General features: G+C 31.5%; 6 protein-coding genes across 7 annotated transcripts; 2 read left to right on the forward strand and 4 right to left on the reverse strand.

The window, feature by feature from the left end:
- Positions 1-3,164: 3,164 nt before the first annotated feature.
- On the forward strand, positions 3,165-7,096 carry LOC114385352 (protein disulfide isomerase-like 2-3). The gene is made up of 9 exons (XM_028345397.1): positions 3,165-3,362; positions 3,561-3,719; positions 4,299-4,412; positions 5,041-5,198; positions 5,320-5,419; positions 5,628-5,804; positions 6,065-6,210; positions 6,394-6,540; positions 6,630-7,096. Exons 1-9 carry the CDS (start codon positions 3,222-3,224, stop codon positions 6,802-6,804), a joined length of 1,317 nt encoding a protein of 438 aa, XP_028201198.1. The 5' UTR covers positions 3,165-3,221; the 3' UTR covers positions 6,805-7,096.
- A 1,235-nt stretch (positions 7,097-8,331) lies between these two features.
- On the reverse strand, positions 8,332-15,193 carry LOC114384906 (centromere/kinetochore protein zw10 homolog). 2 transcript variants are annotated; one of them, XM_028344738.1, is made up of 14 exons: positions 14,461-15,191; positions 13,713-13,850; positions 13,419-13,577; positions 13,021-13,182; positions 12,460-12,693; positions 12,236-12,385; positions 11,443-11,535; positions 11,014-11,109; positions 10,621-10,749; positions 10,440-10,517; positions 10,090-10,248; positions 9,849-9,993; positions 9,664-9,746; positions 8,332-9,037 (listed from the first exon to the last, which is right to left on the reverse strand). In XM_028344738.1, the coding sequence occupies exons 1-14, from the start codon at positions 15,007-15,009 to the stop codon at positions 8,954-8,956; spliced, it is 2,259 nt and encodes a 752-aa protein (XP_028200539.1). In that variant the 5' UTR covers positions 15,010-15,191; the 3' UTR covers positions 8,332-8,953. The 2 variants fall into 2 exon arrangements, 1 of the variants encoding a protein (XP_028200539.1); XR_003660813.1 differs by lacking the exon at positions 8,332-9,037 and having other exon boundaries at positions 10,076-10,248; positions 14,461-15,193.
- A 654-nt stretch (positions 15,194-15,847) lies between these two features.
- LOC114383672 (transcription termination factor MTEF18, mitochondrial) lies at positions 15,848-19,125 on the forward strand. The gene is made up of 2 exons (XM_028343397.1): positions 15,848-17,627; positions 18,301-19,125. Exon 1 carries the CDS (start codon positions 15,871-15,873, stop codon positions 17,611-17,613), a length of 1,743 nt encoding a protein of 580 aa, XP_028199198.1. The 5' UTR covers positions 15,848-15,870; the 3' UTR covers positions 17,614-17,627; positions 18,301-19,125.
- Positions 19,126-19,670: 545 nt separating this feature from the next.
- Positions 19,671-22,372, reverse strand: LOC114383339 (GDSL esterase/lipase At2g04570-like). Its single transcript, XM_028342996.1, has 3 exons — positions 21,912-22,372; positions 20,602-21,091; positions 19,671-20,201 (listed from the first exon to the last, which is right to left on the reverse strand). The coding sequence occupies exons 1-3, from the start codon at positions 22,299-22,301 to the stop codon at positions 20,005-20,007; spliced, it is 1,077 nt and encodes a 358-aa protein (XP_028198797.1). The 5' UTR covers positions 22,302-22,372; the 3' UTR covers positions 19,671-20,004.
- Positions 22,373-33,781: 11,409 nt separating this feature from the next.
- On the reverse strand, positions 33,782-38,293 carry LOC114383684 (GDSL esterase/lipase At2g42990-like). The gene is made up of 3 exons (XM_028343409.1): positions 37,727-38,293; positions 36,548-37,037; positions 33,782-34,201 (listed from the first exon to the last, which is right to left on the reverse strand). Exons 1-3 carry the CDS (start codon positions 38,081-38,083, stop codon positions 34,008-34,010), a joined length of 1,041 nt encoding a protein of 346 aa, XP_028199210.1. The 5' UTR covers positions 38,084-38,293; the 3' UTR covers positions 33,782-34,007.
- Positions 38,294-47,450: 9,157 nt separating this feature from the next.
- Positions 47,451-53,400, reverse strand: LOC114385178 (protein-tyrosine-phosphatase IBR5-like). Its single transcript, XM_028345184.1, has 5 exons — positions 52,595-53,400; positions 52,063-52,162; positions 49,293-49,350; positions 49,001-49,107; positions 47,451-48,127 (listed from the first exon to the last, which is right to left on the reverse strand). Exons 1-5 carry the CDS (start codon positions 52,829-52,831, stop codon positions 47,814-47,816), a joined length of 816 nt encoding a protein of 271 aa, XP_028200985.1. The 5' UTR covers positions 52,832-53,400; the 3' UTR covers positions 47,451-47,813.
- Between the last annotated feature and the right edge of the window lie 7,201 nt (positions 53,401-60,601).

Here is a 60,601-nt window from a genome sequence, read left to right on the forward strand (position 1 = left end):
AGCCATGTGGAAGTTCACTTTGTTATGGATTCCATTTTCCTATTCATGTGAGGGATTTGGTAATTTGTGAGGCACGACCAAGGAGAAGGGAAAATAAAAAAGGTGCAAGACCATGCTAAAAAGGCTAGAAGAAACTATAAATCCTGATATTGTTGTTGAGAAAGAAGTGGTTTGATTTGTGATAAATAAATGATAATATCTCACACAACCGGCCAGCTTCATCTTACCCACACAGTTATTTCATAAACTTTAGAAGATAACGTAAACTTATAGTAGTTGATTAGAAAATTAACAGTTGAAATTGTGATTAAATACATTCACATATGTTCGAAAATATAGAATTGTTATCCACTAACGTGTATCAAGCTCTTTTTGCGGGATCTTGGCCACTCATTGTGCATAGGACCACGAAATTTCAGCATTACAGACTCTGAAAAATGAGAAACATTACGAGTTTGGAACCGAAAAATATAAATATAAGGTGTTTTTCAACTAGCAGGACTGAAAAGCTAGATCCATCATATTTAAAAGATATGTTAGCTGACTTGAAGTATGTACGTAAGGGTCCCACACGATGCATGAGACTCCAAAAAAACCTTGAAAATTTAGAGGTTCATGAATGAAACTTCAAATATATCTTCTTGGCATGTGATGAAATTTAAAATTTAGAGGTCACTCTCTCAGTTAAAAGGAGAAATTATTGTATAATTTGAGATCGTTATGGTCTCGACTAATCTCTTATAGTTGAGTTTTATGAATTTTCTCGAAAATTGAAAATTTCACCTACTTAGTAGAGATTGGTCTAAGACAATGTAATAATTCCTTTGACTAAAGGTGCTTAACATACTGAGATCAGCTAGAGCAAATAATTGAAATTAGAAAACATAAAATATTAGTTTGGAATCTTGTGATCAATTCATCTGATCCTCTAGAACATTCTCCTCAGGTACACCAAAATGTTACTTCATTAATGGATGCTCTTTCTTTTCATAACTCTGATGACAAATTTGATTTGCAAGCTTGATTGGAGGTTTGTAGAAACGTCTGGTTCTTGGGAAGGTAAACACCGCTAAAGGAAGAACTAGCATGCCATTGGAAGCTATCGAGGATTAGGACGTCAATAATAAATTAGTCCCAGAAATTGTTATTGATAGTTTAACTTTTAAACTATATATTAAACTTGATTCATCACAAAAAAAAAAAAAATATGATGGTTCAGGAGCTTGGTACACCCGGTCATGGTGGGCTGAAAGTGCTGCAGCCTGTTATCCCTCCACTGTCAGGAGCCGGAGGTGCTCGCTGCTCTGTTAAACCAGCCTCACGCTGTGCCCTCCAGTTTAGGAGCCAAGAGACCTGAGCCTTCGCCCAAATCCCATGACTCAGCTCTTAACTTGGAGCGGGCAGGCCAGAATTATGCATCTAACAGCCCGACCGAGCATAGCCCGAGCCATGTCCCATCACTTTAATGCCCCCACTTAGGTTACAAGCTAACGTTACTCAGCTCAGCGAACTAACTCCCAAGTTAGAGATTTATAAAGAATGATTTGTACCCGAAACTAGTCGATGTGGGACTTGACCCAGCCATGAGGTGAAAAATAAAAACGAGTATATCTATTCAGACAACTGGTAAGAAAGACGCGAAACAAAAATTCCAACAAATGAAGGACCCAAGGTTCAAGGTTGTGTAATGTGGTCTATTCCAATGGTTTACTTGCTCAGTTATTTTCTCCATGTTATATGTAACCCAAAAGTATTGGTGTTGATGCCATGGTTGTACTTTACAAGTTACAAGTAAACGATCTAATAAAATACATGGAGATGGAGATGCATCTTGCACATTCGAATTTGAAGTGACGGTCTGTGATACTTTGTAACTTAGTTGAATCAGTGTCTTGATCTTGAGGTATCCCGAACGAATGATGAAAGTTAGATGATGCGTGGAATGGATCAAAAGGTGGATTTATATGCCTCTTTACCTTCTGAAGTTCTAACAATTTGGTCTCTGACTCTAGTTCGCAACAATTAATATAAACGTAACACATTATAGTTTTTTTTACAAGAACAGAATTAAGACATTTCATTCATGATACGAGAAGGGATATAATGAAAATCTTTGAGCCTAGCGTGATCTGTTGCTCTCCTTGCAAGCAAGTGTGCAAAAATATTTGCGTGTCTCTTTACAAAGTCCACTCCACAGTTTGGATTCTGCACTAGTATGTTTTTACACTCAGCAATAATATCTCCTATCTCTGTATCTTCTGTTGCAAAACTGTTAATTTTATCTTCTATGAGTAAGGTTGATATCTGTCATCCAAGTAAGAGCTTTGAGCAACCCCCACGCTTCTCCCTCAATAAGTAACACAGTATAGTTTTTGGCAGATATATGCATTTCTATATAGGGTTTATCATACACTCAAGGCAATATTAATACTATGGAAAAGTCCTTAGAAACACAGAACATGGGTATGTTTCATGTTACTTAATTTAAGTTATGAAAAATAAGAAGGAAATTTTTTAACATGTAAATTATTTATTATTCTTCAACTATTGATATATCTTATATAGAGAAAAGTGTTAAAGAGTAATTACTTTTTAAAATAAACTAGTTTATTGACCTGTGGGAACAATAATATGTCTTTATTGTGCACATATAAAAAATGTTTATAAGTATTATATATTAGGAAAAGATTATGTGAAATTTCTATTAAAATATATATAAAAAGAAAAACAAAATCAAGTTAATAATTTTTTATATTCTTAAAAAGTACATCTATAGAAAAATAGATCCATAAATCTTAATAAGTTTTTATATGGATAGTTTTTTATATGACTATAAATGTACTTTCATATAAAAATGTTTTTCCGAGTACAATACATTTTATCATTTAAGTATATTAATAAGGGTATATGTAAGATATTAATGTTTTTACTCTAATTTAAACACTATTCTTCATGCAAATACTAATGTATTTTCATGTAAAATATTCTTTCTATGCAGATAAAAAAATGTCCATGGCTTTAATCAAATTCTTTATTTTAATTTTCAAGTATGTAAAAAGAAGAAGAAGAAGAAAGAAATTTCATTTGCCAAAATGGGAGTCTGACGTGTAAATATATGATTGGATGACACACGTAGCAATAGAAAGTCCTCGAACAGAAAAACCAAGAAGGGTTTTTTCTTACCTGAGCAGATTCAGAGTGCAAAGTGTGAGAGAAAGACAATGCCGAAGTCTCAATTTCGAACCCCATTTCTGGTTTCTCTTCCCCTTTTGTTATTCATCTTCAACCTCACCCCTTCGCACGCACTCTATGGAGCATCCTCACCCGTGCTTCAACTCACTCCCTCTAACTTCAAGTCCAAGGTGAATCAAATTTATTTTTTTACCCCTTTCTCCATTACCTCATTTTGTGATCTCACTGTTTTTGCCATTTTTTCAAATGAGTGTTGCGTATAAACGTTAAATTTCGCATCTTTGCTCTTGAAATCCATCTGGGCATGTAAATGCCAAGTTTGATATTGTGGTTGTAGTTTTGGTGACTGATATCAAGGTTCTTCGCAGGTTCTGAATTCAAATGGAGTTGTTCTTGTTGAATTCTTTGCTCCATGGTGTGGACACTGTCAGGCTCTGACTCCTATATGGGAGAAGGCAGCTACTGTGTTGAAGGGTGTTGTTACTGTGGCAGCAATTGATGCTGATGCTCATCCGTCTTTGGCTCAGGTTGTCTATTGTTCATTTCTTCATTTAATGATGGCATTTTTATGTATAATGAAATGTTGATATCTGTTGAATGAGGACTATGCTGTATGTGTTCTTTGGTTCTTGCAATCAGCTTTTTCTGAATTAGGAAGATGCTTTATTATATGCTTAACTTTTGTGTGTAATACTGGAAATACCTTTTTGTGGATCAAGCATTATGCAAAACAAGGCTTTTTTATTCATAATCATTTGAGCTCTAGAAACTGTTTCAAATAATTGGAATATGATTAATTGGATCTAATCACCTCAGCCATTTTGGAATATCTACATGCAAGAATATTGTACGTGTAAAGTTTTCGTATCTAGCCCCCACTCTGTATGTAAAGCAACCGAAGAATATATTGCATGTACAAGATAGAATATCTCTTTGGACATTCTTTTTCTGTTTCTTCATAACATCTGCATATTTGCATGAGGTTCATTTACTCCTTGTAGGTGTTTTCAGTTATTGGCTGTTTTCTTCAATTGTCTTCATTAAAAACATTTAGATTTTCGCATGTGTTTGTGTGTGTAACTTTTTCTTGATTCCCTACTCTACAGGAATATGGAATTAGAGGATTTCCAACTATAAAAGTGTTTGCACCTGGAAAGCCACCTGTTGATTACCAAGGAGCAAGAGATGTCAAACCAATTGCTGAATTTGCACTTCAACAGGTTTGTTGGGATCTCATGAGGGATTTTTTTTTTTAACCTTTTTGCCCCAAACGTGGTGTAATATTTCTGATGTTTTATGAGTAGTGTTATTGCATGTGTGATGTTGGACTTTGGATAGAGTATAGATGTCCTCTTTTGTAACAAAACAATTGTATTTCTATGGAAACTTTAATGACTACAAAGTAAACGAGATTCTTATTAAAAATTTGAAAGGGAAATTCTTTTTACACACCACTTGGTAGTGTAGAAAATCTAAGCAGAGTGAGGATTTGGATGTATTGGGATTAGGGTTTGAGCATTGTGTGACTACTTGTAAATACAGTTCTATATAAATAATAATAAAAGAAATTCACTCACATTCAGTTGTGTTATAATTCATGGTTTATGTTTGATTAACTGATGTTTGATGTGTTGTTGCCCAATGGAAATTTTTTTTTATCAGAATAATAAATAAAAATCTAAATGAGCAGACTATCACATCGTAATTCACCAATTAATTTTTGTGATTTGTTACTCACTGCTAAGTCCTTCTCCCATGTTTCTAATATGCATTTAAAAAAAATAGTAAAATGTAATACCATTACTCCAAAATATTGCCTCCTTGTACATTCATTATCTGCATGTACAGGTAAAGGCTCTTTTGAAGGATCGGTTAAGTGGAAAAGCAACAGGAGGATCTAGTGACAAGACAGAAACCAGTTCTTCAGTAGAATTGAACTCTGGCAACTTTGATGAATTGGTGATCAAAAGCAAAGAACTCTGGATTGTGGAATTTTTCGCACCTTGGTAAGTTCTGCCTGTGTTCTAAAATCTAATTTTTTATATCATGATTACCTGACTGAACCTAAAGTATTCCTACTTCAGATTTGTAGCTCTAATAACATTCATTCTCTTTTATTTCCCAAAGGTGTGGACATTGTAAGAAATTAGCTCCTGAGTGGAAGAAAGCATCCAATAGTTTGAAAGGGAAGGTTAAACTGGGCCATGTTGACTGTGATGCTGAAAAGGTAATCTTATATGCCTAAATAGTTGATAAGAACTGATTAAAACTCCTTTGGTGGTGATCAAGATGGTCACGGAGTTTCTTAATTTATTTATTCTTACTTCTTGATAAGGAAGGGTAAGAGTGTAAGACTCTTAATTGCAGTCTCATTTTTTAATTTTTTTTATTATGCTTTTTTGTTTATATTATTCTGACAGGATATTTGTTATCAGTCTCTAATGAGCAGGTTCAAAGTTCAAGGATTCCCAACTATCTTGGTGTTTGGTGCTGATAAAGATAGTCCTATTCCTTATGAAGGCGCAAGAACTGCCTTGGCTATTGAATCATTTGCATTAGAGCAGCTGGAAACAAACGTTGCTCCTCCAGAAGTGACAGAGCTACACAGTCCAGTAAGCATTTTCTCCCCTACCTACTTTACTTGGTTGTGCATTGGTTTGAAAGAGAGGAATACAAGATAACGGATCTTGCTGATGAGAGTTCCCTAGGCGCACTGATTATATATTAAATGATTTCGATTATTCAAAAACAAAAGTATTAACTGATTTTTGTTTTTGAAACAATAAATGCTTTATTTTCTAATAAATACTTCCTATTTTGTTTCCTTAACCTGTGCCTTGCCTAAGATAATTAACATGAATCTTCTCTATAGGATGTTTTGGAAGAGAAATGTGGTTCTGCCGCAATCTGTTTTGTTGCCTTCCTTCCTGACATTTTAGATTCCAAGGCTGAGGGGAGAAACATATATCTTCAGCAGTTACTATCTGTTGCAGAGAAGTTTAAAAGGAGTCCATACAGGCAAGTAAAAAAGTACTTTTTGCTTAGATTCCACACCACACCTTAATATCACACTGCTAGTTAATGTCATCACATCTAAAAATTTTTATTCTATCAATGTTGCAAGTGCTTTATATATGTATATTTTAATTAGTGTTTGTTGACATATTCTTAATATTAATTGAATTTTTGTGTCGTGGACAGCTACGTCTGGGTAGCTGCAGGGAATCAGCCAGATCTTGAGAAGAATGTGGGTGTTGGAGGGTACGGTTATCCAGCTTTAGTGGCCCTTAACCTTAAGAAAGCTGTTTATGCTCCTCTCAAGAGTGCTTTTGAACTTGACCAGATTATGTAAGTCTGTTCTTCTAACTTTATGCTAAATGCTAAACACATTATTGAGATAAACAAATGCTTAAATATTACCTATTTATTTTCTTCAGAGAATTTGTGAAAGAAGCTGGACGTGGAGGCAAAGGGAATTTGCCCCTGCAAGGCACTCCAACCATTGTAAAGACAGAACCATGGGATGGAAAAGATGGAGAAATAATTGAGGAGGATGAATTTTCTCTTGAAGAACTAATGGGGGAAGATGCTTCAAGCAAGGATGAGCTATGATCAATTTATAAGGAATTTATACCAAATTAAAGTTTCAACCACCGATTTTTACGTTACAGGCAACTTGTTTCTCATGATTATTGTGATCACTATTCTGTTTTTCCATGTTCCAAGTTAAAAAACCAGTCTAGTGATGAGTGATCTTCTCTGAGGATTTTGATATATGTCATTCAGTGGGTACGTACTGATATATCTCCGGAAAATGTTAGCATGTTTTGGTATTTTCTTTTCCCTATCAATGAGCTTTCAGCTAACAGGTTCGACCCTCATAACAAAGGAACTTTTTGATCTACCTTTTGTATAAATCATTAGTTATTAATAAGTAGGGTGATGATGCCATTGTGACCTAAATCTCTAGTGGATTGTAGCCCCTTGACCAGGTGAAAAGTAGAAATTTCTGCAAATTGGATTGGATTGATTTTAAAGAGAAATTAGGATTAGTTTAAAATTTAAATTTGATCCAATCAAATTTAATTTAAAGTGATTTGGATTGAATTGTTTTGGATTGATTGGTAATATATAATAAGTGGTAAAACATGATACAAACATAATAAAAAAACAAGCAAAATGTTAAAATATTGCACCAATGTCATTATATATTTAATAGCAGAATAGATTTTCAAGTATATAGTAAAATAAATTTACAATTTGATAATGATATTTATATATTTTTATTCAAATAGTTATTAAAAAGTTATATTTAATTAAATATATATTTTTATAAATGTGTTTCATAATTAAGTTATAAATATTTAAGAAACAAAAATGTAAATGAGTTATATTAAAATTTATAAATAAAAATATATATACTTTTAAGTTCAATTTAGATGGATTTTTTTAAAAAAAACTAAATCTGAAATTTGATATAATAAGTAAAAAAAAAAAATATATTTTTTCAATTTTTGTTTGAGATTTTTCGGTTGGTTGAATTTTTTAGATTGAATTTTCAAATTTTATCGGATTATAAATAACTCTAAAAGGGATTCTCTTTGCATCCCTATTGGAAATATATTTAAATTTGAGAAGAAATATTAACTTTCGTAATTATTATATTATTTTATAACTTCTAATTAAATAATAATTTTTTAAAATTCATCATAGATTAAAGTTTTTTCATATAAATCATATATAAAATTTCATATTAATTTAAAATTATTTATTATCTCATTTATGTGGATTAAAATTCATAATATAATCATTCTAAAATATATTAAAATATAAATTATTTGATTATTTTTTCGTTTAACTTTGACAAAATTTGATATAAATAATCTTAATAAAATATAAATATATTTAATAGTTAAATCAATAAAAATTATCATTTATATCAAGTTATAAAATATTGTAATAATTATCAAAATTTGCATGATGTAATTTGAACATTCCTCTTTATATTTTGCGTGAGTTACATGTAGCTTTTAACTTTTAAGCTAAACCAAACATTTGTCTTTGATAAACCTCCATACCTAGGTTATGCTGTCTTCCTAAGTCTTGCAACACAAACTCGACATCTTATAGACCACTGGATTAAATTTAAATATAATCAACACATTATTTCTATTACATTGAAAGTCGATACATCCAATAGTGGCGTAACTGTCATGTAGGCAATTTGTACACTGCAACCAAATGTAACATTTATTACGTAATAGTGCGAATCACAAAACCTGAATGAAAAATGCTATTTCCAACATTTGTGCCACAATCGTTTATTTATCTGCTTCTAAAAATGGTCTCACTAAATCTGCCTTGTATTAGCAGCATTACAAGTATATATATATCGACCATTGAATTCATATCCGTGTTTCCTATTAATGAGCAACAATTAGGATGCTCTATAATGGAAACGAGGCACAACTCTGCACCAAACCCCTCCCCAGTTTTACTTTAAACGGAAAAAGGAAGGAAAAAAAAAGACTATCACTTCTTCAGCATAAGACTTTTGTCGACAAAATCTTTATGGGGAAGCCTCCTCAGTAAATTCATCAGCACGAATCTGCTTCAAATCTGTACTTTCTGCTAGCTGTAATATTTGGAGCAGCAGCTCAAACTCACATGATATATGCTTAGGTGATCGATCATCTCTGACTCTCAAACTCTAGTGTGTTCTTCGTGATTTATAAATTTATTAGGAAGTTAGATGAAAAATCTAAAAGCTCGGATTTTGTATCCTCCATAAACAATCTTTTCTTAAAGGTGAGTCTGTAAATATAGCTTTTATGAAATCTTCCACCTGCAGAAAAGGTCAACAATCAGACGTGTAAGAAACATAACAAGTGAGAATGCTTGTGAAGAAAAAGCTCATCAGATACAGTTCTAATACAATATTTTTAAAATTGCATAACATGAAGAAGACAGTAAAGGAAAAGATATCAGATCAGGGCATTTAAAATCATTTTTTATAGAACAAAACATACTGGTCAATCATATGTAATAATCCATTCAGTTATGTTTTCCTGTAGTAGCAATTTGATCCACATGAATATACAGTGAAATTCTGGGTGAAACAAATGGGATAAAGCTCCTCTAAAATGAGAATGTCTCTAAAGTAAGCAAGGGTGTATTCATCCTTTAATTTTATTAAGTTAAATTGAGTTTTACTTTAAATTAAATGAAGATAAGCTCTTTAGAGGAGCCTTGTCCAAACAAATTACAATGTTGTAAAGAATAATCGGAAAGAGAAAATCAGATTGAAGAATCTACATATATATTAAGTCATTTTAAGACACTGTCTAATTGAAGCTCTGACATAAAATAACAATCCAAGGGCAGTGTTTAAAAATAATTAACATAAATGAAGGAAAAAAAGATATTGTCCCAAGAAGCCAAGAAACAAAGTCGTCAATAATCAAATAATACCTCAGTTATTGTAAAGCCACAAGAGAGCAATTCTTTATTCTCCCAAGATGCTGTAATGGATTTTAAAGGCATATCTAATAATTCTGAGGCAAATGAAAGATGAAGAGGTTAGTTGTCATGGATGAGTCAATGATAATCCAACCAACATCTTTTAAAGAAATAATTTAGAAGATGCCACTGCATGCCTGATAGTTTACGGATTTTACGTAAGGATGGGATAAAATCTTCAAGAGACTCTGCAGAGAACTCATGCAAATTCTGTTCTCCAGGGGCCAAAGACTCAAATAATGACAACAGGTTTTCCAGCATTAAATAAATAAGTCTTTGTAGCTGAAAATATGAGAGGAATAATGCTTAAGACCAACTAATGAAATACAATGGTGCAACTACAAGCATCAATTAGTTGACTTACGGTATACATTCTACCTGTAAAGTCTCCTCTGCAGCTATGTCATCTAACAGAAGTATATCTCTGGCAATTCTTGAGAAAACTGACTCTAAGACTGTACACATGCTTCTCCTGTAAGTTGAAGGCAGCAAAAGCGGCTCCCATATGATATGTACTTTTTCCAGAATGAAAACAACCTAATCAATTACACTCAGTCATGTCATTTGTGAAACTAAAAATACATCAACTAATACTAGTAACCTATAAATCTTCCCCACCCTGTGGGTTGGATACAGAGAAAAAAGGAACAAAGGAAATAAGGCATAAAAAAATACGGGATAGCAAATGGTAATGTATTGTAGACATATTAGACAGACAAGAAAATTACCTGGTCTATGCTAAATTTAGCTGACTCAAATTGTTTCATCTGATGAGTATTCTGAAATCCATCAGCACCATCTATAGCCTATAAACATGGGCACATGTGGGAAAGTGCAGGTCAGTAAGGCAAATGTCAACTATTAGTAAGATATCGCTAGATGCTTCATGCATTTTAATAAAGAAATTACCTCCTTCAAATTATAAATAACAAGGTGAACTTGTCTCTGCAATATTTCTTCTGCCAACAGCTGAAACCTTGGAGCCAAATCAACAAACACAGCATGTTCCTTCATGGAACTTGGAAAGTCTGTTCGATACTGAGAAAAGAACATAATGCATGAGCCAAGAAAAAAAACTAACATAAAATAAACAAGGTTTACATTGTATGTTTTCCTTGACATTTTATTTGAGGAATTGACCCCAGTAATGTTTTAAGCAAATACAAAAACAAACAAACATTAAAATAAAATGGGTAAAGGATGACATCAGGAATTAAAAAAAAATTGGTTAAAACTTAAAGAATAGTAAATTATTTAAATATTGTGAGTTTACTTCATCCTCAATTATTCAAGTATGTATACCTCAAATGCAAACCCAAATATCTCCTGGGAGAGATAAAGACAGTCATTATGCAACAGAACGGCTACATGATTAATGCCATTGAGCTGCCTCTCTAGCTTCACAAATCAAAAACAGAAGTTATTACTATAAGCTGAAAGTATACACAGACAACAACTAACACCCAAATACAGAGGTAACCTTGACATATACAACAAGTTGACAACATCATAAAGAAGATAAATCCTCCATATGTATTGGATGTCATTTATAGTAGGTAATCTCAGCCAAAGATTGGGAAAGGTATTAAATATTAGCACAAAGGACATCACTCTAAAATTAATAATGATATTGACCATAAACTTGCATTACTTTATTAAATTCACCCCATAAAATCAATCCATAATGATAAAAATACTAAGAAGTAGGACCACTGCTTTACATGGACTAACCTTGACAGGGACAACTACTTCATAAAGTAGTATAGCATCTCTAGCTGTGTGATAAAATTCCAAAGCAACTCTTGTAGATGACAGGCAAACATCCTGGACAAATTTTCATTTGCAATGATCAGCTTCACTATTAATATTAAAATTCTTGTAGGTCAATAAACTGAAAATACTTAAATGGATGTTAATTAAATTAAGAGTACTAGTATGGTTCAATAATCAAACAATTATCATTACAGTATTAATAAAAGAAAAGAAAAACAAAGAGTGCACTTTGTCATCAACTGTCTAATCCCTACAATGAAAGATGACATCATTGCAGGTTAATAGATATGAGGTGAATAATATTGTTAGCGGGGCCCTAGTTTCGAGCTACTGGAAGAATACTATGAACCTCTGACTAAAGTTACTGGTTAGAGACTTTAAGCTGAAATCTAATTGTTATGATAATATTCCATCATCACCCTTAACTATATACAATTCACAGGTGCTTTCAGCGGGACCAATTCTAGATCCCTCTTCTAACTATTCTAAAACATGTTAGAACTAACTGGGGAGGCGGAGTTTATCATTTTGTATACTTTTCTTTCAATTTATCAGCTGTACAGCAATTGTTACAGTCAGGCCATAATGAGAATGATCTCTATAGGAAATAACTCGATCATGATAGACCTGGTAAAAACTAGCGTACATCTACTGATTGAAACAGTATATAGATAGTCCAGAGTTTTATTTCAAATAAAATATGCTGCATAGAGTCATTAGTAAAATATTTTCATTATTCTGGATGGTATACCTGCAGCGTCTGATGAACTAGCTCCATCAATTGTTTGGCTGCTTTGGATACTAGACACCTCTCTGATAAGAAAAGCAAATCTACCACATGGCTGGATGACTGGACAGAAGTTTCATCACTCTTCCAAACAGAACCATCCCTTGTATACTCCTGCAGCAACATTCTTCATAAATAATTACAGATCACAATAGCAAAAGAAGAATTTTCCCAGTCAGGAAACTCACTTGAGGAATTGAAAAGTCACATTCTAGAAGTAGGTTTCTAGCTTTAGCCAAGATCTCTGTCTTTTTCTTGAATGCAAAGTGAACCTCAACATTTTCAGCAAAATTGCTCAGCCTGTTATCTTTGTCATCTGATGCTGAAATGTACATAAGCTCTTTTAAAGCTGTCTCAAATTCAGATGAACATACAATGATCTTCTGAAAGTCAGGAAGTTTTGATGCATCTGTTGGGACAACCTGAAATCAGACATCTCAAGTGACTATCTGTAAATTATCAAATACGCACAGCACTTCCTCTCTGACACTAACTAACCACTAAATAATTGTTCTAGATCATAAGATAGACAAGATTTGGAATAATCTTACTTTTGTTGGTAGGGATGGTAGAAATCATATGCACTTGCATATTATAAGGCAACAACAGCTTTTGATCCAATATCAATTGAAATCAATGAAATGGTATTTTTATGGATACACATCCTTAGAGTTGTTAGAAAGCACAGAATGCATGGATATGGTCTTCGTTCAATCAAATTTCTAATGGCATAGGGCTGAAGAGCAAACCTTTGAAAGAAAGGTAGATATTATTAGCTCTGATATCCTTGGCCATGTCAACCGTCCAAAACACTGCATCCAAGAACTTTTCTGGAAGCAAATACTTCTGTAAATAAATTTGATAAACAGCAGAATCCCTGAATAGAGAAACTCCCCATCCAAATATTCAAACTGCAAAATGAAAATTAGATATTTAGAAATAACATAGCATTTAAATGACAATGCTTCCTAATTTATTTAAAAAAATCTCAACTAGAAAATTGAGAACTCTGTCCATGAATAAACCAATAACACAAGCAAGCAAGCAACACCCTCCCCCGCCAAAGGTGCAGGCGGGTGTCACTGTCATAAAATGGCAAAGCATGAGAAATACAATTGATTCTATGACCCTAACATATCATACTCACCTTACTATCTAGTGATGGAACTATCTTCAGTAGAGCCGATTCTTGATGCAATTCCTCAAGAAATGAAAGAGGTTGTCCATGATTTACAAAAGGAGTAATGACATACTTGATCATCAAATCAGCAACTTTAGCAAGCCCATACTCTAGAATACCAACTACCTAAAAAATGACATAAATTAGAGGAAGAACAAATAAATTCAACAGAGCTCATAAATTTCCAACCTTACAACAGCACAAGAGGAATAGAATAGAATGTTTGAAATAGAGAGCTTAAAATATAACGAATTCACTTACATCCATTGCCTCCACAACTGTGTGTAATTGAATCCCATTCACATTCTCAACTTCTAAATGATACTTGACTTCAACTTGATTCAAATCCCCATCAAATCGTACTGCCTTTTCCATAAACTTCATGAGGACCTCTTGAATCTACAAACCCAAATCGAATTCCTCTAAAAACAATCACAAACTCTAAAAATCACAAACTATACAACCACCATTACTATGGCACAAATCACATGAATTGATTATATTGTCAAATATATCAACAAGAATTTAATTCAAATAAAAAAATGCGTTAAGTGTCCCCTACACAGTTTATCATCACCATAGACATCATTATATGACTATTACTATCATCATTATGTTTAGTTGACAATATTCCAAGTAAAATAAACTTGGCTGAATTCAAACTTCATAAATGAATTCCTAGGCCAATGGTAACCACAGGGATACTGAGCATTTTGCTTCCATACAACTGAGTACGTGGCCTTTATTTGGGGGAAATATGGAAAGAACAGTAATGCACAGAGCAATGAAATCTTGTATTTGACTATTTGTTTATCGCACATTGTCCATGCAATTGAAATCACCACATACCAAAACCTATTTCAGTTTCACATTCTGAAAGGCTTCAATTCAATTGGCACACACACAAATACATTCACAGCACCAAATCCACCACGCATTAACACATAACTATAAACCTAATGCACCAAACGAAACCATAAAAAACAGCAACAAGAGAGCAGGGTAGTACCTCTTCAAAGCACTGAGACCACTCCTTCCTCAACAAGCCATACACCAAAGGCTCCCTATCATTCTCCTCACCAATCCTCAACGCCACCTTCAACTCCTTCAACCCTTGCGCCGCGAATTCGAACCTCCCACTCTTCAACGCTTCCCTCACACTCTCCAATCTCTGGTTCAGCGCCACAACGGTTCCAACCAATCCCAGCAGTTCCTTCTTCACTTTCAGTTCCTCCTTCTTTGCCTTCATCTCCGACACGATGTCGCGCACCTCGGCGTCGATAGGGCGGTCGGAGAGGAGACGGAGGATGGCGGTGACGTCGTCGGAGACCTCGCGCGTCTGCGAAACAGCGTCGTTGCAGAGGGAAAAGAGGCGCGCGAAATCCTCGCGGTGCGAGACGAGGTAGGACTGCACCTGAGAGCGGATTTGGAGGGAGTGCGACTCCAGGCGCTGGATCAGGAGACGGAGATCCGGCGCCGAGAGAGGGGAGTTAGGGTCCGAGAGATCCTGCGCCGAAAGAAGGTCGCGGACGTTGATCGAGTCGAAGAGAGACTCCATCGACGGCGATCGCGCGGTGGCGAAGACAGCGTAGGTTGCTAACGAGCGCTTGGAGTGTGTTTATGTGTGGGGTGTTCACGGTGGCGAGATGGGAACGTTTGGACTGGATGGACTTTTGGTTTTAGTGGAGCAGCATTTCAAGATAAGCCCAAAGTTTGTATTTAGTCTAGTAGTAATACATTTGGTACATAATATATCAACACATTAGTATTGAATAGTAAAACATTATACTACCTCATATTCAACTCCACCGTTACATTTTCCAAGTACAAACCAAACATGCACTTCATATTTTGATGCTTAACAAGTACTTAATTAATTGATATTGCTTCTTATCCCCTTGTATTTTTCCTTTCCTATATCACCATCTTCTGATTCAAGCTTCCATTCTGCCAATGTTGAGCTTACTTTTCAGGGACACACTGCATCACATGCTTCAAGTATTTTGTACGTGTTCAAGCATCTTATTTCATGCTAACATTCAGTGAAGTATAAAAGGCAATGTCATAAAATCAATGTGTGCACTTTTTTTCTCGTTCCTGTAATTTCGTTTTAGTCCTTTCAAATGTATTTATTTATTTTATTTTTATCCTTAAAGTATTTTAAATAATTTTTTTATTGTTCAAAACACTCAAAGCATCATTATTTAAAGTATTTTATTAATGAAAAAAATAAACATATTTTATAAGAAATAAAAAGATAAAAAAAAAGACTAAGTAGGATGAAGGAAAAATATATTTAAGTTTTTTTAATTTGTTTTAAAACACAAAATTACATTGGACTCCTTGACCGAACGCCCTAATTTCATTTGATGCTTTTATAGACTTGTAGTCTTCTTGATTCTTTTGTTATCTCTCTCAAATGATTTCCCTGTTGAATTTAAATGGCTTCTATTTTTCCCACCACGCCATGCTTCCAAAACCCCTTTCACAAAAAACCCCATCTTCCATTTCTCTCAAAGTTCGATGCTTTCGAGCTTCTGAACCCATCCCTCTTCCCTCTTCTTCTCCTTTAAGTTCCGTTCTCTCGTCACGTTCCCCCAAACGTGTCTCTCGCCTCTTGAGGTCCGAAGCTCAACACGCTCTAATGGATTACATGCATTCCACGCGTGGCTACACTTTCTCCGACGCCGAGTACATCAGCGAGAACTCACCACGTTTTATTGAATCATTGGTCTCAATGATTGACGACAAAGATGATGTTCTTCGGTCGTTGGAAAGATTCCTCAGGTACAACCCCATTAACGAGTTTGAACCATTTTTCGAGAGTTTGGGAATTGACCCTTCTGAGTTGTATTTGTTTCTTCCCCATGGTATGTTTTTCCTGGCTGATGATCATGTGCTGCTTCAAAATTTTCATGCTTTGTGTAACTATGGGGTGCCAAGGAATCGAATGGGGAAGTTTTTTAAAGAGGCAAAAGAGATTTTTGGGTATGCTAGTGGGGTGCTGTTGTCAAAGTTAGAAGCTTATGAGAATTTGGGTTTGAGGAAATCAACTGTTGTCAAGCTTGTTGTTTGTTGCCCTTTGCTTTTGGTTGGTGATGTGAATTTTGAATTTGTTTCCGTGCTTGATTGGTTGAAGAGAATTGGGATTGAGAGTGATTGGATGGTGAATTACTTGTCTTGTTCAAGGACATATAGTTGGAAAAGAATGCTTGATGCCATGCTGTTTCTTCATAAAGTGGGTTATTCCGAGGAACAAATGCACAATTTGTTTAGGGAAAATCCTAAGTTGTTGTTGGAGGGTTTTGGGAGGAAAGTGTACTTAGTTTTTGGTAGATTGCTTAAAGTTGGTGTTGAGATGAATGTGGTTTATTCTTATTTTGTAGAGTATCCCAATATCTTGTTGAATAAGTGTGCGAACGATATGTTGAGAGTGATTGACTTTTTGGGTGCTATTGGAATGGGAAAAGATGACATTACACACATTTTGTCTAAGTACATGCATCTCCTGATTACACGTTCCTTGAAAGGTCATAAAACTGTTTGTCAGGAGTTAAAAGTTGGAAAAGCTGATTTGTACCAAATCATAAAGGATGATCCATTGAAGCTAATTAGTTTGGCATCAAAACAGGAGCAGAAGGGCAATGGAAAGGTAGATAGTCATGACCCACGTAACTATTTGGAAAAGACAACTTTCTTGCTGAAATTGGGATACATTGAGAACTCTGAAGAGATGGCCAAAGCATTAAAAATGTTTCGAGGGAGAGGTGATCAATTACAAGAGAGGTTTGATTGCCTGGTAGAAGCTGGCTTGGACTATAACAGTGTGATTGAAATGATAAAACGAGCTCCTATGATTCTAAGCCAGAACAAAGCTGTAATTCAAAAGAAGATTGATTTCTTAAAAAATGTTTTAGATTACCCTCTAGAAGGTCTCGTGGGATTCCCAACATACTTTTGCCATGATTTGGACAAAATTGTTGAAAGACTTTCAATGTATGCATGGCTGAAGGAGAGGAATGCTGTAAATCCTACATTAACCCTGAGTACCATAATTGCATCCAATGATAAACGCTTTGTAAAGTACTTTGTGAATGTGCATCCTCAAGGTTCAGCCATCTGGAAGGGCTTAAAAAGATTATCAAATAAAGATAAGAACTAATAGCTCCATTTAAGGTATTCATTTTTTACCTTTGTTCAGTTTACTTCTTATACTCAGATCCTCCCATGTTTTCACACATTGTATTATCCTGTTTTTCTATCATGCATTTCTTTTCTTTGTTTCTTGACTTTAATCAAATGGTATCCTGCATGCAATCAATGCTTTTGATTTGGATTTTGTTAAAAACCTCATTACCTTGAAAAAAAATTGGCTTATGTTTTATGCTATGTTGTTGTGTTCATATTTTTGGGTGAGATAGATGTTACGTTTTGTTTTACTTCTGTTGCCATGTTCTATGTTATAATTTTGAATATTTTTAATAGATAATTTACTTATTAATCTCTTATTGTTATTTTAATTGATTAGAATCTTTCATATAACATGCTTCTATTTTAAGCCTCGAGGCTTGCCAAAATGTTCTTTTTGCTATTGTAAGATTTGTAATAATTGAAACAAATTAGGTCTATTTTATTGAATTTCCCTTTCAATCATTTGCCTCTAAACCTGATTGTAAACTGTATGCATACCACTTTATCAGTAATTTTGAAATACCATATTTTTATTATAAATTTCAACAATTGCACATGCAGACACATGGAACACTATGCACTTTTATATTAGGTTGGATTTGGAGCTTTAAATTCCAGAAAATTTGTTAACACCTTATCTGGCTGGTTTGTCATGCAGCGCTACCAATGAATGACCTGTGTTTTGACCTGGGGTCTTGCTACACCTGCATCATGTCCTACAACACTGATCTGAAAACACTGTCCATTGCTTGTAGGACTTAGGGAGCACTGGAAGTATGGACAGTTGGGATTTAACCAGAACAACACTGGAGGATAATCTGGATAACAACTGGATAATATGGCTTTTTTCAAGGAAAGACTACTCAGTTGACCTCTCTACAGTTTGGTTGATTTAGAGAAAACAAGAACCCCAAAGTCTGCAACAATGACAATCATAACTAGGAGATGGTGTTTAGAATTTTGGAGCTTCATCCAAATGGAAGTAACTTGTGTATTTGTCTTATCTATAGAATCAACTCTAGAACATGCTCCTTGCCTAGTTAGATGGGTGATTCCTCTGCTGGGATGGATTAAGATAAATGTTGATATCAGCTCTCTTAAATTTTGGTGTCAGTTTTTTATTCCTTGATGAGAATGTAAAACTAACTCTGAAATAGGAGATTCCCTTGGTACGTTGCCTGCTGGAGGACATGGTTTCTTTATGTTGTGAGGAAGAAAGGAAGAGCCCATCAAAAGAGGAAATTATGGGAATCCCAAGTGATCCTTTTGGAACTAAAACATCATACTTGCCTACAATATCTGATATGTAAAAGCAATGGAGAAAACATTCTGCAGATCATAATATCTGGTCAACAAGAGGTTAAGCTACTAGTGTTCTCAGGTTCGAACTAGCAAGAGTATGCTTACAAACACAGCTAATGTTGATGCTGAAGTTGCAATGAACGATGAGAAGGATATCATAAATAAAATTATCTTTAGTTAATATGAGATTTAGGTTTTTTCAAATATGTTGGAGCTATCTAGTTTTGGCAGTTTGTTCAAAGCATGAATATGGCTGACTTATGAAAGTGCGAAAATTGGCTTTATTAGTTTCATAGTTAGGTGTTAGTTGTACTAATTATTAAGTGATTGTGACTTTGAGGAAATGTTCATGTACCGTTTTGGTTTTTAAAGAACATTTACATTTCAAAAGCGATAGGTGCCCTAGAAATGGTGTCTAATTATTAAGATACTGATAATGATTAATAAAGAGTTAATATGGTGTTATCATTCAGCTTATTTGTGAAACGGGGTTTGGATGAATTTATTAATTTTAATAAATGGTAAATCGGTTTTTTTGGTGTATAATTGCAGTTGCACTAAGATTTGAACCCATGATCTCATTCATTCTATTTTAATTCCTCACCACTTGGCCTACCCTAGTGGGTTTATGGTAAATTGATTGATTAGGTTTAGATAATCTCTGAAAAGTGAATTTGGCAATGAAGTGGGTATTTGATTTTGGCCATAAATAACTGCAACCAAAGAAAAACCAGAAAATTCTCTCTTGGAATTTGACATTTCCAAACCATGGATAGATATTACAAACTATAGACCCAACATAATAGGACATACATATGGAGGACACCGAATCTAGTAAAGTGCCTAAAAAGTATAAATACTATATATATATTGTTCTAAACAAAACGACTTATTTCTAATTATCAGCACATTATATGGTGAATGTGCTGTATTGACATTTTTATATATGTACACATCGACATGCAGTCATTCATAGAAAGCCCAAATGGCACTTTATGGCGAATGTGCAGACATGAAGAGATAGCCGTACATAAATAAAATTTCACTAGTAGCTATTTGTTTATTGTAAGAATTGATATAAAACACGCAGCACCACGTACTTTGCAACGATACTATTTGTCATCTCAGTTGGATGAAAAGAGTCCCAAAACACATATTTGGAAGCATCAGTGCAACTGAACATTTGGCCCCTGCTGCATGCATAACCCATCTCAAACATTCCAGTAGCACAACATGCCACTGAGGTCGATTCAAATCCTGAAGAGAAAAAAAAATAATGAATTAGTGCACATCATGATTAATTTGTATAAAATATTAAGAGATGTGCACATTAACTAATTAGAAATTTTTTATATGAAATTTAAGATAATTATTTAAAAGTCAACAAATTTATTATACATGATATCTTACATGAGAATATAAAAAAAATTACATTGCCAATGCATATTTTATTTATTCATATATTATTGATTTTATCATTGTTATTTTTAAAGACAGAAGTAATATATAAAATCAAGAACGAAACAGTGGAAAATTGTAAGGGGGAATAGTGAATTTTATTTATTTATTTGGGAGGGTCCAAATTATCTGAAACAGAAAAGGGAGAAAGAGACAACGATATCTGAAAAACATATATGCATGGTTTAGGATAACATACCATAAAGTTGAGGTCTTTTTATGATGTTCAACATAATGTAATAAGGATTAGAAAACACCAATTTGAGTCCAGGGAGCTCTTGGTTTAGCTTAATGGTCAAATTCTTGAGCTTATCATTGAACTCCAATGCTATGTTATTGTATCTGGCAACACAGTCATTCCCACCAACAATATTTGTGGTTCTTTCAAGTGGCAAGCATCCCATGGGAGGTAACCCTCCTAGGGAAATCTTCCTAGCACCAAGACCATAGAGGCTCCTTATGAAGTTCTCAGCTATGCCAGCCAGAAAAATTTGGTACTGTTGGGGTGTGTATTGAGATGCTCTACCAGGCATGGTGTAGTAGTTCTCTAGGAAGTCATTTGTTCCAAGACTCATGAGGTGTAATGCTTCAGCTACGGTCTCCTTTGCTTTGCTTTCACCAAGATATGCACTCAAATTCTTTTGGTATCCCTTGTAGTACTCTAATTGCTTCCATAGTGGTATCACAGACTGCAACCAATATCATGGTTTGCATAATTATATCTTTGACAATGGACTCATAAGCTTCATTTTTAAATTTCAGATTTTAACAAAAAAAAAATAATGAAAAAAAATAAAGAGGAGAGACAACATATTAGTAATTATTTTTAGTTTTTCCTATTTGTTTGACGGAGAAGAGAAGAGAAACAGAGGAGAGGCAAAGAGGAAGTAGCAGTGCGGAGATAGCTGAAAAGATTGATAAAAAATTATGTGATGTAACCCTACATATGTACAATCTTGTATATCAAATTTAAATATATTCTTTTGAAAGTGACATTATTTTTTTAGATTAATTTTTCACAAAATTACTTTTTTATTAGAATTCATTCTTAAATTTAAATATTTTACATTAATTATATGTATTTAGTCGTAAACTTAATTATTATTATGTAAAATATATCTTCTTATCTTATAAGAGTGAAAACAAATATAATCAATAAGATTGAATTCAAATATTAAAGAGAGGTGTTTCATAAAAAAATTATATCATAAAAATTGTGATATATTTGGACGAGAGAAAAGAAAAAAAAATAGGTGATGATACTTTTTTAATTAAAAAAGAAGTAAAATAATAATAAAAAGAACAAAGTTGATCTCTAAAAAACTAAAAATTTATTTTTGTTTTAATTTAAATTTCAAAATTTTATCTATCTCTGTTTATTTTCCTTTGAAGCAAAACAAGGGGAAAAAAATAAGTAAGCCAAGGAAAAAAAATAGAGATATTATTGAAAAAGTAAAGCATGCATATATAGTTCCATTATATATATAGGTTGAAAAGGACATGAATTACCAGCACATCCGAGGTTGCATTATCATAACCAGTTGCTGCAGAAGCAAAAGTGACCCCACTTGCAAAATCTGAAATATTATACTTAGGATCCAAGTATGCTGGCACATAAGGTTTCAGACCAAAAGACTCAGATATAAAATCCGTCGGTATTCTCCCATTGCAAAACCTCCCAGTGGCTTTTCCACCTTCAAAGTCACGCCCATATGGCTGAAAATTGCTCCGTGCAATGGTGGGGATGAAGTTGTTGTTGCCGGCGTCGACAGAGGAGTCGCCGAAGACGATCACTGCTGAAACCTTGGCACTAGTCTCGGCCACTAGGGAGAGTAAAAGAAGAACCACAATGTGGGAGCATAGAAGTAGTGTTGTTGTTTTTCTTTGCCCTTCTTCCATTATTGTGTGAGGAGTGTGTGTGTTGTTGTTGTAGGGTGACTTTGGAGTGTGCTAGGGAAGTGAACTTGTGAGAAAATAAATATTGGTTAGGACTATTAATGGAACTTTGATCTTTTGGTGTTTGGGTGAAGAAGTTGTTGGAAACCATAATTGCCAAGACAAGATCACAGTTCTATGGATGGGACGAGCATTCAAGGTGGGGTAAATGGTTGTTCACATTTTTTTCTTTAACGTATATAAAAAAAAAATCACTTCTAAAATAAAGGTTAATTTAGTTGATAAAAAATATATTCTTCTCTCATAATAATATGAGTTCGATTTTCGTTATAAGAATTTTATTAATAAATAATTTATAAATATTTTTTAAACACTTCTTGAATCTTAAAACTTATCGTATTCTAATAAGTTATCAAGATTAATTCACTTAAATTTTTTTATTATAAATTGTTTTTATTTTTATTATTTTCTGGCCATTTAGAAAATTTATACAAGAAATTGAGAAAATAAAACTTTGTTAGAAAGTAAATTCTTAAAATAAATAAAAAACAGGCAAAAATAATACATAATATACATTTTATAATAGACATTAACAAATATATTGAGAAAAAAATAGTTAAATACCAACCAATCCTAAATATGACGCGTGTCATGTGAATGTCGACCCCTGAGAAAAGATGGACTTGTGCAATGTATATCATAAATTAAATCTTATAATAGGGGATTTTACGTGATGAATTCATGTGAGTGGAAAAATAAATACAAACATATTAAATGAGATCTTACAAATTTCTGCTAGACCCTACAATGTATTGATATTTCTCTCATGACACCATGTACAAGACTACGATTAATAACGTTCAATTCACACGAAAATGTCTTAAAATCCGCAAAGAATAGAACACAAATGCCAGCCTGCCGGGAGCTAGGGGATAATTGTACTACCTAAACTAGATGCACGAGGATGACCACCCAACGTACAAAATTTGCAAAGAGTTCACTTACATACACTATACATGTCACAATTTGTTAGAGCTAAAATTTTTGAAGATCTATATCGGGGCACAAGTAAATTATATATAAGTATTTATCCCAAAATTTTAATTAAAACACTATGTATTTATCTTTATATAGAGCAACTTGAAGGTTTCATAGTATCAGACCAAGAGCCTTTAGTGTGTTATTATTTGAAGTAAAACTTTTATGGTATATATGAAGCAAGCTCTAAAATAATGGTACAAAAATTTCGAGCTTTTTATGTTCTAACATAATTTTTAATTAGAAGACTTTCGGAAACCTCTACTTTTGTGAAAATCTATAAAAATGGTGAGTCCATGATCATACTAAAAATGAAGTCACTCGTTCTCAACAAACCATTGAGCAAATATTTGTCATAGAAGATCTTAGAGTATAATGAAAAAGATTCTTGGAATACAAAGTACTATATAGATCGTTTAAGAAGAATATTATGGATGTCGCAATGAGTATTATACATTTTTATGGTCCCGAACGTCCAACATTTAGCGTGATAAAACATTGCCTAAATCAAGAAATAATAGTTAATGCATGTCTTCAAAACTATCCCCCAAGGTCCAAGGAGAAGAGGATTAAACTGAATTATTTGTCATATATCAAAATTTATTAATTTTTTCTTTTCTTTTTGGTCATCCTTCTAGATTGTGTCACACCTTGTCAGAAAGAGGAGTCAAAATTTGGAGCTGACTCACCGTGCAAAACCATAAATAAGTTCGTGAGTTCAAGTTGTCCCACTTCCATTGCATGAACCGATCTTGTGGATTGATGAATTACATTCAACCAAATTCGTATATTAATAAATTTGAAGCATATATCATCCACCAACAAAATCTAGTAAAAGCAGTTCTTTTCGATTGGATGTCTTAACTACATATATATCTGGTAGTATATAGCTGCACGAGACCGCAATCACCACATTTTCATATCCTTCTATAAAACTTTCAGGTGACAACTGACGATTTTTTTCTTGTTAATTTTAAGGTCGTGATATATCCGAAAACTTGGCAACTATTTGTAATTAAATATTATATCATTTTTTATCCATAAATATTAATTATTAATTTTTATTAGCGGATGATTTGAATTCATGACTTATCTCTCTTCCTTCATCATTCTTTACTGTTAAGTCATCTTTATATTTTCTATAACTCTTTTGACAAAGAAAAATTTTAAATTTTTTTTATATTTTTAAATATCTTATGTATTTTCATGATTCATGTTGCTTATTAATTTGTGCATATTATTTAAATTAAAAAGTAATTAATAACTTAACATATGTTTTACTTATAACTGTATATAAGTAATTTAAAAAAATGGGTGGATTCCTGGTAAGTTTCTTGACCCCAACGTAAATGAGATTGGATTTTAATTACTTTTAAAATTGATGTTGAACTTTTTATAATTATATATATCTCATTACCTTCTTTTATATATAAAAGTTAATTTATTTTGATAATTTTTATTTTTATACTTTAAAAAGTTTACTATGGACTAGCTTATTGGCCTACGACCCATCAAGGACTAGATTAGACCAAGAAAAATCCTGCCCATCATAAAAATGACTTGATTCAATTTAATTTTTGTTATGATAATATTGATACTAAATATCTATCAATTTTACTAGTAATTTGACCAAGTCAGTTCAACTCAACCTAAAAATACATTAACATGTGATTGACACGAGTTCAAATGGATCGAACGGGTATAAATTCACAGTTCTAAATATTAATGGCTGGCCTAAAAAATATCAGATAATCTAATACTACTATACTTACAAAATCTATAATTAAATATTATTAATTTAAAAACTTAAAAAAGTATCATATAAAGATTAATCCGACCATGCCACCTAAATGATAATTTCTCCTAGTTGATACATACAAGAGAAAAGAGACATTGTTCGAATCTCACATTCCATATTACAAATGCATGTTTGACTAATTCCAGCACCAACTACCACCGAAAGAGCTAGAATAGTATGAGAAAGAGACAGAGAGACACGACGGCCTTATTAATTAGGCAGCCATGTGTAGTTGCAACCGCTGAAGGGGCAAGTTAGTTCCTGATCAGCTCTTGTCCTATGCCATTAATTCAATGCTACTCAACGAGAAAGGAGGTGCCACGATTTATGTATATTGCTCAATAAATGAGACCTTGCTCTCTCTTTTCACAAAAGAAACCACTCACAGTAACTGTGTATCATTAATCATGCATAACTCTAGTACTAGTACGTATGCAGGAATTATGCATAACAATCTCTAACTATATATATTCTCCAGAGTGACCACAGTTAATAAATTAATTCATGAATATATTACGTGTACGTGTACAAACAATTACATGAAGCCTTTACATGATTTCATCAATGTTACTTTCATTTACAGTGGACTTTCTGATTAGTTATTTTGCCGTTGGTGGTAAAATAGATATATAGAAAAGAATGAGGAATGATTTGAATTTTCAATGATTTACAGTGGACTTTTTCTATCGATAATACTGATAGAGAGAAGTCATTGATAATTTGCAGGGTAAAATTAGGATTTTATTTAAGAGTTTAATTTTCATATATAGTATTATATATAACTTTAAAAGCCATCTATTTTTTTTTTTGCATTGCTAATCAATTAAAAATAATCTTAAATATAATTTTTAAAGTAATTATTATAAAAATTAGTTAATAAATTTATCATACATAATAATTATCAATTAAATTATCATATACAAAAAATCTTTATGATATCAATATATCCTAATTAAATTTTATCTTAAATATTCACACACAAAAAAAAATGCTATCCTAAATAATGTTTGTAAGTAATGATTCCGATTAATTAAGCTGAAAACATTGTTCTCCAAAGTGGGATCAGGGATCCAAATCAAGCATCCTCAATTTGTAAACCAGTACGTATCGTATGAATAATTGTCGGGTAGATGCACTAGTTTACTAGCTAACATATAGTTCAAATCTCACATTATATTTTTACTTGAATGGCCAAACAGTACGGACCCTACCTTACTACTAGAAGGTGCTATCTATGTTTACCGTTGTCATAATTCTAAACCATAGCTTTGTTTTAGCCTTTTAGAAGACAAAAATAGGGACACTTCGGGGATTGCTGTTGTCCTTTTGAGCCATTAGAATACTTTGCTTTTTTTTTTTTTTCCTCTCTTTCAATTTATATGATTGAGGGGCCATGTAAATATAATGAATCTTATTTTTAATCTTTCAGCATTGGCAAATATAATAATTTTTGTTTATAATCCATATTATTACAAAATATAATATACTTTTACTTGACATTAAATTTTATCTCTCTATTCTTCTAAATTTTTATTAGCAGTGAGTTATAGACGTAGGATTTATGACGAAATTTTTGTTAACTCATAATAAAGCAAACTTATTTATGATTGCATGTGAAGCATTTACTTACTATTGCAGGAACCAAAGTTAAAAGAACAGGTGGAAGAATATACACCTTTACATATGTAAAGGTATTTTTATCTATTAACTATTATTTAATAATTTCTGCAATGGAAGGTTTGTTTTATATTGTTCATAAATATTAAGTATATTATTTTACACATTTTTAAATTTAGTGGACTAATTTTTATAGGACTCAAATATTAAAGGAGTAATGTGCTTTTCCTTTTGGGGGATTATGCAGAATTTTCAAATATATATATTGGTAAATATTTTTTTTATAATTTAAAATTTGTAAAAAATATATTACTTATATTAATTCTATTTTTACAAAATAAATTATTTGTTACGTTTGTTTTGATACATGTAAGTTGGTTTCTAATAATACAATGGGTCTATATATATCTATTCCCTCCTCTCTAAAAATACACGCAAGCAAAAAAATAATTTGGTTTCTTTTTCTTTTTTTTTATAAAAACTTATTTTTAAGAGCAACAACATTATGTTTAGAATGTTTGGGAATCCTTTCAGTACATGATGTCGTATTTTGGGGAGGAGCACAATCGGATTTTCTACTAGTACATTAAGAATGTTTTGTCTCTAAGAATAACGTTTGCCTGTTTAATACAGGCTAACAAAACTTGAAATATTTTTCTGCATGTTTATTATATTATATAGTACATGGTTGATTTATGTTCTAAAATTATTTTGTCATGTTATTTAGTTTAAGACTTTATATTTTTTTCTCATTTATTTTAATTTTCTAATCCCGTATATATATATATATATATATATATGTATATATATATATATATGTATATATGTTTTGATGAAAAAGATTCTATGGTTAGTTGGTAAAGGGTGGGTTCTGTATTGGCCCATATCTCTTTCAAATAGCTTTCTGTAAAATGTTTAATATATCTTTACGCGATCCCGAATTGCTTTGCATTTCTATCAGACTACTTATAGATAACCTGTACATATACACGGGCAGCATACTATTGGAAATCAAAAGAGTTAATCGCGGGAAAAAATTTGGAAAATTAGAGTTAGAGCACGTTAAACAATTCTCTTCTTTTTCGATAACACGTTAAAAAAATTCTGACGACATTCAATCACAAATTTTTAAAATATTCAGACTTAATTCAAAATTGCCAAACAGTATAAGCACCTCAAAATTAATTTAACATTTGAAAAAAAAAAAAGAGATAAATAAGTCATCACTCATATGCACGAAAATGTCAACAATTCCATGTAGCTGCACATGGACTTCTAGATAACATTTATATGTATAGGAATCTATCACTATCCATATAATTCAGACATCATATAACGACCAGAGTCTTTGCAAGAAAATATTATTTTTTAGGGGAAACATAAATTGAATTGAATTATTAGAGAAATCACGAAACACATTGAATAGCCAGGCCAAGGATAGGTAAACTTATACCCTCGCCAATGCTATTAATTTCATGATCACGAAGTAATATATTTTTTAATATTTTTTTAAATATACTTTTTCTTGTTATTTAATTTATTAAAAATTACAAAATTAAAAGAGATAATCATTTAAATATGATATAAAATTTGTCTAATTTTATCATTTTTAACTAATAAAAGAATATGTTCAATGTGTCACTCTTTCTAACATTTTTCTAAATTCGTTCACCTCGGAGCGTGTCCCTTCGGATCAATTTGCTATGCTGAACTCTTTCCACTATTGTACTTATAAAATGTACAATGAGTTTGGGTTTAATAGAAGAATGAATGAAAAATATAAACCTAACATCATTGTTGCTGTTGGGTTTGATCATATTCATGAAAATTTGTGAGAAATTATTCTTATATTTTTTAAAAAAAATTGTCTTTTTATATGTTTTTAAATAAATTATATATTAAGTTATTAATCACGTTTTGATTCAAACAATATATAAAAATTAATAAATAAATAAAATTTAAGAATCAAGTTATATTTTATTTAAATATTTAATTTTAAATTTATTACTTAATAATAATAATAATTATTATAATCATTCACCTATAAAAATAATTAATTTATATTTTAAATAATTAAAAAAATCCTAACTCTAACACACGTATGCACAGGGGGGCAGGTTAGAGGGTAGAGTTTACACTCAACTCCAACCTTGCCTTTTCAAGTTAGGAAAATTTCAAATCCCACTCTAATTAAAATGAATTTTTTGCCTCAATGTTAGGACAAGTCATACAGATACCACCAAATTCATATTTAATTATCATAATCAGACTTAGTTATAAGTGATTACACATTTCAGCAATGTTATAGGTTTTCATTAAAGAAATGAAAGAAATTAATGAATCCATTAAGATTAGTAGTTTAGAGTTTTTTTTATATATATATAATTGTTCCTATCTAATAGTCATCTCTATTTAATTCAAGTTAAGATGAATGAACCTATTTAAAAAAACTAAAACGCTCTTAACATTTTTTTCAAGACCTAAACCTTGTTTATTTTTTTAAAAAAACTACTGAAATGACTAATATGTGAATATATATATATATATATATATATATATATATATATATAAAAAGAGATATTAAATTACATTAATGTAACTTTGACAATTATTAAATTATTTTTATAACTTGATATAGAATGTTTTTTTTATTTAATCGTTGAATTATATCAACATATTATTAATATCATTTGTGTCAATTTTTGTCAAAATTAAACAACAAGAATGTAATTAAATTATCCATATTTAGTATATTTTAAAATATTTGATTTTAATCTATATGAATAGGTATCAAATGATTTTGAATTAATATGAAATTTGTATATATAATTTATGTGATAGAAACTTTTAATCAAACAATAAATTTTTAAAAAATATTATTTAGTTAAAAATTATAAAAATGTATAATAATTTTTAAAGTTACATGCAATTTGTTCTCTTTTCATAATAAATTATGTTTATGTTACTACATTTTTGGACGGCTAATAGCACTTTTTGCCAGCAATTGCTTCTTGTACCCCAAATGTTTTAAAATTCCCACATTACCCTTCTTTTATTACAGAATGGTCATTTTGAAAGTGAATAGGTAATCCATAAACCTTTTTCAAAATAGGGTGACAAATATATTGGTTAGCAAGACATGTTTGAGGTGAATTGTGAGGGTTCAAAGTGTAGCAAACCTATTAGGGTGAAAGTTCAGAAGGACACAACATTAGAAGCGTGAACAAAGAAGGGTCAGTGCTACTTGGTTCCTTCTTCATTGCAACGTCGATGATGCTAACTTTGACTTAGAGAGATTTCTTTCTTTGTCAATACATATTAGGTTGGACTTGTAGAAGAAGTTAAGTGTGGCGGTGGTGTTGGGTGGAGGTGGGTGGTTGTAGTGGTGGTGTTAGGGTGCGGAAGTAGTATACTATTGGGTGGTTGGTTGGAGGTGGGATGCAGGTTTGACAGTTAGGATTTGCTTGGGATAGGCAGGGATGCCTGATGAGGGTATTTTTGTCTGACTAGGTCTTTTTGTGGGTGCAGGAAGCAAAAAAGGGGATGCAGGAAGCAATTCCTCTTTTTGCATTTTCCTTGTTGGACCTCAAACCAAGAGTTCGGTTGTAATTGTACCTGTTTTGAACTTTGGGGCCTGCGAATTATTAAATGGGTCTTGTCTGGGGTGCACTATCCCTACTGCCATTTCCATCACGTGGATCAAACTTTTTTACTCAAAAGTAATGTACCCTTTGTATGACTACTGAGATATGTTAAAGGGAAATTAAAATTTAACTCTAAATTAAATCATATTATTTTCTTTTTGCATAACTAAAACATACGAATTATTATTCTAATCTAAACCAATTCATATTCCCACAGAATTGGAATTGGAATTGAAATTATAATTTAAAATTACAATTTAAAACTCCATGCGCCAAATGGAATCTAAGTGATCAATAATGTGTTGGCAATTTGTTGAAGAATGTTTTGTTCCACAGGTTTTAGGGGAGCGTTTGACATATTTAAGCACACGTGACAACCTTTCAGTGACAAAGTAAGGTAAGTATAGGAGAGGAACTAACTAGCTCAGTTCAACGAAAATAATGTCTGTTGTACGTTCTTGTCAGCAACCTACAGGTATTGCTAGCGAATCCTTAGATAGTGATAGTATAAAATGTTGCTGCATGCAAACGTAAAAAATTCCTTAAACTCACGATCGAGGAACTTTTAATTATGATGCTTCCACAGAAAGAATGGTAGGACTTAGACTCCTTAATCTCTACTTTGTCTTCGGTAGAATTCTTCTTATATATGTTCATGATGGCACCGGAAACACGCACTTAGATATAGATGTCTCAGGTATATTTCAATTTTGAGGTGATTTGTGTAAATTTTAATGTTTGTAAGATTAATAATTATAGAAACTAATAAAATATTGAAATATATGATTCTCACAAATAATAGATAAATGGTGCACACTCTTATTTCTGATATACTTTGATTCCTTGAAAGAAAAAAGAAATAAGATTTTTCTTCCTTAATTATTTTGTCTTTTTACGTACTTGAGATTAGAGAAAATATTTTTTTTAAAAATAAGACCTTATTTTACGTTAATGAATATTAATCTTTTTATAATTATTATTCCCATCAAATAATAATTATTTTTAAAATTTTTTCCTATTTAACCCAACTATAATTTAATCCTTAATTATTAATTATTTATTTATTAGTCAAAGTAGAGCCGGCTTTGTATCCTTAAAATTAACTTTATATAAAAGTAGTTTAATTGATATGAATGTGGATGATGGTTTCTTGGATTCTGCCTTGCCTTTTTCGGAATCGCCAGAGTTAGGTAGTAGTACTCCTTTAAAGTAAGAATCTAGGCCTTTGAATTGGTGCTAATTCTAAGAGTTTAGCAAATTGGAAGCCTGATATTCATTCTTAATTTGAGGTAGAAGTTGGGGTCTTGGAAAAGTAAACATCTCTTTTTTGAGGTAGCTATATTAAGTTTTATGAATTCTGTGTTGAGTTGCCTGTAACTTCTACTACCATGCCAAGGAAGGTTTTAAATATTTTGACTCGATTTTGGGTGGTAGTGACTATTGAAGATAAAAGAAAGTTTGCTTAAGTTAGTTGGAAAGTGATTTTTAAGTCCAAGGAATGGTTAAATTTACCCCACTTAGCAAAATGGAGGTGGTGGTTGCTGTCTGAATCAGATGGTTTTTTAGATAAATATTCTTTGTTCCAGGTATGGGTCATTTTAATGCTAGTTTGACAAATTTTGTCAGAAGTTTTAATTGTGAATATTCCTCCTTTTGATGCTGGGATATACGTATATTTCCAAGCTGAACAGTCATGACATTTCTTTTGGTTGGTTTTCCTCTTGTTTGGAAAAGGACTGGTTGTGGTACCTATAAATGTTAGATTCTAAGACGATATTTGGTTGGGAAATGATAGCTTCGAAGATCTATTCCCTAGATTGTATCGTATTTCCACTTTTAGGTGCAAGGTAATCAAGTTCAAGGATTTTGGGAGGTGTGGTTTGTTGAATGTTGGGCTTGGTTGTTTAGTTGGAGGAGGTTTCTATATTCTTTTAGGAGGAAATCTTGATGTTTGAATTGCTTGACATATTGAGGTATGTGGTCCTACCTAGGGATAAGTATGACATGTGGGTGTGGTCTTTGGAAATCTGTGGGAATTTTTCATTTAAATATGCACATATGTGGATGCGAAATAGCTTTTCATACTTATTCAGCTTTTTTTTCTAATTCTGAGTTGACCTTATTTAGAAAGTTTTGGAAATGCTATGCCCCTTCTAGAGTCTTAGCTTTCTCTTGGCAAATTATTTGGAATCAAATTCTAACCAGAAGTAATTTACTCAGAAGGAATGTTATGGTTGTCTAGCAGGACCGATCGTTTTATGTTTTTTTGCCTTTCATAGTGAAGTACTACACATCAATCTCATCAAGCTAACATGTACTTTGTTTCATGAAGTTTTGTCTGCTGTATTCTCATGGTCGAGTGTTAATTAATTAAGGTTACTCTTTCTTCAAATATTTATGAATACTATATATTTCCCATACGCTATCATTTTTAGGCATGATTCCATTCTTAGGCTTTTGGATCTAATAGTGGCTAAATCTTGGTCTTGGTTTTCTTGTACATCACTATATTGGGTGAGACACTTTTTTCCCCCTGATTGGGGTGTAAATTCTTTAGATTGCTTTTAGGAAGGAGTGCAAAACAAAGCTTGACAAATACTACATGCATTTATTTGAACTCTTTGGTTGCCTTCAACATTTTTACGCTTTTGAATCTAATTAATAAAGGTCAGATCATATGGTCATGATTTTTTGGTAAATTGGGTAGCATTTTTTCTCTCGTTAGTGTGCAAATATCCCTAATATGTTAGGTTCACAATGGTTTTCCCTTTTCTGGATAAGTTCTTTTATATATATATTAAGATTGTAATACCCCCTTCTACTCTCGTAATATAATTAATTTGCCTATAAAAAAACAGAAACTTATATTATCAAATGTTATATTGCGTACATTCTCATAAAATTTGTTATAATTTAATGCTCAAAAGGTAAATTTTTCAACATTTTATAAACAAATCAACTCAAATCACATTTATTAAACAATAGTACTAAAATCATAAAACTTAGTAGTACTTTCTTTGTAATGTTCTATCTAATTAAACTTTTCTTAATTACTTCCCACTAATTATATTATCTATGCAACCATTTCAGATGTTATTATATAAAATACTAAGATTTTAATATGGAAAGATTTATTTTTAATTCCTTTAAATTTTTTTAAATTAATTTAATGAATGAAAATACATATAATATTTTTCATGAATACAATTATGTCATATAAATTTCATCATAAAAGCATCTTCAATTCGAAAAACATAAAAACATTATATCTTAAGGTAGTACATCATCAAAATATTATAAACAAATTTGAAGGATCTAAAAAAATATAACATAAATTCATATATATATATATATATATATATATCTTAAACTGATCTCTATTAAGATAAAACATAAATAAAAGATCAAAGGTTGAATTTGATCCTTAAATTTATATCAAGTGACATGTTTTTCAAAATTTATTTCCATATATAATTACAGTTCAATAGAAAATGTAAAGATAAATTCATTTAAAAAAATGACAACCCGACATTAAATCTTGCTATATGTATATTTTGATGTTGCCCTATGCAAGACTATGTGATCTTTTAAATGGAAAATAATGGATCATCATCATCTAAAGGTTGCTAAAAGCTTTGGAATCAAATAATTTGAGACAATGCGGTTTGTCTTCTCCGTAGGATGAAAGGCATCCCAAAACACGTACTTTTCGGCGTCTGTGCATGTAAGTGGATTCTTGTCACTGCACAAGTAGCTCATTTCAAATGTTCCTGTCGAACAACACGCCTTCTCTACAACCTCAAATCCTGAAATTAATAATATCCATATCAAGGTCAATATTTTATGTAGGTTTTTGTGGTAATAAATCAAGAAATCTATATAAACTGAAAGAGGAATAATATTTTAGCGCATATCTTATTTTCTCTTGAAAAAAAAAATATATGCATGCATAACTTTGTTAATAAATCTTGTGTGAATTCTGGATACAAAACTAACTATGTACGGGATTCGCCATTCTTGTTGGTTGATGTTTTTTTTATCAGCCAATAAAGAGTTTATATATATATATATATATATATATATAAAGTGATACCAGTAGTATCTTACAAAAAACGTATAATGAATCCATAAAGAATGAGAATCCCCTAGCAGCAGCTAGCCATCTAAGGTGGTTATCACCTATTCTGGGGTTGGTTGACGTACCACACTGAACCGTGTGTGTCTTGGAGCTTTTCTGCCTTCATAAATTAGTATTTATGATAAGAAGTAAAAGCAAACCTAAAAGTTGTGTACTATACACGAGTTTTACTGGCCAATCTTATGAATTGCCACCAGCAACTTTAAAGCACAAAATATGTACTGGACGAGCTTCGGTGGCCATACAAATTTAGAACTAAATGTTATGTTTTTTTTTCTGTTTAACAAAAGTTTAGGTAATTAAATGAATCGTAGCTTAGAGCTCATGTCTCGCAAGATTTAAAGAATGATTTTAGAAATACTTATGTATTATTTACTAATAAAATTTCTACATCAACAATAAAATTTGATGCTTATGAGTTATGGATCATGGATCCATCTTATCTTTATCAATTGAACCAAACCTTCACTGGACATTAAATGTTATGTTTCAGCTGCCCTCCTTATGCATAGAATTTCTTGTATTTCATAATTAAATGCATACTACGAACCAAAAAAACAACAACCCTATTTCTATTGACTATCCTTCAAGATGCCTGTGTGCTTTGTAATTTTTTTTATTACCAATTTATAAGTTTCTTTGACCATAATAGAAGTGTTTAATAGATGAACTTATCTCGTTAATTTATAATTTTTTTTAGATGAAATAGCTTATTAACTTATAGTTTACTAATATTGTTTTTTGACTTTTACTCTCAATATATGCTTTAATAAATTAACATTTTTACCTCCTTTAATATTACACTTCATTTTGATTTTTTGATAAAATTTTTGATCTTTCAAAAAAATTATATCAATTTATTTGTTAGTGTGATATATCTAATTAATAGTATATATATATATATATATATATATATATATATATATATATATATATATATATATATATATATCTCACAATTGTACCAGCATAAAGTTCAATTTCCCAAATTAATAAGGATTATATTAGTATCAATATAAGTAATAGTACTGTTTTAAATAGTTTAAATCAATTAATTAAATGTATTAAATATCACCTTTAAAACGATCTATTGTTACATATGAGGTCCTTTAAATAAGATAAAGATAAGTGTTAGTTTGCTTGAAGAGAAGATATGTAGTATTAGTTAGTATCTTAAAATTAGTAATCAAATAAATAATAATAATAATAATAAATTATTAAAATATATGTATTATATTAAAACTACAAAAAAAAAAGTTTTTATTTTTGTTTGAAGAGAGTCAAAACAAAGTTTCAAGGGAAACAAACCAGGCTTGTTTTTCTCTTCTGGGTGCAACAGCCCCATACAGTGTCTATCAGTTTTTTGTAGTTAGCCTACTCCTTTTCTTTTGTCTGGATAATAGTGGAGAAGAGTTTGATGATCGGTTTGTTGGGTCTGTATATGGGGATATCTTTTGGTATGTAGAGTTCATACTATACAACTTGTACAGAGGTTGATGTACATTTCTATCTATTATTATAAGTATATTTGCCTTAAAAAAAGAAACGGAGTTTGAAGAAGGGAACATCTGCAGCAAGCATACCGTTTTGGTTTCAATCAGGAGAAGGGTACCCCCTTGTTTGGTACATGCATTAATTATGCAATTAACTGCAGTACTTAATAATATTATTCGCACAGGTTAGATACGGAAGTTAAAGCACATCGCATGTATGATGCGCAAATTTCATTAATTTAAAATCTACTACACAATAAAAAAAATAATTAAAAAGAAAACACAGTTTGCAATCGTGATTAATTGGGCTGCAATATTAAGATTTTTTTAACTGTCCATGATTGTAATTTGGATCACATAAATCGTATTTATCTACAATTTATCACGATATCAACAAATATATGATGAAACTTAATATAAGCGCAACCAATATTTAAAACCTTGAACATAATGGTTGCATATATAATAGAAGTTAAAAGAACAACAAAAGTGAGAGCAAATAAATTAGATAGCCTACGTACCATATGTGGAAGGTTTTGTAATGATATCACTGAAGATGGAATATGCATTTGCCGACAAAGCTTTCAATTGTGGAAGGTCCCTATTAAGCTTCGTTATCACATTCTCCAACTTCTTATTGAAGCTCATAGCCACGTTATTGTATTCCTCGTTGCAACCATGGTCGCCAAAGATGTTCGTGGCCCTCTCTAATGGGAGACATCCTACGGGAATAAGACCAGTTATGGATAATTTCCTAACTCCAAGTGCGTACAATTCCCTAACGAAATTCTCCGCAATACGCAATAGAAAGTCCTCATATTGTGACACGGTGAAGTGAAGTCTTCGGGTTGGGAACACGTAATAGTTTTCGAGGAAATCGTTGGTTCCCAAGCTCATCAAGTACAACGCTTCGCTTATGATCTCGTTGGCTTTTTCTACACCAACATGGGCTCTCAATTTGGCTTGATACTCCTTGTAATACTCTAATTCCTTCCATAGTGGTATCACATTCTGTGTAAGATGAAACAACTTGTGTCAATTAATTATACTTTACATAAAATTAAATACAAATTGGATTGTCCAAAGAGATGTTGTCTCTCCGGCAAAAAGAGAAAAAAATAATATTAAAGTAGATATATATTCATTATGAGATTCCTCCTAACAACTCCTAATTTATAAAATACAACTCTGTTTAAAACAGTCAAATACTGAATGTAACTATCTGGATAGAGAGGAATTTAAACTGTGAAAAACAAGATATACAGTAAAGTTTGCTAAGATATTGTAAAACAACAATTAACATGTTTTGAAATTTTTCTTAATTTTTTTTTGTTACCATGATATTAATTAGTATGAAATATCCACAAAGTTTATTGATGATAAATTTTTACTACAAAACTTATCTGATGACACTTAGTGTGATTTATTATTCTAATTATTTTTTTTCATCCAAAATTCAAACTTAAGGATACCAAACTCCACTCAACAACCAACAACTTGTTGGTTATTTTGGGGGGAAAATCAGTTAATTTTTATAATTTCTGGTAACATTTGAAAAAAAAAACAAAAATAATAATAATTTCCTTAAAAAAAATCCCCCAGACGCCCTGAAACAACGTTATAAGATCGATTGCTCTATTTGGCGATGAAAGAAAAACAGTTAAGAGTGAAAAGTGAAACAAATTAACAGGTACACTTACTAGTACAGCAGAAGTAGCATTATCATATCCAGTTCCAGCAGAGGCAAAGCAAACCCCAGTAGCGAAATCCTTAATTGTAAAAGCAGGATCCAAGTATGCAGGAATCGCGCGTTTAATGCCAAAAGCCTCAGCAATGAAATCTGGAGGGACACGACCGTTGCAGAACCGTCCCGTGGGACGACCACCTTCGAAGTCACGACCATAGGGCTTGAAGTTGCTCTTCAAAACCGTGGCTATGACGTTATTGTTCCCAGAATCCACAGAGGAGTCTCCGAAAACAATCACCGCTGGGACATTTTTCTTTGCCTCCGCCACCAGAAGAATTTGGGTCAACAATAATAGCCATGCGGGACTCATGTTAGTAGTAGCTTTTGGGTCATAAGTGAGAAGCTTGGATACACAACAGAGAAGTTTTATAGTCGTAGCTATAGTAGTAGTTCGAATTTAGATGTATGTGATTAATTGGCTGAAAGTTTGGTTGGGGATTTTAATGAACGCTTTGCATGGGTTTCCACTTTCCACAAACCACACGTTTCTGGATTTATGCGCATTTTCTCCGACCTAATGTCCCCGCATTGCTGACTAAACAATACTTATGTTTATGATGAGTTATAACAACATTTTGTAACACATTTTTTTAATCGACCTAACCAATGTTATTAGGTTATTGGTTAAAAAACTAAAAAAATATTGTATAAATTGTAGAAAAATGTAATTAAAAATGATCATGGCAAAATAATTTTCTGTCTCTTAATAAATATAATTTTACTTTAAAATTTTTTAACCAATGTTCTTAGAATACTAATTAATATTTTTTTTAAAAAAATAAAAATATTTTAATAATTAAAATTTATTAAATATTATAAAATTATGACACTCTTTATTATATTATCAACTATTTCAAAAGCTTTTACGTAGTAAGGACATATCAATCATTTTATATTTTTATAATATTTTCATTAAATAAATAGTACTCCCTCCGCTTTTTATTATAAGGTCGATCAAATAAAAAGTATATATCTCTTAATTCTTATTATAAGATTCAATACAAAATGTCGCATATATTAATTTTTTTTTACAAAAATATCATTAATTAAAGTCATTTTTCTTATTTCAATAATAATTAGTTGGTAAAGTACATTGATTTTAATTTTTGGATGACAGATGATCTTATTTTACCTCTTGATGTGCAGAGACTTTCGAAAATTGTATTATTTGCATAATCTATCTTTCCATGGAAGGAAAACCTAATCCATAAATATTTGTAAATTTTGTTGACAGAAATAATTTTTGAAAAAAAATAATATTAATTTAGGACAAATGTAATACTTTCAATTAAATTAACCATTTTTTTTAATTCTAATGAATTATTGAATTAAACTTATAATAAGGATAAAAAGAGTATATGATATTATGTTTTGATATATATTAAAAAAATATTTTATATTATTATTTAATGATATATTATCATTTTTTAAAGGATAATGATATGTTACATATTATTTAATAGATATGATAATTTATATATTATCAAATTCATTCCTAAATAATGTGAGAAAACACATGATTAAATTTTGCACTTATAGTATATAGAATGCAATAGAGAAGTTAGAGATGGCAAAAATTAGAAACATATATGCACCCGTTTATATTTGTGAGTAAAACCTACTACGAGTTAAAAATGGATACATTAATGAATACCTGCTTATTAGTGGGGCGAGGAAATATAGTAAGGTACGTTTTTTATTTTTTATTTTTTACGAAAGAGTACTCATATTATTTCACTATCTCAACAATACAAGAAGGAGGATATAAACAAACTGATGAGGGCTAGCATAATCTTAAAAATAGTAAGGTACTTGTACCTACGGATACCCACAATTTGAAATTACTTAAATGTTCTTATTATATACAAAAGTAAATTTCTCTAATTTATTTGTAGCATAAATATATATTTTAAAATTATTTTTATTTTAGTATAATTATTTGTTTCAAAATCTTTTTATTTTACCTTTTTAAAAAATTTATTATTAACAAATATTTGTGGATACCCATGGATACTTATAAAATTTGTGGATAGTTACATGTGTGTCCGTAGAAATAACAATCTATTTTTTGAACGAAAAATCAATTAACAAATGATTTTTTATATTATCTTATTTCTCTCTTCTTTATTTTTTTATTTCTCTCAAATCAAATACTAATTCCTAAAATTAATAAATTATCTTATCTCTCATCTATTTTTATTCATCTTATTTTTTTATTTTCTAATATTTTTATTCATCTTATGATCTTCCTCCTATCAAACATTCCCTTAGGGTGAGTTTTGTAGAGTTTCAAGTCAAAAAATAAGGTTCATGTATATTGAGAATTGAATTTTTATCATTAAGATTTAGGTAACTTAAATAGAGAGTGAAAGATTACATCTTACTATATGAACCTTACTTGAATAAATGTATTGGAAATTATTTTTGTTTCAACTCTTAAGAGAACTTTTTTATTATAGTTGGTGACAATCTTCAGTCTAATATAAATAGAGAAGATAATTAGTGGAGAATCACAATACGTGAAGAGAGATTATGAACCAAAGTCACTTTTTGAGAGAAAAATATTTTTGTGTGAGAGCATTATCATTTTTTGTAACCATTGAGTGAAGTACTCAAGTTTGTAGAGTGATATACTATTTGGGGTGAGTTACAATCTTATAATCATTTTTGTGATAGTGAAATATTTTTGAGATGATTTCTTGAACGTAGGCAAGAGGTGTCAAACCATGTTAAATTTTTGTATTTGTTATTATTTTTTCTATGATATAATTTTTGTTGTATTTTCACGATCCTTTGTAGAGATGAATAATTTTATTTATGAAAGTGTTGATTATTCAACAAGTTTGATTATGTGAAAGAGTACTAAAGAGTAGAAGAAAATTAAGAAAAATTATTTAAATTATACTAGAGAGAGGTGTAAAATCCTCACATAATTATAGAAATTTTCTCTCCATTTTTTCCTAGAGAGAGGTGTAAAATCCTCGTCTAGGTTTTATCGATCTTGACATGATCGCCATTTTAATTTATATTAGAAGTTCGCTTTCAGTTTCAGTTTTGATTGTAATTAATTTGCAGGTATTAGTTTACTCATACATGATACATGCCCCTGATGCTTGTAGGGAATTCCTTTCATAATTCAGACTTTCGAGACAGTTCACCGGCAAAATTAAATTTGGTCATGTCAATATAGTTGAATTTTATATGATAATAGCGTGAGTGTGTGATATGCGCCCAATCACTATCATGTTTATTATGTTCGTAGTAGTTAAATTATTTGTTTGGTTGTAATTAAAATAGATGCATGGATATATAAAAATTGGACTAAATATTAGAGGTCAGTATTGCCGATGTCACTAGTTCTAAATTAAATGCTTTGTTCGCTCATTTATAAGTTAGATATTGCAAGCACAAAATCACGGCAATGTCATCAGATAAGGAATCTAACGTATAAGTTATTTTAAATCTTTTAATATTTGTTTTTATTCCTATAAATAGAAAAAAATACTGATATCATCACACCATTTATGCCTGCAAAATAAGGAAAAAATAATAATAGCAATAGTCTATACGTTGCAATTTTTTTATTCTTACTTGGATAAATTTAAGGATTTTACCTAAAATTTTAAATGAAATTTCCTTTCTGTCGGATTTAAGATTTTTTATATTGGTATTTAGATTAATGATGTTTTCATTAGAGATAATTTTTGAATTAAATGAGAATGACAAGAACAAACTTCTTAAGATCGACTTAGTGAATGTATCTTAATTGAGAAAATATTAGACGTACTTGTGGAAAATGATGTAAGTTTAGTTCTCACCTAATAAATTTTGGGAAAGAAACAATAAATTTTAAATGTGATTAAATTTTGAATCTAAGATTAATCTCATAATTAACCTAATGGAACAACACTTGTCAAGATACCTTAAGATTCTATCCTAGAGTCAATAACTTTAATTACGGTAGTTATAAAAATAAAATACTTCATTAAGAAAGCAAGATGTACCAAGGAAAATTTGTCAAAATGAACACATACAGTGTGATATTGGGTAAGGTGTATATGAGGATGGCAGCGGAGAATATAAATATAGCTATATATGGGTTCATGCATCTTCTAAATGGTAAATGTTGTGCAAAGCCATGTTAGAGAGGCCATTACTTTATATCGAATTCCAACTGGCAACATTAAAGCAGAATAGGTGCAACAAAATCATGAGGTTGATGGAAGACCCCAGCCAGCTGGGTGTGGCCACCATTGCTCACAACTGGGTAGGTACTTTGGTGTCAAACTATCAGATAGATACCAACTGCCTCCTACAGCTAGTACGTGCCATGGATATGAAAAATTATTAAATATGTGCAATAGCTTCCACCTACTAAGTAGTAAGTATTAAGTATTAACCAAACCAACCCTCTGGTCTCTTCTAATTAAATTATTTACATCGTACAATATAAGTGGCATTGAAAAACTTTTGGATCAAAATGAAACATAAATTAATAAAATTTCCCCTTTTTTTGGGTGTAAACAAGGGCCAAAGGCCCAACAGAAGATACTAAACGTTGGGCAGACAGCCCCGTACAATCTCTAGACAGTTCAACTTTCTATCAAGCCACTATTCTTCTATTCTAGCCTAACTTAACCTTTAATTAATGTACTACAAGTAATTAATAATAACAAGTAGATAAATGAGATGGGGTCAGAGATTCAATTCGTCGTGATTTTCATGTTAGCTCACTTAGCTGCTATATGTTTATGGAATGGGCTTCAAATTTGACCAAATTTTGAGGAAAATTGATGCTGGAAAGGTGGAACCTAAGTTGGGTAGGTAGTACTTATATCTAAGTACTATAGAGGTCGGGAGCAAGGACAAAATCTCTGGCACCGTTTGTTATTCTATTAAAATAAAAATTAAATGAGGTGAATGTATTTTATACAGTATATAATTAATGAAAACCATTCTGTTGCATTTTAATTAATTTGGATCAATATAAAAGCTTCGTATCACAATAATAGTATATATATATTCACCAATGGCGATAAGCATTGTATAATATACACACGCTCGGAAGAAGAGAATGACGAGAGAGAAAAAAAAAAGATAGATGTAATGCTATTCTAATCACACACATGTACAATCCTTTGAGAATGTAAAGGAGTGTTTGATTTGTCTGTTTTTTGTTTTTATTTTCATTAAAAATAGAAAATGGTGATAAAAATATCTTGGTTGAATTTTTGAAAATAAAAACCTCAGTTGGGATAAAATGAAAATAAAATGATAATGAATATAATTTTGGATAAATTTAAAAATATAAAAAAATAAGAAATTAATATATCATAAATTTTCAATGTTTTTATTTCCTAAAAACAGAAAACAAAAAGTTAATCAAACATATTTTTAGAATTCAAATCTTTTAAAAATAAAAACAATTTTCAAATAATAAAAACAAAATATAAAAATAGAAAATAAAAAAACAAATCAATCACACCCTAAACAATTGATAATATTAACATGAGGACACAAGTTTTACGAAAATATTTACTCGCTCAACGCGTATCAATTTTCTAAACGAACTTCCGAAATAAAACATTATATTTTCATATAAATAAATTTTCCCAAACACGTACGTTGAACTTAAAAGTATACAAGTGGCTCAACATGCACAGTGACACATCTTTAGTTCGATGCAACTTCTTGTGCATATTGTTGCAATTTTTACAACGTTAACCATCATTACACGTACGTTTCAACCTAAAAATAGCCGATCTTCACTTCCCACGTTAGTAGCTAGAACCTTGTACTACGCACAACATAAGATAACATCTTTTCAGCTTCAAGTGGATCTACCCTAAGACCAGTTCCAACTCTAAAGTCTAAAACACAACCTTAAATATTGCTCCCATAATAGTAAACAACGTTGCCTTTAAATTGCCCCACGTTCTCTTTTCTACCTATAACAACTTTGTGCGTCCCTCTCAAAGACTAAACTAACTGAACCAATATCTTGTGCTAGCAATGGCCAAATATACCAAAGGCATGCTCGTTTTTGGTCTTGGAGTTCTCATTGTTAGCATGTGGTGCATGAAGGGCACCGAGGCCGGCGATGACGACGACGACGACGATGATGAACCGATCATTCATGCCGTGAGGCGCGAAGATCCTCGTGAAGGGTGCGGATCCAGCCACCCGGAAGGAGGAGTGGAAGAATGCACGGATGAAGATGACTCTCTTGGATTGTATGGTGATATTGATGACACTTTCAAGGCTGCAGTGAAGAAGGTTGCTTCTCATTTCCATCATGATGATGGTAATGACTCTCCTAATATTGCAAACAACAATGTCAATGTCTTGGGGCATTGATGTATTTGGTTTCGCATCTCAGATGTGATTTTTCACGTTTCGGATGTGATTTTCATAAGCTAGCAGTTATAGCTTCAGTGTCCTAAATGTGATTCCTTCGTTTCCCAACGAATTTCCAAACATGCTAGCTAGAATAAGAATTAATTTGTTTTCAAGTTGTTGGCAAGTCTTGAGTCCAGTTTTTGTTTTTGTTTTTGTTTCTTTTTTTGGGGGGGTCCTCTTTGTGGGATATGAGGAATTCATTTAGGCTTTTTAGCTTAATTTTATTCGGTCTTCTTTATGGTCTTGGTTGAGTAAATGTATGTAGGATCCAGAAAATAAAAATACTATTGCGATTTGAAAATGTTGTTTCCTTTTCGTTTGGCATGGATTTATAGCTAGCTAGGTGAACAGCTATATAGCAATCCACTTAAAATATTACTTCACCAGCTATTCAATTATAGGTCACTGCAATGCAGGTTAAAAGCTTTCTATCTATGCTGTTGTCAATTTCTGTAGCATTTACGTGCACGAATGCACATTCAATGATGAGAAATAATGGTGTATTAATTCATTGATCTGGATAGCCTGCATGCACTCAGAAATTACACGCATTTACGGAGTCAAATGCTTTGTAACCAATGGATTTAAATCGGATAGTTATTAAGATCTCAAATTAAAATAATGTGTGTTAAATTTGATTTATCAGATTAAAATATGTATCAATTGAGCTTCTTCCAACAATTACAAATGCGTGAACGCATCTAATTTTCAATTGTACTCAAAATCATTTCAGTGTGTTCATACACAAAACAGATCATCAATCATTTTTTTTAAAATAAAAAAAGCTTTTGACATTGTAAATTATCACGATTTCCTGTTTATTATTTTTACTTTAAAGTAGAAACTTATTATACCTATAAAACATATTGGTTCACTTAGATTTCATTAAGTGATAAAGTCGGTATATAAGAACTCACATCTCACAAATAAATTGAGTTTGATTTTTGTTGCTGAAATAAGAATATTGTCCGTAGATAATATATATATATAAGTGTATTTCTTTGAATCTTGAGGTTTATCGTAACTTTATGAATACTTAGGATTCAATTTACCTAAAAAAAATTAATTAAAAAAAAGTCAGTACATAAGATTCATTAATCCCCTTTATGTTCTCGTTCATATGTTACAAGGATAGAGTTTCATTTTAAGACAATGTTATTGGAAATATTTTTACATTATTAATTAGGCGACATTTCAGTATGATTTTTAAAATAATTGTAATAAAAATCATCGATTTAACTTTAATATAAAAATTCATAATTGATGAACAGTGTACTTTACAGTGAATTGTAAAAGTGGCAGGATTGCTGGATACGTTTTTTGTTTTTGAGCAAGTTATATAGCTTCCCACTCATTAGCTATAGTTTTATATCGTTTATACTATTTATAGTTTATTTGGGAAGGGAGAAAGTGAATATATGTGAAATTATTAAGATAACAGCAACCAACAAGATTGTGTGGGTAATCTTTTGTTGGGGATGAAACACGCATGAGTTCTCGAAGGGTTTTTATTAAGGACAACAGAAATAAAACAAGAAAAGTTGTTCCTTTAATTTTGGGAAATATTATAGGTATAAGACTATTTATATGCAACGAGTTTGGGAGGAGGAAAAGCTTCTTAGTTAATTAATATGGAGCACTCCGGTTCCTTCTAAGATACAGGGTTTAGTGTGGAGAGTTATGCAGGGTAGAGTGCAGACAAAACAGAACCTTTTTTAGAACCTTGGCTGATGCAAATTGCACTTTTTGCAATAGCCAAGAGGAGGGCACATCTCACTTGCAGGTTTTCTTACTATATTTGCCAGGTGGGTGGGCAAATATGCAAATTGAGGTTCACAGTAGACAGTACAGTACTATGGGATTCATATATGCATATGCAAAGATGCTAATGGCATAGTTAGCTGCAGGATTTTTTCTGATGTGGGTGCCTAGTCAGTGGCTTAGTGTTTATTTTTGGTGGTGACTTTGTTACCTCGTACTGGAGTGATCTAGTCCTTTATGTAGTCCAGCACTCCTGGTGCACTTATATTACTTATATATGTATCATTTGTTTATCCAAAAAAAAATAAAATCAAACATGTTAATCAACTAGCATAAAATTATTCTAACTTGATCAGAAAAAAATATGCAACACCTAATATACGATACAAATAATAAAACTGTTTTATTATTCATCACTCTTTTTCATATTTAATCACACTAGATTTTCCTATACTATTTAGATACAAGACTATTTATATGCACGGGTCCCCCACTCCCTTCCTAAATGTTTTCTCCTATGCTCAAAATTGAAAGACTTCTTGCCGAGAGAGGCAACCTTACAAGCATATATTAGCTTCCAACTAAAAAAATGATAGCAAAAACAAGTTTATTCTTGTTTGATAAGGAGTTATATTTTTATTTTGCATTTTCACAATTTTATAAAAACGATAAGAGCAAAGAAGATTTCATACAACTTTTTTTTTTATCAATAATCATAAAAAAAAAACTATCAACTTGGGTTGTTTCTTATGAACCGGAAGCTTACCAACCTTATTCTTATAAACTGGAAGGTTATTTCCAAGATTTAAATATTTGACATTCAAATCATGAGATGGCAAGCTTGGATGTCTGTAGTTTAACATTAGAACAGACACACATTCTCATCCATGTTTTATGAGAAGTAAGAATTCAAATTTTTTTTATTCAATAATCATTTAAAAGTTTTCAAACGTAAAATCAAACACACATTTAATCCTTGTATCAAAGCTCATCCTCCCTTTAAAGAAAACATAGAAATGCAATTTTAGTATTGCAGGAGAAAGAAAGCACACTTCAACTTGGTGTAATTTTGAAATGCTATGTAGACACTTGAACGAGTAAAGACCGAAAGGGCAAGAAATATAGAACAGATAGAGGAACTTGTTCATGCTTTTGAGACAACAGGAGAGGAGGGAAACGGGAAAATGGTGATTGCCAAGTACTATTAAATGAATTGTCAAGGCTTTTGCATGGAACTCAGCCATAAATGCAGAACATGACTTTAATGCACCATATATTATTGAGCTGGGACTGATTAAGAATAAAGTGAATGATAGAGTACATAATAATATTGACGTTGATGGTGAGATGACTGAGGCATAACTGGTGAAATGTTGACGGTTCCACGTGAATAATTTAACATGCTTACGTACTATGACAAAACGCAAGATCAGAAAATTATATTCAGTCTCAAATAATAAGAGCATCTTATGGTTACTTTGGTACGGTGATAAAAAATAAAGGGGGGAAATTGATGATGAATTTCAAAAACTGGTCCATGAATTTTTCTATATTTTAAAACAGCGGTTCCACAAGCTGGATTGTTTACTATTTGTATACCTTGTAGATAAGATTTTGCTTCTAATATTGAAAACTGGATATTGTCGCGCAGAACAACTGAGGCCAGTAAAAATATGCTGTATCTCAATACTACAACCAGAGATAACTATGAAAAGATTTGAGAAAAACATGGGAAAAAAAGAAGTTGGTGTAGAATTGACAAGTCACTTGTGATTATTGCACCTTGACTTGAAATATGGCAGCCTGGTGGTGGTACCTTGCAAACTTTACCACAAGACAAATTGTCAAGCAGCTTAATCACACAAGTGGCCGGTGAAGGATCAAGAACCATCCATTTGGATATCAGTGCCATTTGGATTTGCTGGATTTGCATTAAAGGGATTTCCAGCCACATTCTTCTGAGTCTGACCTGCACCAAATGTAAACTCGGTAGGAGCAATGTCTAGAGGTGCTCGCGCGAAGATTGAAGGAGTTCCAGCGCTGAATGAGGGAAGTTGAGCTGGATCATTGATCTTTGGAAAACCAAAGCTAATTGAAGGAGGTGCTGCAGGCAAGAAACCAGGCACCAGAGAGCTTCCACTATCGATCCGTCCATAGATCTTTTCCTCAAACTCCTGCAGCTGCTGGTACACACCTATATTAAGAGAGGAAGCATGGATGTTAGAAAGATGATAATTAGCCTCGTGAAAGGCAACCAAACCCTGAAATTATTCACTACTTGATATAGAAAAAACATACATAAGTGGAAACGAGTAATATCACACCAATTCCAACAGGATGGTTTGTTTATTACCAAAGGGTAAAAACCTTGGTATCCTATTACTGTATGAAAATGGTTGCTTCATTTTGAAGAAACAGTCCATGGTGTAAACATGCATGTGAAAACATAGTTGTCAATCCTGGATGACCCCAAAAAACAATATAGTGGGAAAACAGATACAAGAATTGCCATTAATAGTAAAAAATGACATAGTCCAGAGTCCAGACACTATTTATCCAAAGCATAATGTAATGACAGAAGCCAAGAAATATAAGGGAACAATAAGGGAGAGAAACAAAGGTGATGGAAATTAATAGAAAAAACAAAATGGAATAATAAGAACATAATCATGCAATCAAATTTAGTGAGCTGTGAGCCTGTGACCTGTGAAGTGCAGTACATGACAGCAAAAAAAAAAGGAGAGAAATGGAAACACTGATGTGTGCATGAATCAGTCCTACGACAGACAAGGGCACAAAGAAAGAGTTTTGTTGAAACCCAACCAACAAACAGGCATTAGTGGGTCACCAGAAAACACAGGGCTTAACAAAGGAAAAACAATAGCGAATAGATGGTCAAACAAGTGGACAGATTGGAAGTGCAAATGTTTTCCTTTTAGTTTGAAGTTTCCATAATGGTCTTCAAATAAATAACTTGGCCAGATAAGAGTCTTCAATTGACCAACACTGCAATCTGATGGCTTTACTGGAGACTGGAAGCAAAAATGGAAACAGTAAACAAACATACCTTGAGTTAATTCAACAGAAGGTCTCCGTTCCTTTACCCACTGATAACTGTGTACAAGTCTCCATCCTTTGGACTTCATCAAGTATGCAATCACAATAGCTGGAGACCTGCCATAGGATACATGTTATTCAGAGAAAATTATAACATTTTTATATTGCATTCCTCATTTGAAAGGCTGCAGTACAATAACCTATATCAATTCCCTTTTATTTTCTGAGGGTCATCACTAACTAATTCAAATGTAACCATCATGCTTATGATAGCATGTTGCACGCTTGCAGCAATATCTTACCTACTCTTTCCTGACATGCAATGAACCAGAACACGCTCCTTATCCTTCTCACATTGCTCTGCAAAGGAAGCACACAGCACTCCATTATCAAGGGTAAAAAGGAAGAAATATTAGAGAAAATAGTATTGCCAATAGTAAAATAAAGAAACTATTGATTACTAGTTAGTTTTAATTAGCCAAATCAAATGTTATAACTCTATGCAGGGAATAACAGCATAGGAAGTGTTACTCATATATTGCATTAATGTTGTCAACATTTTAGGCTGATTATATTCTGAAAAACAAATATATGCAAACTAGAATCTAAAACTAAACTTAAACAGGGAATGTTATGATAAATAGCAGCCATTTAAACTAAACCAAATGAGAAAAAAATTTAGAGAGATAGAAAGTTCAAATCAAGCCTAATATACTAGAGAATTTATTAGAGATTAATTATGCAATGATGGAAATACAACAAAGTTTACAATACAAGCCCACAAACATGTCTCCCCATCAACTATTAACAATACTGGAGGAGAAAAGATGGGGGCAGATTAGCAGAGAGAAGATGGTTAGAGAATAGGTGAAAAACCACAAAAAATTACCAAGTTTATCACAATTCCAATAAGGCTTAGACCTTTTGAAAGACAATTTAGGATAGAACGACAATTCCCTCTAGGTACTAGTTATCAAATAGTGAATCAAAAGACCTATCTTGGAATCTTGAATCAAAACATCACAAAGCATAAGATTCATGATCAACATCTAAAATAACCTAAAATATATTGTTAACAACAGAAATTTGTAAGATGATGTTTGTAAAACCAATAATATCTTTATTTCCTTTTCGTGAACATTAACTTTTGGGGCTCTTCATAATTTTCTCTCTCATTAATTACTATATATTTTCAACAACAAAAAATTCAGCCACCCCTTTTTCTCTCTCCTTGGCAACTGGTCATATTAAATCTATAGATCTAGGGTGTGTTTCACATCCTATCACCTCACCACAGTTACCGACAGAGTTAGAGAACAAAGGGTCATTGTCCACACGCCCTGATCTCTGGTCCACAGCAACTTTCTATCTATTCTAGGCAGCACATAGCGTGTCTATCACAGAATAGTCAATAGCACGCATTTGCGGCATGATTGCACCATCACAGTGTGTCATGGGTAGGTCCCACTCCTTGTGAAGCCGTTGTATCACATTTCTAGTTGCAGTCATTGCCGCACTAATTGAAGCACAGATCATGCCCTTCACAACTGTCCGCAGCGGCTCCCAGCGTAACGGGCAAGAAGAGAATTTTTACCCCCTTTTTAAGTGTTGTTTTGTGCTTTTTATGGGGGTAAAATTGGAAAATCCTATAATGTTATATTTAGAATCCCTTTTCTTTCTTCAACACTTTCTTCTTTGGTGCCCAGCCAGCCCTAGCTTCTCTACACTTTCTCTTCAGCGCCAATTCAGCTTCAAATACCTAAGGCTTCAACGATGAACCAATAACAGTTTTTCCCGCCAACATGGAGTCGGTGTTGGCTATAAAGTCTCCCACTTCGCTCAATTTTGACAAGTCGGTTTTCAATAGAAGATTAACCTTGCTGGACAGGCCAAGATTTTTTCTTCAAATACTTTCTCTTTTCTCTTCAAGCTTTCTTGCATTTCCAGATTCATGAGTGTTAAACTTCTTTTTCTTTATTGTTTATACTAATGGCATTACATTGAAATTGAATCTGTTCCATTGTTTCCAGACTTTTTCCTAATTTTAGGTATTTTTGTTTATTTTTCAGCATATATATGTGTAATTTAAATCTATGTAGGAGTCAAAATGGTGGTCATCTGGTATCCCACTATAGCATTTGGGGGGTGGGGGCACCACGCCACTATTCACCATGGTATTTATCTCAGTACACAATCAGTATGGTGCTCACTGATAAGAAAAATAGATTAAAGCTTTCTACTTTACTCCAACTCGATTATGCACTACTGGGAAAGTCTAAGCCCCTAAAAGAATCTTAAATATGTCAAGAACCTGAAGTCATGGATACAGATGCTGATGATGAGGGAAAAAAATGTAGCAAGTCATTGTGATACACTGATAGATGGCGGGGATGCTCTCAGATAATCAAATTGCTGAAGAAGCTTTCTTCAATATTGAATTTAAGCAGGTACTTTTGAGAACACTCGCGGATAGGTAAAAGTGGACGAAAAGGGAAATTGTAATTTTAGGCAACATTTGGTTTCAAAGAGAGGAGTAGAGTGGTTGATAAACATAACAGAATGAAGTAATTTCTCATTGCAACATAAGTGAGAATAGTTTCAGAAGAACAAGAGAGGTGGAGGTACAAAGATAAGTTTGAGACATGGAAGAACAAACATCCCAGGTCTATGTGATTCTACAATTGCCTTTTCTTTTCCATTTACAGCTTGTTAATAGTACATAAATTGACTAGATGGTTCATAGAGCAATCTATAAAGTAGAAGTGCAAAAAGCATCGTAAAAGGAAATGCGTTCATTCTTTTAGAAGAACAATCAATCACTATGACAGAAATACAACATATCCTGTACCTTTTTTTGAGAGAAATAAGAAATAACAAATGCAATAAATGTAGAAGATCACAAAGCAGATCATTTATTTGTATAAAGCATGAAGAATAGGCTGACGTTCCAATAGTTCCAATACTATGCGCAAGTATCATGTTTGATAGGTATTAATTAAAAATTTCAAATCCATGTTAAAGAAGCACCTAAGCAAATGAAATGATAAGTATAATGAACACAAAAGAACATACCAAGAAACTGAATTGCTTCATCAAATGGCAAAGTTTTGTCATCTGGGAGGCAGTGATAGGTAAACGAGTTCTTGTAGAGATTTTGACAAGAAGGGACGGTCTGCACAAACAGAAAATTCAAAGGTATTAACACTCAAACAACATTGGCCACTTAGAAACTAGAAGAGTATTTGTTAAGGAAACCCCTAACCCAAACCACACCACACCACCTACAAATTACTCAATAAAAATCAGTATAAGAAAATAAAGACTCAAACATCATTGGCCACTTAGAAACTAGAAGAGTATTGTTAAGGAAACCCCTAACCTAAACCACACCACCTGCAATTACTCAATAAAAACTGAAACCTCAAACAAGAACACATAATAACCCAAAAACAAAACCCCGAAACATTTAACCAACCAGCATCCCCACAATTCCACAGTAAACATCAATACATGCATACATTCATAGATGATCATCGAAAAATTGAAATTGCAAAAGATGCCAGATTCAATCACAGATTGAAAAAGACAATAACAACCCTCTTACATTGAGGATACGAGAAATCCCCTGAGTCTTCAGAAGCTCCGAGCGTGATGCGTTGTCGTAGCTTCCTAGGTAAAGAAATTCCGGCAGAACAACGGAAGGAAAAGCACTAACTTGTATCGAAGTTTTCTCCGATCCAACCGGAATCCGGTGACCGCAAATCGAACACACTTCCCCTTCTTCATATTTGTGATAGTGGCCACACACGCCACAAGGATTCTCCCTCTCCCTTTTCCTCATAATTGAAGGATAAAAACGGTTTCCCACACACCCAGATCAAGAAAGAGGGTTCACGAGGGATTCGAATCAAAACAGGGAGAAAAATCAGATCTTTTTCGAAGAGGAGAAAGACCCAGAACAGAAAAACGATTCAAAACTGAGAACGAGACACCCAGATCAAGAAAAGCAGAGTAGCGGGGATTGGAGGGGGACAAGATCAGAGCTTTGGCAAAGGGGGGAAAAGAGGGTGTGATGTAAAGACGAGAAGAGAGGGAAGGGTGGAAGAAAGAGAGACAAGAGAGAAAGAGGAACTGTAAGGAAGTTTTTATGTTATTGCAAGTTTGATGTGATAACAATGTTATCAACTAAGGACTAGTATCATCAAGTTAGGATTACTCAATCGTTTCGTTTCTACTACTGGATTTTGATGAAGGCATTATAGAGAGGGATTTGGATGGATTGGATCATGGTCATGGGTGATGAATGACACAGTGGTGAATTTTTTTGGTATATATATTAGTTGTTGGATTTTGGGGGCTTTAAGATTCTTGATTGGCACGTGAACACTCCAGGTTTCTTATTCTCCTAGACTAACTAGATCTCGTAAAAACACAACTTGCCTCACACTCAACCTCTTAGTTTCCGGTAAATAATCATGATTCCTTTCATCATAACTCAAAAAGCTTTTTCTCCCCTCTATCTTCTAGTTTTCTTTTAGTAAATTGTGTATATTTTGAGACTGTAAACACAAGCAATAAGGGATTTGTTTTAGATCTTATTAAAAGATATTTCCCCCGTTACAGATTATATAAAGTTTTATAAAATCAATGTATTAAATATTTTTTTCTAAGGTCTTCTAGTTTTCTTTTAGTAAATTGTGTATATTTTTATATTTTTATTTTCACAACTTTGTTCTTTTATATCCATGGTAATACCTTTTTAAAAAAAAGTTTAATTTAATTTTATATTTTTAGAATTAGTCAATATATATATATATATATATATATATATATTTAATTCCAGTAAATATCTTATTTTTGCGTTAATTCTTCATAAAATAATATTTTTATTTTTAATTCTTAACACTTAATTTTAGCTATTGATAAATTAATGAATTTTGTATTTGTTTGCTGATAAAATAATTTTATATTCATTAATTTATGAGGGAGTAAAATAAAATATAAAAAAAATAAAAATATTATTCTATTAAGGACTGGATGCAAAATAAAAATTTATTAAGAAATAAACATAAAAATAAAAATATATTTTAAGTATATATATATATATGAATTAAGCATACTTCCAACTATTCATCTCTCTTTTCCCTTTCTCCCTTGTCCTTCTTAAATTTGTAGGGTAAGATTTTATCCCAGCAACTGCGTAATAACAGTCAGTACTTTTGCTCATCATTTTTTCGGCTTCATGTTTGAATTGGAATTGTTATTGGATTTGACTTCATTTTGTAGGCTTTGTACTTGATTAGTGTATAATTTGGCTCTTTGATTAAGCAATTTGGTAGGATTCGTTGTTTCATGTGTTTAGCATTCTTCGCAACCATGTGCGATTGTTCTCTAGTGCTAGATTAGAGAGAAATAAGCAATTTCTTGGAATTTAAAATCGCTATAAAATTATTTACACTCATTATAACAATTATTAGCGGTCCAAAAAAAATGCCAATATGAATTATTTAATGTTAAATGTAACAAACATGACGAAAATAACTATTTTCACTCACTTAAAAAAATAAATTTTTTAAAAGATAAAAAATCAAACTAAATTTTAAAAATAAGATAAAATACTAAAAGTGTAACTTAGACTAAATTAATATATCCTAATTACTATGTATAGAACATAAAGAAATAACGAATAATTAAGGATATTTTTGTGAATAAACAATTGATGAAAAAATATTTTAGATTGGTTTTTATAAAAAGAACCTAGTCAAAATCACTAATTTTATAATTATAAAAAAGACTAGAGAGAGTACTATTGATTGACTAAAAAATTGTAAAGTAATTAAAAATATTTGGTAAAAAATGCAAGAAATAATTTAAAAGAAATCTTATAAAGAGGATAAATAAATTTATAAAAGAATTTCAATATTACATAGAGAAAGTATTATATATACCAAAAATTGTTAGCGCAAGTCACTTGAACCTTCTAATGAAGATTTCAAATTTAATTTTGATTTAAATAATGAATTACAACAATATATATCATTTATTCTAAAATGAATTGATTCAATAGAAACAAATTAGTTAAGTCATGGGTGTCAAATGGAAGCATCAGATATTTTTTATTTATTTTTTATTTTTTAGAAAAGATAGTATAGTATAGACTTATACTACAAAATGATATAGATTCATGTATTTTCATATATAAAATGTGTTGTGTGGTAGGTGATAATGATATGAAGTATGAGAGTTAACAAAATTGGATTTAAAAAAAAATAGAAAAGGTCTTGCAGTAAGTAGGAAAAAATTGTTAACATTTAGTTAATAATAATAATAATATTGTTGTTGCTACAGCATAAGAAATAAGGTTGAAATCAATGTAAGATATAACGAGTAAATATTTAGGAGTTTTCTTTATTTCTTCTATTATTTCATCCGTCCTCTATCTTTAGTTCAAATCTCATTGTTCCGTCAACACACAAATCACATATTGTTACCCAAAATTCAAATCTCTAAACACCACAACTAACACTCAAATTGAAATATAATTGTTTTCACCTCCCCTCAAGTAGTGTACTCCTTTTCATTGTTCACAAATGGTAGTTCTTCGCTCTAGTTGATGATGAATGAAACATGATGGAAAATCAATGAATAGTGAACTGAGAGTATGAAAAAAGGAAATATAAGTAATTAAGTGGAAAAATATGGTCCCATCTTAGGCCCAATAATGGTCTAAGGACCTGGCCATGGCCTAATCAAACAAGGCACTTTCATCTCAACGCCTAGGATGACATGTAGTTTATCTTGTTGGTGTATGGCTAAATCATCTCAGACCCCAAATTGTGAACATTTTTAAGAATGGACTTGGCAATATAAATTATAGGCATTTTCTCTTGACACACATTGATGATCTCCTTTTGACTCAAAAACTAATGTAAAAGCAATAAAAGACTAACAAGATGATCTAATGATTGATCTATCCATTCATGTCACCTCCCTTTCCCCCATAAGTACCTTCACCCAAGACTTTATGTAAATACATTTTTTCCCCATCCAAACACAAAACTATGATAAAATCACTACTATCTTAACTATCAGAGTGTTTGCAGGTGATCATTGTGAGAGAGCAAACTTTCGTTTTGATTGGATGCCCAATTCCACCACTAGGCCAACTAACATCTCATTGCACCGATATGCACCATTCTCGAAGGACAAAAGAGTATTAGGATTAATGTCTTCCCAAATAGTTTTAATCTATTTTCATTTTACGATTTTTTTCTAACATATTAACCCAATTCAAACCTATTTCATATGTAAGTTAAGTGAGTTAAATTAATATTATCTATTCTTGGTGTGTCATTTTTTAACCTAACTACCATTTTAGTGTGATCGGATTAGCTAGCTTGCTGTGCCCAATCCATATTGACAATTATAATGGAAATAAATTCTCTCATTCAAGAAAGTTTTCACTGACTGAAAAAAAAAATAGTCTCCCCAATTTTTTTTTCCAAAAATTACTGTTTGTACTTTTTTTTAAAAATAAATTATTTGTGATTTGGTTCTTAAGCATCGATACTTTCATTTTGAGCGTTTTAATAAAGCTAAACTACTTTGGTACCTATAGCTTTGATTTGGATTTGCGTTATGCTTAATTTTAAGGTAAAAAGTCTTTTAAATTTGATAAAATAGGTGATACATTGACATTGTAAAAAAGTTGTATTCCTTCCTTTAAATATAACTCATTATATATATGATAAATTTATTAATTTTTATAATAATAAACTTAAAAATCATACTAATTAACTTAAAAGTGTATCATCATTAAATTCTTTTAAGTTTTAACAAAATTAAGTGCTTCGCCTTTATAAATTTTATTTTGAAACTTGAATTAGAAATATAATTTTTTTATGTATATTTAGTAATGTAGTTTTTTAAGGAAATTTATAAATATAATTAGAATGAAATAATGTTTTTTAATAATTCTGTATGAAAGTTGTAATTTAAAAAAAAATAGATCCAAATACACATTAAGTCAATGTTAGAGTAATTTAATTTGAAGCAAAAGCAAGCTCATTTTGTTTTATACTATTATTATTATTATTATATTATAAAAGTATATTGGCTATTAGTTAAGCTAAACAAACAAGTTATTTACCTAATATGTTTGGTAGTGATGAAAGCGAATTAGTATTTCAGGTAAACTTTACATGTAACGTCATCAATTAGAATTTTAAATCCTAACATCGCTATTTCAAAGATTGTGTCTCTGTATTTTATCAAAGAAAAAAAATATTTATAGTGATTATGAAGATTTTTGACAATAAAATAAAATAAAATTTCCCCCCTTTAATCGAATCATATATGATAATAGATCATCCGGACAACACTGGACATCAGTAATATATCACATCTGCTGTGTAATTTAATTTAAAACCATGCTAATAATAATACATATGAATTGATATAGTAATAGATAAAAATTTCTCTTACGCATATGATAAGCGATTCAATCTCTAAATTCGTGTATATAAAAGAACACCTATTAGATTATCACAACTTCTTAAATAAATTTCAACACTTAGAAGAATTAATTTATAACTTTTTAAGCACACAAAAGAAAAGTATAACAAAAAAAAGTTGGCTTATACATGTTCTAATTTATAAAAACTTTTTTATTTAACTTTTCTAAAAGCAGATTTTAACTTATAGTATAAATTAATTTTAACTTGATAGAAAAGTTTATTTTCCAAATAGGTCTTTTGCCTCAAGTAACAAATCCTTTCTACATACATAGTCATAATAAAATGTTAATCAATTCACATAAAATATTCAGTTATCTATCAACCGACTTTGTGGAGAGATTTATCCATTTGTGATGTGTTGTTTTTTGACATATCATAGTGAAATTTACGTCAATTCTCTGTTCATTGATAGGTCAAGTTCCATGCCTTTGGCCCACAAAAATGAGTCTTTTAGATACGGATGTCGGCACGAGTTAGGCGCAGCTTACATAGAAAAATGCTGCCAAATTAACTTGCCAAATATGATAATCCTATTAGAGATATAAATTATTAACATGAGTTAGTTTTAGTTATAAGTTAATTGTTTTTTAATTAATTATATAACAACTTAGCATTAGTTATATAAGACAGAATGTATTTATGTAAAGTGAGATTTTTATTCATTTGACCATTATCTTAATATTAATCCGTTCTTCATTTTCTTCATTCTTTTCTTTTTTACTTTTTCATTTTCTCCATTTTTTTCTATTTCATTTGCATTCATTCATTTATGGCAAGCATGAGATTTATCATGGTATCAAAACAATGAATCCATCCCATTTTTTCTTTTCTCCATTGCACTTATCTTTTCCCTCTCCGTGAAAGTGAAGCTTCAATATCAAATTTATGATTTCTTCATCTCATCCACTTCACATTTAGCCTTCCACATCATAACCCACCGATCAAGCTCTTTGTTCACTGTCGTCGTCATCTTCTGTTGTGCGCCACCACCCTTCGTCATGTGTCGTCGCCCTTCATTGCGAATAGCGATTTTCAGTCACTGTTACCAAGCTTCAATCTTCATGTTATTAAACATTCACATTCAAAAACTAGAACAACATCATAATCAATCAACATATTTTGTCTTCTTCGTCTGGCAAGAAACTGAATCCATAACAACAAGGATGATAGCCTTGCTGTAAAACCAACAATTTGCATTGCCATAATAAGTTTCTCCATGTTTAGCACTGCTTAGTTTTTGGCTACAAGGTGTTTGCTTAAATGTTTATGAAGATTTTGAAGATATTGACTACTGTTTGAAGTCTTGTACTATTTTAGAAGTCTTGTACTAGTTTGAAGTCTTGTACTATTTTAGAAGTCTTGTACTATTTTAGAAAGGTGCACACCAATTGTTTGGTGATTAATCTTTTCATTATTTCATTGATATTTGGCCTATTTTGGCTTATTGTTTTCATCCTTTTAGCCTTGTTTTGATGATTTTAGCTTCTTCCATGGATAGTTAAGCCTTAGTTGCTTTTGATTCACAAAGTGTTTGTAAAAAGTTCTCATTGAAAACAAATTTTGTATTCTTCTAATTGTTGATACTTTATGTTGATGTAAGCTTTTGTCCATGATTATTAAGCATTGTTTGAGTTTTTGTCATGGATGGTTAAACATTAGATTATTGTTTTGCTTCTATCTTGAGTGGTTAAGCATTCTTTTGGCTTCTGCTCTTGTGGTTAAGCCTTGTTGTATCTGCCAATTGGTTAAGCTTTAATAGTTTAATGGATTGATGATTGTAGCTTCTGTCAAATGGCCTTGTGTTGTGGCTTATACTTGGTGGTCAAGTTTTTGATGATTGATTTGGACTCTTGGAAGAAGACTGAGAAAGTCGATGATGGTCAAAGATTTTTAGGAGCTATACACCGTGGTGGCACCTATATTTTGATTTGTTTCTAAATTTTTATTTTGGTCAATGTATTTCCGGCATGTTTAGCTATATTTAAATTTTCAGACTTTATTTTTATTTTCTTTGATGTAAATGTATTATCTTCTTTAAACTTTCAGCTTGTGAGGGGTATTAGAGATATAAATTACCAGTATTACTAGCATTAGTTAGTTATAGTTAATTACAAGTGAGTTATTAGTTTAGTTAGTTACAAATTAATTACTTTTGTAACCATTTATGTAACAACCTAACATTAGTTACATAAGACACAATATATTCATGTAAAGTGAGATTTTTGCTCATTTAATCCGTTAAGACAAAATATTAATCCGTTTTTTTTCTTTTCTCCATTCTTCTCTCTTCCGCTTTTTCATTTTCTCCTTTTTTTCTCTCTTCCACTTGCATTTATTCATTCATGATAAACATAGATTTATCACAAATAGCTAGCTCAATTATGATGAGTTTCTTTAATTTGAATTTTGAATGTGTTTGGATTTAGGTTGGGATATTACTTTTAATTCTAAAATGAATTTTTTATCAGAATAACTTTAATAATTTTTAAATTAAATAAAAAATTTATACTAAATTTTACTATTAGATTTTTTTAAAAAAAAAACATTCAGCAACACTTCAAAATTAATTTTAATGAATGTTACAAATACTCGCCGCAAAGATAAGTTATGATTTAATACATACATAAATGATGAAATTATTCATTAAAAAACATAAATGATGAAACTATTGCAGTGGAATTGACGGGGTTCAAAGGGGCTCTCTAACATAAATCATAGTCAAACTACTTTTGCAGTTTTATACAAAATAAAATAAAAAATATTTTTAAAAAAATTATACAAAATATGCATGAAATTAATGCAGTGGACCAAGAGAATCGGGCATTTCTAAATTTTGGTTATTAATTTCCACATTTAGTTCAAATCTATGTAATTAGTTTTGCCCACACTCTAGTTTTACATATTAAATAAAGAAGTGTCGCATGCACTATAGAATTATCTGTCGATTCAGGTCAAGTGTGATAAAATATAAATTAAAATAAAAGAGGACTGATTATTGAAAATTATTTCATTAATAATAAACATAAATTAAAATATATAAATACAAGCATTTCAAACTTTCAATAAAGAATAATTAATTAAAGAGGAAAATGTGG

Source organism: Glycine soja, chromosome 14, assembly GCF_004193775.1.
Source record: "Glycine soja cultivar W05 chromosome 14, ASM419377v2, whole genome shotgun sequence".
Classification (NCBI taxonomy): domain Eukaryota; kingdom Viridiplantae; phylum Streptophyta; class Magnoliopsida; order Fabales; family Fabaceae; genus Glycine; species Glycine soja.

Coding starts and splice junctions, on each gene's coding strand:
- LOC114385352 (XM_028345397.1), top strand. CDS start 3,222: ATGCCGAAGTCTCAATTTCGAACCCCATTTCTGGTTTCTCTTCCCCTT. Junction 5,805..6,064: donor TGACAGAGCTACACAGTCCA/GTAAGCATTTTC, acceptor TCTTCTCTATAG/GATGTTTTGGAAGAGAAATG. Junction 6,211..6,393: donor TTTAAAAGGAGTCCATACAG/GCAAGTAAAAAA, acceptor TGTCGTGGACAG/CTACGTCTGGGTAGCTGCAG.
- LOC114384906 (XM_028344738.1), bottom strand. CDS start 15,009: ATGGAGTCTCTCTTCGACTCGATCAACGTCCGCGACCTTCTTTCGGCG. Junction 12,694..13,020: donor TATCTACCTTTCTTTCAAAG/GTTTGCTCTTCA, acceptor GTCTGATTTCAG/GTTGTCCCAACAGATGCATC. Junction 9,747..9,848: donor TAAAATCCGTAAACTATCAG/GCATGCAGTGGC, acceptor CATTTGCCTCAG/AATTATTAGATATGCCTTTA.
- LOC114383672 (XM_028343397.1), top strand. CDS start 15,871: ATGATTTCCCTGTTGAATTTAAATGGCTTCTATTTTTCCCACCACGCC.
- LOC114383339 (XM_028342996.1), bottom strand. CDS start 22,301: ATGGAAGAAGGGCAAAGAAAAACAACAACACTACTTCTATGCTCCCAC. Junction 21,092..21,911: donor ATGCAACCTCGGATGTGCTG/GTAATTCATGTC, acceptor TATTGGTTGCAG/TCTGTGATACCACTATGGAA. Junction 20,202..20,601: donor AAAAAGACCTCAACTTTATG/GTATGTTATCCT, acceptor TTTTCTCTTCAG/GATTTGAATCGACCTCAGTG.
- LOC114383684 (XM_028343409.1), bottom strand. CDS start 38,083: ATGAGTCCCGCATGGCTATTATTGTTGACCCAAATTCTTCTGGTGGCG. Junction 37,038..37,726: donor ATGCTACTTCTGCTGTACTA/GTAAGTGTACCT, acceptor CATCTTACACAG/AATGTGATACCACTATGGAA. Junction 34,202..36,547: donor TACAAAACCTTCCACATATG/GTACGTAGGCTA, acceptor TATTAATTTCAG/GATTTGAGGTTGTAGAGAAG.
- LOC114385178 (XM_028345184.1), bottom strand. CDS start 52,831: ATGAGGAAAAGGGAGAGGGAGAATCCTTGTGGCGTGTGTGGCCACTAT. Junction 52,163..52,594: donor GGATTTCTCGTATCCTCAAT/GTAAGAGGGTTG, acceptor CTGTTTGTGCAG/ACCGTCCCTTCTTGTCAAAA. Junction 49,351..52,062: donor TGAAGCAATTCAGTTTCTTG/GTATGTTCTTTT, acceptor CTTCCTTTGCAG/AGCAATGTGAGAAGGATAAG.